The sequence below is a fragment of a genome, unplaced genomic scaffold (genome assembly GCF_019419815.1).
Source record: "Pyrus x bretschneideri cultivar Hongxiangsu unplaced genomic scaffold, Pyrus_bretschneideri_v1 Contig8, whole genome shotgun sequence".
NCBI classification, from domain to species: Eukaryota; Viridiplantae; Streptophyta; class Magnoliopsida; order Rosales; family Rosaceae; genus Pyrus; species Pyrus x bretschneideri.
Window position 1 is genome coordinate 6,794,723 of NW_025999820.1, and position 55,865 is coordinate 6,850,587.

Below are 55,865 nucleotides of genomic sequence, written 5' to 3' on the forward strand. Positions count from 1 at the left end.
TTATTACTTTCAGTCTTCAGTTTTGAAAAAATGAAAAATGAAAAACTAATTTCTTTCGAGCCTTTAAATAGTCATTTCATTTTAATATATCAGTTTTCTTTTCATTCACTTTTTTGAAAACATAAATCTTATTTGGTATACTTTCATTTTTTAGTTTCTTAAAAAATGACTTTTTTTGGTTTTTCAGTACTGAAACTGAAATGGTTATCCAACAGCCATTTTCACGTTTTGGTTTTTAGTTTTCAATTGAAAATAAAATGGTTATCAAACAACTTCTTAATAAAAACATGTAAAGTTGTTACATCGAGAAGTTATTAGATTGATTAGTGAATAATATAATCCTTCTTTTTAAAAGGAGAACAATTGGTGGAAAATCACGGTTATCCATCCTTTCCGAGAGCCAGAAATAAGTGAATAATATAATAGATATATGAATATTCATTAATTTATAAGTATTGTACGATTTATTTATTTATTTTTATTATAAAGATACATGTGTCTTATAAAAAAAAATAAAAGAAAAGTAAAGATACATTATCTTTTAGGGTTTTTAAACTTTTAAGGTAATTTAAGAACAAAAGGATAAACCATTTATTAATACAGTTTATTAGTATTCTGTTCACTTGTAAGTGAGATGTCTTAAGTTCGATTATAGCCAAAGGTGAGTTTGAACCACATTATTGCTAACTCATTGTGAGGCTACGCCCACCCATCTCCTTAATGTAGATAATATCATTTGTTCAAAAAAAAAAAAGAACAAGAGGATCAAGCCACTTGTTACTACGGTCTAGTGATATTTCTATTCACTTGTAAGTGAGATGTTTTAGGTTCAATTTTCGCCAAATGCAAATTTGAACCACATTAGTGCTAGCCCATTATGAGGCTTAGTTCATTACCTCCTCTTAATGTAGATACTATCATTTATTCCAAAAGATATGATAGTTCGAAATGTTTTATTTACAAGTTAAGACTAGAAAATTTTATTATTAAAACCGAGGTTATTATCTCATCCAACATTTTTTTTGTCGAGATTTTACTGTAGATTAATAAACTATGTGGTTTTATGACGATCATACTCCAAAAGAACTGGATATTTATTTTATTATTAATTTGAAAAGTTGTGAGGAAATGAGGCAAGGGAGTTTGGAATTAAGCACAAAAGCATTAGCTTTGCTTTAGCCAGTCATCATTCTAAATGTACGACCTACGAGCCACTGTCACTATAATAAATCGTTAGATATGTTTAATTAGATATATATTGACGTGTATTAGCAAGTGATTTAATTGACGTAGATAAATTATTGTTGGAAGAAGCCAAAAGGCAAGTTGAGAATAAATGAATAAATGAATAAATAAAAATAAAAAGGAATGGACAAAATAAAGAAAAATAAATCTTCAATTATTTAAGATAAGGACCTTTAAAACAACGAAGAAATTTTCAGGCCGGAAACCTTATGCAGACGAGGACAGAAAACAAGGTCATCGACAGAGTTGAAGCTATTCGATCAACGGGTTCACAATTATACTCGGATAAATTCAATTCAATACCACTTAAACCTTATCCCATTAAATAGAGTTGGCTGACTAGGATAAAAAGAGCCGCTCGGCAATTTTACCTGTCGGAAAAAAGCCGTCAGGCTACAAAGGGATCTTGGCTTGCACACTGTAATTCAAGATATTACTAGCATGAAGTCCAAACACCTGTCAATTGAAATTCAGAGTCAAATGAAGTTAACTTTTGATCAAGAACTATCCGACACCGGAAGAGATACTCTAAAGAGTGCCTGTCAATTGAAATTCACAAACAGATCCAAATGAAGTTATACATCACTGGAAAGTTGCTCTACGAAGTGCATTTCAAACTCCCGACGATAGTACTTCTACAATTTTCAGCACATAATCTACATCTACAAGTCATTAGAATTGTGTGCTGGGTTTACACCTCACTTGGGATTCCTAAGAACAATGATAACCGAGTCCCCACGGAGAAACATCTTGCTGATGAACCTATCCTTGTTAACCGGTTGCGCCTTTTTCTTGCCTTTTCCAGTCTTTGGCACCTGCATAGACAAATAAACGACCAAAAAAAAAAAATACGAATATGTAATGATTGATGATTGATGATTGATGATTGATGATTGATGGTTGATGGTTGATGATCAACAATCACAGGGCCACAGGCTGTATCCCAATGAAATCAAAACGCAAAAGAACGAACAAGGAAAATACCTCAGTCCACATCTCCCTGACATTTTCCAGAACCATGTTGCAATGCCTGTCAAATGCTCTCACACGGCCAAGAAGCTTTCGGTTGTTACGGCAATTGATGAGCACCTGTTTGCACAACAGGAACCAATTGAATAAGAATACTTGCCCTTGATATGTAAAGCCTTTCCGGACAAAGAATAATAAGATTCTCAGAAAGCATTACCTGAGTATTATTTTTGACACTCATCATAAGGACAGAAAGTGGCCCTGTATTGAATTCCTCTTCCTCGTTCTTGGCACCCTACAGCATTCAGGTTAGATAAGCATCTTCACAAATTGAGGATCCGAATAAGAATAAATATGCGGAATTAGTGGTTTCAGAGCTGACCAGGAAAAGACACATGAGACCATGAACATAGCAAAAGAGGTCACTAAAGAAACCCGCACAGACATTCAAGCCATAACACAATTACAAATGACAATTTCATTTGATAATTATTTGTGTGCTAATACATTGAACCAAAAATTGACTAATTGATATGCAACAGGATTCTGGACTCGAACAGTTTCCATGAAATACCGTCAAAGTGATGTCACGAGAATCATTCCATACTCACAGATGCAAAACCATCAGATATTGCCAACCACGTACAAAGTTGCAAATTCCATATCCAAATGCAATAAAACACATAACATTTAATGGTGCAAAGAGAGACATAACAAAGATGCACTAAATAAGCTCAAAAGCAATATAACTTACATCTTCCTCCATTGGTCGGCTGTGAAAAGAGGGAGATAAACACAAAACCAAAGAAAGAGGAAAACTTATTAGTACTTCATTAAAGAAAAGCTACGAAGAATTTCCATTGACACATCATACTAATCATTACCTCATCTCGAACAGAGGTTTCTGGGAAGTTCTTAATCCAAAAGCTGAACCTGGCAAGTAACAAGATATATCAAGTTACCTGGTATCAAGTAAAAGCTGAACGACAGACACTACTAATACTAATCATCAAAATGCCAACAGCATTTTCGAAGTCTACAATAGCAATTACTAAATAAGATCTCGTAAATTCGGTGCATGTATCATGCCAAATCCAAAACTAAATTGCAACAATGTAAATCAGCATTCAGAAAGCAAAAATAAGGTGGACCGTGTTTGATGATTCAGTTCAAACAAATATTAGTACATTTATAATGGCCATACCAGGGAGAACCAAATTTGATCAGAAAAATCAAATCATTTTCATGAATAAGAACAAAAAGAGACTAACATCGACAAAAGACAATTTATAATGTGATACAGATGAAAATTAAAAAATTCTTGATAGAATGCTCAGGTCAGGTCTCCAGATTATAAACACTAGGAAGCTCGAAAGAACAAAACTTATATCCGAATCGCCATTAGAAGCAAGAGAAGTTCTTTTACGCAACTTCGATACTGAAAAAACGGTAACTAAACTGAAAATCCACTAATTCAGGTTTTCAAAAATTGAAATCTGGCATGTTGGATAATTTCAATGTTTCCCTGGTTGAATTACACTCCTTACTACCAAATTGTACAAAATAAATTTAGAAAAATAAATTAAATAAAATTAATCACATCAAACTCTAATTATACATAATATTTGCAAGTATATTTATAATCCAACGAAGATCGAAAATCTTCAAGTAAGGAGAAAACGAACAGATATTCATAAAATCAACGACGAATCATAAAAAGTACATGTAAGTCCCTAAATCCACCAAAATTATGATAAAACTAAGCAGTTTTACTGGATATAGATCTTACCTTGTCGAAAGCGGCGAGATAGAAGATCTGCACGATGCGGCTAGTACTCTGCCTTCGAACTGAGTCACAGTTAGGGTTCTTGGTTTAAGTTTACGAAAGCGCCCGATGAAAGGCGGCATATGGCGGCTTGGGTTTTCAAAATGTTAAGTTTGTAAAAGCCCACAGTACAAAACCCAAATCGGTTTATTGTAAGAAGGCCCAATCAGACACCCAAACTTTGAAAACCCAAGTAAAATTACTAAAATTGATTTTTGGTTTTCACTTTTTTTTTTCTTTGAAAATAATAAAGAACTGCTATGTTATGTGTCATATCATTTTTTTTTTTGCTCAATCAACATGTGTTATAGAAGTTGATGTTAACAAGTTTTGATTAGAATTTCAAGTGGAAAGTGAGTAAAGGTTTGAAATTTCCAATTCAAATTCGAACTCTTACGGATGTATTTTTTGAGGTTATTGGCTATTTCTTAGCGTACCGTTTGTCTCAGGACCAAAAGTAAGTTGCTACCCAATGTATGGTGGGATATCTCCTCTACTATTAAAAATGAAAAAACAAATTGGGATAGGTTGTAGTGGTACTCTTGAGAATAATATCTTGAGCAACAACAATTAGGGTTCGAAACAATTTGTGTTAGGGTAACTTTAATTAGTCCAATTTTTTATCGGAGAACGATGCTTTCACAATTCTATTTACAATTAGTCCACAGTAGTGGTATTCCTTCTCATTTGGAAGTGAGAGGTTTTAGGTTCGAATTTTGTGGATGACGAATTCGATATCAAATTAGACCATCCATTGTGTAGCCTATCCGAACTCCCTCTCTCTCTTAATGTAAAAATATCGATGTATTTAAATTACAATTAGTCATATGTTGTACCTTTACTAAATGCTCTCTCTATGTATATGTTCGACTATGTGCTTCAGACATGCAAACATGGTTAGAACTTAGAACTGTAGTTTTAATCAGTTCACATGCCCATGCCCACCAAGTTTTAAATTATTCTAACCATTACATCAACAAAATTTGGCAATTTGTAAAAGAAATTTGGGTGCTCAATGTGCACATTGAATATGTGGGTGCACATTCATAAAAAATACCATCAAACTGAACACCTTTAGTTTTAGCGAGCCAGCATGTTTGCATGCTTAAAAATGAAGCATCACACATCAAACGGAGGAAGATTCTCTCCCCTTCCGATCACTCTCTCCTTTTCTTTTTTTTTATTTGAACGGTTACGGTTTAGTCACGTCAACATTTTATATTGATCTTTTTATATAGACAATAAAACAAAAAATAATATGTGAAAAAAGAAGGAAAGGGGATGAAAACAGGAAGAGAGATAATCTTATGCTGCATCATACACATATCAGCAGTGGATGTCCTATTTTTCCCACTCTTTGTACAGTAGCTGTGGTCTTTGGTTTGACAAAGTCATTGATGTTCAACAAGTGGCCTGTTGATCCATGGCCTTAGCCCAGTTTTCTACTGGCTAGTATCTTATATTTCCACCCACACCTTTACTGAATATTCTCTCTTCACGTTCCTTGAATACCTTTTGCATTAACAATCTTCCCACCCACAAGATTATATTTCACCCCTCTCATCTATATGTTATCTTTTTCTCAAAACCTCCAACTCTTTTCTCTCATCAAAATTTATCATTCTAAAAGTTGAAAAGGGTCAGTTTAAAATTCTTTAAGAAATAAGCAACTATTCACTTTCTTTGTGCATTTCTAATCTCCTAATTTTGGTTATAACTTTAGATTTTTTATTTATTCAATTCAACAACTAAACAGAAGAGCTGCGAGAGAATGCAAGGGAGAAAGGAGAAATCCTTTTTTAATTATTTGTTGAATCACTGCTATACTTGACTCTTAGCAACCCACGCCTTAGAAAGTTTGCAAAATTCTTTGGGTGTTCAATGAGTCAATGTGCCAGAAGAGCTGCGAGAGAATGCAAGGGACAAAAGAGAAATCCTTTTTTAATTATTTGTTGAATCACTGCTATACTTGACTCTTAGCAGCCCACGCCTTAGAAAGTTTGCAAAATTCTTTGGGTGTTCAATGAGTCAATGCGCATATCGAATATGTGGCTGCATATAGCAAACACCAGTAAGGGTATCTGCGCGATGTTGCGAGTTACATGATAGCAAAATCCCATCTCCAAATCATCTTCTTTTTTTTTTTTCGAAAATGAATCGCCAAATCTTCAAGCAAATTGTTATTCAAATGAGAAAAAAAAAAAAAAAACTAGTTAATACTTGATAGCAAAACCATGAACCAACACCATATTCAACAATTCATAAAAAATACCATCAAACTAAACACCTCTAGTTTAGCGGGCCAGCATGTTAATTTGCATAGTTAAACATGAAGCAACAAGCATCAAACACATATCAGCAGCGGATGTCCGATTTTTCCCACTGTTTGTACAGTAGCTGTGGGCTTTGCATTAACAATCTTCCCACCCCCAAGATTCTATTTCACCCACTCTCATCTATATATTATCCTTTTCTCAAACCTCTAACTTTTGTATCACCAAAATTATCATCCTACAAGTTGAAAAGGGGTTAGTTTGAAATTCTTTAATAAATAAGAACCTATGAACTTTCTTTGTACATTCCTGATCTCCTCATTTTGGTTATAACTTTAAGTTTTGTTTATTTATTCAATTCAATAACCAAACAGAAGAGTGGTGAGAAAATGCACTGGAAAAAAAGAGAAATACTTTTTTTATTATTTTTTGTTGAATCACTTGACTCTTAGCAGCCCACGTCTTAGACAGTTTGCCAATAAAGCATGTGGATATGATCATCATAGCCTTTTTAGGCACCTGATTGGATATATATGCCCTAATTATATTTTAGATACCAAGACGACGATGTTCTCGGGCATGCATCTGCTAGCATTTGACATAAATAGTGTCAATATTGTGTATACATAACCTAGCTTGTACAACTGCATATAGTTTTATATTTACCTCTCTTCAATGTTCAATTGGTTACATCAACTATTGTTACATTAGAAAACAGATCTTTGAAAAGAATGCAGCATTTTTAGGAAACCAAGATTTGATTTCCTAAATTCAATAAAACAGAAAATGTTCTCCCTCAATTTGAGGAAATCTTCCGACCATTCCACACAATTTTTATGTTTTATATCTAGAAAACTGTAAAAGCTTTTACCACTGGAGTCTAAGCTATAGCTAGACACCATATTTCTTTTGACATGTACATGCATGATGACACTAATGCTAAGCAGTAAGCACAAACCCATTTGACATAAAAGTTAATGTGAATCACTGATCAAAGACGATTTTTATTTGAAGATGTGATACATGCTAGAACTTTTGAGAAAGTCAGCTGTTTATACGTGCAGAAGCGATTTAGACCACGATAAATATAAATTATACAATAATTTATGTACAATCATAAAACTCACACGCACATGGACTATTGATAATATATAACTCTACATGTTACCTAATTAAAATACATCAGCGAACGTGCCAGCTAATTGTTAGGTAACAGAACGGCGCCTTTCATGTACGCAGCACTGTCTTCGGATCGAAGGACACCTGAGGAGGAATCTAACAAAATTTTAGTTTGATGCTCCGAGTCCGTACCTACATCGCAACACGTGTTGGACAGGATCGATGTTTTTACCCTTTCAGAATTCAGATTATCCAGGCCATCATAAAAGCTACGTACAGCAGAAAACGCATATATACAAAGTGGAGCAGCATGTGCTAAAGCTAGAGGTAGTTCACTGGTTCTGCAGAGAGGAAAGCCAGCTTTGGAATCCCTAAAAAAAGCGAAAGAAAATGTGTAAGGAAAGGACGAAGGAATGACACATAACCCTAGATCTTGTCAATCAAACCATCCACACACTTCGCATAGTTTCTTGATGTTTAAATCATAATATAATTAGGGTTTTGTTAATGACAGTGTTAATTAAGTTTAGAATCTTTTGGTCTTATTTAACTAAACCTATCAAAGATACACACTTAGCTGTTGAGAAGATTTCTTGCTTTTACGTATGGGGAATAATCCCACTTTATGTTGTGTATGCGTGTTGGCGTGGGGACCGATTTACATTAGGAGCTTAATTTATACAAATGAAAGTGACAACCCAAGGGCTTGCCTTCCAATAGCAAAGATTAAAGGCTATAAGATAACTTTCTCTTTAATCTTTGGATTTTCTTTTAAATATTTGATTAATAGCACATTTTTCACCTAGGGGCAGTGTATATTATTTCACGTATTATAATAGTAAGAGTGGACGCTAGGGTTGTTATGTTTCACTTTTAGGATATTAATAATAAAAAAACAAATACATGTATTATAATTTAAGTGAATGTCACGTGACACTACTCAATGTGCGTCGAAAATTGCTCAGTATGCGGGTTAGGTAGATCACTTTCGCCAATTGTCTAGCAATACTATGATTGATTGGCCGGTGTCGTTATACTTGGACATGGTGGTGTATGAGCAAGTGCTCTAAACCATAATTAAGTTTAACTAAAGCCTAATATAATATACACTTAGGTCATAATCCACCTAAAATAGCCTAAATTAAGGCGTAATTCAAGGGTTGTTGAAATCAATTGTATAAATAACTAAGGGAATTGTTATTAGCACTCCAAAAATCTCTTCTACACTCCTCACAAGTGTATTTTTTCTTTCTAATTATAGAAAGTTTGGAGTGCCATATTTTGGAGTGCTAATAACAATTCCCATAACTAAGGTATATTTTAAAGGTTTCTTCTAAGCGTATTGCTCAGCCATGCGCGTAGGTTAAGAATTTGGCAGCAGGCAATCAAATTAGGGCACAAAGTTAGAGGGAGAGAGCGTGAGGCTATTAGCATGGGAAGAGGGAAACATGGAAGGGCACTGTGTGAGGCATATACAACACGAACAAACTTGACTTCATTAAGAAAGAGACCTTGATCTTGATGACAGACTAATTAATCACACACATCATATCCAATTAAGCAGCTGCATTATCTTTATAGGTTGTTTTTCGTTTATTTTTATAAATATACGTAGATATATATGAAGATGGAATGGTAGAAATCAGTGGCTAGGGCTTTAGGTAAGTGGGGGCCTAGCTAAGCTGTCCATGACTTCCAGTTACATATAATGTGGACAGCATTCTAGAGTGTAACTTTCATGTGAAAACGTACGATTGATGGGCAATGGTCACTAGACACTAAATTTGTGGAAATAATGTCTGGACACACTGTTAGCCCTAGTGTGAACTTTAGTTAGCTGATCAATGAAGCTAGTATATTGGCTTAAGTTGATGTAAGTTTAGTCAGTTCATCTATAAACATTTGTAACTTTTTCATCTTACCTATAAGTGGTGAAGTCAGAATTTTTTTTCATCAACGACAAGCGATAAGTTAAGAAACTCCTAATTTCACAATGCAACTAGAGCACATTTCATCAAACGCCGAGAATCACACATATTGCAGTTATGGCAGTAACAATTGGCGCCAAATTAAAGTTGAACATTGAGATGAAGATGAATGAAAGGAAAAGCATAGCTACTAGTGTCATTTGAACCCATTGATCCGCATGTCCCTGTCATTGCCTACCTCATTGTCACAAACTTTTAAGATCATTGTCACAAAAAGAGGGTTCAATATATAGCCTAATATCCACTACCTTCATATAAAATAAATAGTACATAAAAAAATAATGCCATTAGATCAGAGAGTTACATGTCTTCGTACAATTAGATGTGACGATTTTATATGTAAGTGTGTGTCATATATAAGATCTGATTAGCCTATAAATTCAAGCGGGACCAGTGCATATTCCTTTTGAAGGGAATTATAAACATGATGAAAGTGGTGATTTAGACAGATGTAAAAGATGGTTCCAGATGCAATGGTTTTAAACGGTATGGATTTTCCTAATTTAAAGAAGGGCACATATTTGATTGCCCTGATTAATAATTACTGAAAAAATCTAATTAGTACACAAGTAACACAACCATGAGCTGTTTAGCATCTAACACCAGAGTTGGAAGATGGGAAACAATGGTGGGAAATGTCGGGATAAAAATGACACCCATTAGTTTAGTCTTGGTTGATTTGTTTAGTCAAAAAATAATTATAAAAAAGTTGATAAGTTAATTAAACCCCAAAAACAACTCCAAAGCATACATCGGAATCCCTCCCACGCCATGCGCATGCCAGCTTAGCAGAATCTCTCTCTCTCTCTCTCTCTCTCACTTGTCGCTAGGGTTTCATCCTTATCCTTAATTACCAGATCTTTACTTTAATCCAATTTAACCATAGTAAACTTAGCAGCCTTATCTTTCCCAAATCTTTCTTTGTATCTCTTTTATCATGCTTCAAGGAGCACCAACTGAATTAATTAGCAATGCACTACTTCGCATTCAGTAACCAAATGGAGAAAAGTCATACATGTCACGACTCTATTGGCCAACAAAAACTAAACCCTAAAAACAATATATATAGCAACCAGAACATGCGTGCTTCAACGGTTCTGATCGCAATTATCTATGACAACTCGACTTTGGCACCAAACCAAACCTTATTTGCCATTCCAAACTTTCCTCATCAACCTTTTGTGTTGGATTTTTGGATCGTCGGGCTTGCCCCCACTCTAACGACACCGATATTGTCTCCAACTTTACCACCTGCTCAATCCGTCAGGTGTGTGATTTTACCACAAAATACCTCGGTATTAGTTAGGTAGGATAATTCTATTTAAACCCATTGGGTTTCTTTGAACCCACCGATGTGGGACATTTAACACTAAGAAAACCAAAGGGGTTTAAATAGAATTACCCTACTCTAACTAATACCGAGGTATTTTGTGGCAAAACCCCACACCTGACGGATTGGGTAGGTGGTAAAGTTGGAGATAGTATCTGTATCGTTAGAATGGAGCGGGCTTGGCGATCCAAAAATCCAACATTTTGAATCAAACGTTAAAAAATGGGGTCCAAATTTCGTATAGAAAACATGACACGTGTCACGCAACTGGGTTGTATGTCTTTATCAGAGTGACACTAGCGCATAGTTATTTCCTCGATTCTTCTACCAGTACAGGAATTGCTCGAAAGCTTTCAAGTTTCATTGAGTAAATTTTGACCTATAGAGAAATCACACACACACACATGTACTGCATATACATATGTGCTATGTCAGTTGAACTGTAAGTTTCTCCATTCACTGAATGTAGTCCAAGTAGAAAACCCACATGCATGCAGATAAGCTGTGCATGCGTATGGAGATCAATTTTTTTGTTCATATATTATATTGCCATATGGAGCAACGATTAGAATCAGACATAGGTGTAACTCTAACTAGTACTGCTCTAACTAACCATTACACATACGTAAGTCAGTTAACAATTGCATTCAAAGAATGTAGCAGAGTGGCAAAGATTGTATTTTCATGCTTTTAAAGTTTAGAGGTGTCATGCATTCATAATGTTAGATAACATTATAACATGTACATAAGAGGTAAAAGAAGATAAGCATCGTCATATGGAACAAGTATAAGAAAGAAACGCATGCATGCCACGATAGCTTAATTTGTTCCACAATTGGGGCTATATATATCAATCATCTTGCGACTAATTAAGGAAAAAAATTAAGGGGGTTGTCAATCAAGTGTAAGAATTGCGCAGTACAAATATGGCGGCTAGTGGAGTGTGTCTGGGTAATTTACTGATGAATTATATCATATAATATTAACGTGGACAACTGATTCCTGATTGGTAGGCAGGTTTGTAAATTAGGTCTGTGCATGAGAGAGTTACACGTGTATGGATAGAACTTGTGGTCCCATCGAAAACCCTAAAGGAAACCCAAGGGGGTTTTCACACGCGTAAAAGCTTCTTGTTGCTCCCCATGTGCTCCTTTTGGCCACTTAAGCCATCCTTTTCACACACTTTGAAAGCTGCCGTGCCATAGCCAAAAGTCTGTCTGACCTAGCTAGCTATATGGCTCTGAGCCGACTAAAGCTTAAGGGTACTTTGTCCTCTGACCAAGGCCAACTGGCATATCAACCACGTCTTGCTCCCTCCTCCGTCTTCCAACTGACATTACAATTGTATGAGTGACAGTTTTATATCTATCGAGTGTTTACAACGTCAGAGTGAGAGCTACGCAAGCAGATCGGATATGCTCTCTTGTCGACATGGTTTTACAACATATGTAAGATGTTTATATTACTAAATTGTGATTTCGAACTTTTGATCAAGTTGAATTATCATATTCCGGTATTTATTTTTATAATCTAACAATATAGGACTTGTTTGATGATTAAGTATCGTTAAAAAATATTACTCACTATCGACCCAATGTGACAATGAAACGAGTCTTTGACATTAACAAAAGCCATGTACAATAATAACTAGATTTTATCGAGAATGTATATATATTCTTCCTGAATAGGTAATCATAATGTATATATACTATGGTTGATTTAAGGCATCATTGAGTCTAATCAATAGATTGTACATTTGGACTAGTCTTAGGGCTCGTTTGGAAGAGCTTTCAAAATGATTGAAAGTTCTTTTGGTGAAAATGTTTTCTTAACCAATCCTTAGTAAAAATCCAAGTGGAACTTGAAAAAACACTTTAAGTACTTCTTGCAAAAATTACATATTTGGTGCTTCTTCCAAAAAACACTTAATATGTTTTTGGTACCCAAAATCAATTTTACCAAAAACACTTACAATCATTTTAAAAATATTTTCAAACAAGCCATTAATAATTGGATGATATAATTAATTCATTTTAATTGTTCCAACTTCTCACACGGTGCTTCTACTTTACAGCATATGGATATGATTTATCCAATCCTGCTAAATGCTAAAGCACGGATCCCTTTTACTTGTGCTACCTGATTTAAGGTCATGATTCCATCATTAATTGGGATAATATGTGATCAAATATTCATTTATAAACAATAGCAACCAAATATTGATATGGGTTCTCCTTTGCATTTTCTTGTTTCTTTTGCACATTTACTTTTAGGGATTGATTACTAGCACTCTAAAATTTTTATTTTGCACTACAACCTTTCTATCTTTTAGAAAGAGAAAATACAACTGTCAGGAGTACAAAATCAGATTTTTGAAGTACCAATAACAGTTCTCTATTTTTATTGTAAACATTTTTCTCTTCTTATTTCCGATTTTGAACATTATCATTACGTCTGTAGCATATACAATGAAAAACTTTACATGAGCTAAGAAGTAGTTGAGTTATTCTCTATACTCTCTATATATACGACCAATTAATTTCATAATAAAATCTCAACTTTTCTTTCATGTAGGGTTTTCTTCTCGTCATACCACTACTACAATATAGGCTATCACTGGCGAAGCAAAAACCGACAAGAAACACAATTTATGTCGGCAATTTGGCAAAAATCGAACATAAAACAATGCAATGTCGGATTAGAACAGCGACACTAATGCTAGCGTCACGAAAGGCCTTCAGTGTCGGTTTTTTCGCTTAATCCGACACTACACAGCGTCGGTTAAAAGCGACACTGACATTAACGTCGATTTAAAGTGACGTATACTTGAACATTACGTCGGTTTAAAGCGACGCTCATTAGTAATTTAATTATAATATATCCACCCTACTGTCGGTTTTAACCGACATTGTGATAAAATTAAATAAATAAAATATACCTAAACCGACGTTAGATAACAATTAAATAAATAAAATATTCAAACTAGTACGACACCATCTTTGTTAATAATAATATAAAATACGAGAATCTGCATCGTTTTCAATTAATTGGTACTAAAAAAAATTATATAACCAAATTAATAAATTTCATGTAAAGGCCAAAACAAACCTTAACAAAAATTATTGACAATAAAAATAGTGCCAAAATATACAAATATTTTATATCCAATATTCCACATAATATACAAAAACTCATAAAGAATATACAAATATCTTAAAAATGTACAACTCATACAAAATTCTTGCCACACTCTTGCAAAAGATTTTGAACCAGTTGTACGGTTCATTGCTTTCAACAACCGATTAATCTTATTCCTTTATTCTATTCCAGAAAACTTCATTTTCTTCTTCCTTGATCTTACGCAATCAGTCGTCAACGGGAGATTTCTATACTCTCTAACCTCCCCTGCTACATATCTTGAAAAAGCACTAGAGTTATCACTAACGCATTTTCCAGACGAATCAAATGAGCAAAGTTGTTTTGTCCATTTGGGAACTGAGGGTCCGCGCCTCCGTCGAGATGTTCCTTATTAACACTAAAAAACAATTAACAACCAAGAAACAAAAGTAAATTTTTAGTTTAAGCCTAATACTAGTTTAAACACAAAACAAAAAATTAATAATAATTCACAAATGAACCACCTTTGAACTTTTCCTCCTCGAAATGAAGTTCCTCAGGACGTTTATCTTCACTTTGTTGATCCATAGCAAAAGTTAGTGGAAAGGAGAAGGAGTAAGGCTGAAATGGGAGAAGGAGACGGGGCAAAACCAAAGGAGTAACCAAGAGAGGGAAACGAAAGCATGGAAGTAATGGGGAAGAAAGGGGTATAAATATGGTTGAAATATTTGAACTTTGCGTCGGTTGAAACCGACACCACATCTGACACACTTGACTGAAAAGCAAGTGGCGTCGAAATAATAACATATTGTGTTGGTTAAAAGCGACGTGAGTGTGATAGACTTGATAGTGCAACTGGCGTCGAAATAAGAAAAGGTTACGTCGAATTAAGAGAAGGTTACGTCAGTTAAAACCGACGCAAGGTCTGACACACTAAAATATTTCAAAGCTTGCGTCGAAATTAGAGGTTGTGTCGGTTAAAACCGACGCAAGGTCTGACACACAAACATTTCAAACATTTCAAACATTTATTCCCGCCTAAAACATTTCAAATTTTCATTCCCGCCTAAATATTTCAAGTTATGTCATATAATATTTTAATAAATATTATTTAATACATAATAAAAAACAATAATATAATTTTATGATAAAATATCATCACACATGAATTGAAACATAGTCTAATTGATATTAAAATACATAATCAAGTAACGGGACAAAACTTTTCGACGGTTACAAAACGAAAAACCACGATTTAACAGTTATTTTAACTCCGATTTTGATTATTTTTTTTATAACTACACTCCTTGATCCTATATGAATACAATGAATGAATTCAATCTTCAATTTAAAATATTTACAATAGTGGATACCACAAAATCTTATGTTATACTTAATGGAAGTATAAATAAACTCTAAGTGTTAGTGAATCTATTGTTTTGATGGGATACGCATCCTTCGAAACTAATTTCAACGATCCAACCGTCAAACTTGTTTATATATGTTTCGAGATCGCATACTTCAAAAAAGCGCAAAAAATAAACATTCAAAAATTAAATAACGGGACAACTTTTCAATGGTTATAAACAAAAAATCACGATTTAACGGTGATTTTAACTCCAATTTTGATTATTTTTTTATAGCTACACTCATTGACCCTATACGAATACAATGAATGAATTCGATCTTCAATTTAAAATATTTACACTAGTGGATACCACAAATCTTATGTTATATTTAATAAAAGTATAAATAAATTCTAAGTGTTAGTGAATCTATCGTTTTGATGGGATACACATTCTATGAAACTAATTTCAACGATCCAACCATCAAATTTGTTTATACATGCTTCAAGATCGCATACACCAAAAATGACAAATAACAAACATTCAGAGATCAAGTAACGAGACAAAACTTTTCGACGGTTATAAACGAAAAATCACAATTTAACGGTTATTTTAACTCCAATTTAGATGATTTTTTACAGCTACACTCCTTGACCCTATATGAATATAATGAATGAATTCGATCTTCAATTTAATATATTTACAATAGTGGATACCACAAAATCTTATGTTATACTTAATAAAAGTATGAATAAATTCTAAGTGTTAGTGAATCTATCGTTTTGATGGGGATACGCATTCTACGAATCTAATTTCAACGATCCAACCATCAAACTTGTTTATACATGCTTCAAGATCGTATACACCAAAAAAGACAAATAACAAACATTCAGAGATCAAGTAACGGAACAAAATTTTTTGACGGTTATCAACGAAAAATCACGATTTAACGGTGATTTGAACTCCGATTTTGATGATTTTCTACAGATACACTCCTTGACCCTATATGAATACAATGAATGAAATCGATCTTCAATTTAAAATATTTACACTAGTGGATACCACAAAATCTTATGTTATACTTAATGAAAGTATAAATAAATTCTAAGTGTGAGTGAATCTATCGTTTTGATGGGATACGCATTCTACGAAACTAATTTCAACGATCCAACCATCAAACTTGTTTATACATGCTTCGAGATTGCACACGCCAAAAATGGCAAAAAACAAACATTCAGAGATCAAGTAATGAGACAAAACCTTTCGACGGTTATAAACGAAAAATCACAATTTAACGGTTATTTTAACTCCGATTTAGATGATTATTTACAGCTACACTCCTTGACCCTATATGAATACAATGAATGAATTCGATCTTCAATTTAAAATTTACACTAATGGATACCACCAAATCTTATGTTATATTTAATAAAAGTATAAATAAATTCTAAGTGTCAATGAATCTATCGTTTTGATGGGATACGCATTTTATGAAACTAATTTCAACGATCCAACCATCAAACTTGTTTATACAAGCTTCGAGATCGCATACACCAAAAATGGAAAAAAACAAACATTCAGAGATCAAGTAACGAGACAAAATTTTTCGACGGTTATAAACAAAAAATCACAATTTAAAGGTTATTTTAACTCCGATTTAGATGATTTTTTACAGCTACACTCCTTGACCCTATATGAATACAATGAATGAATTTGATCTTCAATTTAAAATATTTATTCTAGTGGATACCACAAAATCTTATATTATACTTAATAAAAAGTATAAATAAATTCTAAGTGTTAGTGAATCTATCATTTTGTTGGGATACGCATTTTACGAAACTAATTTCAATGATCCAACCATCAAACTTGTTTATGCATGCTTCGAGATCGCATACGCCAAAAATGGCAAAAAATAAACACTCAGAAATCAAGTAACGGGACAAAACTTTTTGACGGTTATGAACGAAAAATAACGATTTAACGGTGATTTGAACTCCAATTTTGATGATTTTTTACTGCTACACTCCTTGACCCTATATGAATACAATGAATGAACTTGATCTTCAATTTAAAATATTTACACTAGTGGATACCACAAAATCTTATGTTATACTTAATGAAAGTATAAATAAATTCTAATTATTAATTTAACATAATAAATTCTTATATTACTAAATATTATAAGTTCATGTTATATTTAATATTGTTAAAAGCGACACTGTTTTATTTAAAGTGACATTGTATTATTTAATGTCGCTTAAAAGCGACACTGTATTATTTAAAGCGACACTGTTTTATTTAAAGCGACACTAGTATTTAAAAATTATTAAAATGTATGTCAGTTTTAAGCGACATTAAATGTTTACGTCGGTTTAAAAGCGACATTAAATGTTTATGACACTTATAAGTGACAGTAAATCCGACGTCATGTTCAATAAGTGTCGCAATTGTCTAGTTCGACACTATATTATATTAAACCGACACCACCTACTGACACTATAAGACCCTTTTGTAGTAGTGTACCTTACACTTTGAAGGGAAAGCCACTGTGGTTAGCTGCAAACAAAATATCAAGAAGACTTCCTTTTTGCTGGGGGACCTATTAGGTTATCTTTGACATTTTGCTTTCAGGTCCTTCATGGATTCAACAAACAAATAACCTTTTCATGGACAGACATGCATATCTAGTGGCTTTAGAGTGCAGATTTCTTGTTCATACATGAATGTTACCGGAAACTTTGATCAAGCTATGCCTCGTATTTCCCATCACCCTTGTGAGCTGTGACCACTCAGCCATTTCATTATCATCCAGTCGGACATTTCTGCAAATATGCAAAACCCTGGGAGAAAAAAAAGAAAGAAAAGTAGTGAATGGATGAGAAAGCGACTCTGCTGTGTTGTTTGATTGTGCGGGCGACAAGGAAAATGTTTTTGCTTTCTTTTTGTAATTCAGTATCTTCCAAACAAACACAAGAAAAAACAGAGAACCTGAAAAGAGAAATAAATTTATCAACATGCTGATCGAAATCTTAAAAATTTTGTCTCTTTCCTGTGTTTTCTCCTTTTCATTGTTATTTAGTTTATTAATTCTAAGATTTAATAACATGAAGAAACAAACTTAAGAAAATTAAAGTTCTCCCATAAATTGAATTTGACAATATGAAAAGCAGTCTAACTACTAATAAACACATGTAAGATTGATATTATCAACAAAACATCATTTGATGAATTGTTTAGGAGTAGTTATATTTAGACCAAAATATGAGATGAGTTCTTGGCGTGTTCACTTGATGGAGTTGGGAAAATAAATTAGTATAAGATGGGCTCTAATCCAAGCGTTTACACTAAAAAAATCTTATTTTAGACTTTTGTACATATTCTCATAAATCTTAAAACGAATCGTGTATTGAAAGCGCAAGTGTTAAAGAAAAAATAATCAATAGTGACGACATGTTTAGTGTCCATCAATTTCGTCCAACCTCTCCACAAATTTTTTATTAACCTCCCTTATTGTTTTATGATTCTTAATGTAATAAGGTAAAAGAAAGGGGGCTCTAAGATTTTTCTATGTTATTTACATGCTTGTTAAGCAAATACAATACACTAAGATCCTTGCATTTTCACCCATCTCGAGCCACGCATGACCTACTAGTTTACTAATGTACATATAAAGCCTAAGTTAATTAAGCTAACCTAATTGAGTGTGGCTTGGCTTATTGACATAGAAAGAGAAGATTACCACCCAATTGGACAACAAAAGTGAATTGCAAGTCCAAATCCATAGGCCAACTATGAGAAATTTTTTATTATGATGGGAACATAAATGGTACACCACGTGTTTTAATAGAAGTGGTGAGAAATTTTATTTTTTAAGTTATTAACTTTTTAGCACACATATCTCATTATTTGTATAATAACATATGATGTACCACCCTATGTGCGTGGTCATATTTAAAAATCTCTCAGCCAACTACACCACATTGTTTATTGACTTCGAGGTGGTCAGGTTTGGGATCCCAACCCATCCGGATTTACAAAGTTTGTGCGTGGTTGAAACTTGAGGGGTTTTAACTTTTTCTTTCATACCATAACTGCCCTATCCGTTTTTTTGGCGGTTTACACTTCCACCCAAATAAGTATCCTAATTTGGAGTTTAATTTAGTATAGAGAAATGCTAGGGATGGACTCTTTATAGATTTTTTGACACCTCATGTTGATACAAGAAATGACGTTAAACTGTAACGTGATAAAGACCCATAGAGAGTCCAACTTTTGAGAGAAAAAATTTCTATTATTGTATCAAATTCAATCCGGCCATCAAAATTAACTTAGATGCATCTTTACATGGGTGAATATATGGAACCAAGTTTTTGACGATTATGTATTTTCTACCCTATTTTTTAATCTAGCATGTGGTTAACTTTGCATGTATGTTTTTCCCCATTTGCCCTTTAATGCATATGTAACAATAAAGAAACAAACCCAACAACGTGATACATGACTAGCACATCCCCATCTACATAATTAAGGACATTGTTGTAAAACGCCATTTTCTGTAAACCAAAAGCTTGAAAGGATGACTCGCTCACATAGAAACCCTTATAAATAAGGTGCATGCGTTGTCTCCCAAGCCATTCAACTTCAACACGTCTGTTTCTTGAGAGAAAGTGAGAGGTAGAGAAAAGGAGAGTTGGAAAGAGAGTGAGCTAACTAGCCATAGGAAATTAGGAAGCATGGCAACCAACAACCACCAAGTTGTTGAAGACGATCATCATATGCTACTCATCTCTCACTTGTACTCGGCCTCTGATGTCTACACTCAAATTGTACCCCCACAAGGTTTGTACTTCAAAAGCATACAAACTTTTTCCAATTTTCCTTTTCTCATAGTTATGATAAACTTAGAGCTTGCTTGATAATTATTTTAGTTTTTTAGTCTGAAATCTAAGATATGAAAGTTACATATATTTTGTGAGTTTTCAAAATTTTGTTTGATGTTGATATCAGTTTTCATTTTTTTCAACTGAAAACAGTTACTAAACAAGTTTTAAGTTTTCAAAAACATTGAAAACAAAACTTAAAATGAAATAATTATCAACGGACGATTAGTTAATGTTTTAACAATTAATTTTTTATTATGGTTAGGAGCCTCAAAGCCGGCAAGGCGACGTCGTAAGAAGAGAAAAGGTGGAGAAGCTGGTGGTGTTGGGCTTAAGAAGAGGAAGCTCACGGCTGAACAAGTAAACCTTCTTGAGCTCAATTTTGGAAACGAACACAAACTGGAGTCTGAGAAGAAAGACAGGCTTGCTTCTGAACTGGGTCTTGATCCTCGTCAAGTTGCTGTTTGGTTCCAAAATCGAAGGGCGCGTTGGAAGAACAAGAAGTTGGAGGAAGAGTACTCAACCTTAAAGAAAGAACATGAAAACACTGTTGCGGAGAAATGTAGACTTGAATCCGAGGTAATTCATCTCTCTCTCTCTCTGTGCACATGTTATTTGCTTAAGTGAGTTTTACATCATTGACTTTGTTGGGTTTAGTTTTCTTTCTAAGGAAGTCGAGGAGAAGTGAAATATAATTCCAACTTCATTGTAAGATTATAGTCTTAAATATGTTCAGGTTTCAAAGCAAACAGAAGCATAAGATATGAATTTTTCTATTTTAGGTTTCATTTGATTTCTTGGTAAACCAATCAAGGTGGGTTAGAAGTAGACCATGATTAAATTTAACTCAGTAGTTTGAGCTTTCACATATTTTTATACAAGCGATTGTGAAGAGAAAAAATCTAAACCAAAATTTTGAGTGCAAGAATGAATACCTTTTTTTAACCCTAAAAGGAATTGTAAGAAAATATCACAGCAAAGTTGTTGCCTTCCAGTTATGGCTTACTCTTATCTTATCCCTTGGGAAGAAAAAATAAAAAAATAAAAGTTAAAAATAAAAGGACAAGGTGCACCCACCAGGGCCACCACATAGACACAAACATGAACGTGCATGAGCTCTAGGCTCAAAGAAATCTATGCCACACCTTGTTGGGTTTTGAGAGTATGACTTGTATGGGTACGAATAGGCTGTCATGGTGTTGGTCCTGCCATACAAGTTACTCAGATTATGGTCATATAAAACACAGAGTGGGGAAAAAAAGGGACAAGCGACAGCTTGGTTCCACCTCATTAGACAGCAGGGGCTGTTCTTCCAGCTCTCATGGGACGTCCGTACAATGTTGTTTAAGGTGGTTGGTGTTGGCCCATTAGGGCCTCGCCATGACTCATTTGGGGAACATTAAGTGACCACATTTGGTCCACATCGAGTACATGTTCTATTTTATAAACACACACCTTGACATTTATATAGTCTCATGCATAATATATATAACCTTTGACACCATTGATATGAAGATGTCGAAGCTCAAGGATCAACTGAAGGAGGCTGAGAAGGAGATCCAACGGCTGTCGGAGCGCGTTTATCATGGCGGCCCCAGCAACAGTCCGAGCTCCTCGCTCTCCATGGAAGCCATTGATCCTCCATTTTTAGGAGAATTTGGGGTGGAAGAGTACGATGATGTTTTTTACACGCCCCATAACAATTACATTCCTGGCATGGAATGGATGAACCTGTATATGTGAATCTGCAATCAATTTAGAACTTTGTAGATAGTGACCAAGCTAATGTAAATCGTTATCTTCCTCTATGTAGTGCTTAGTGTGCTTGACTAGGAATTTGGAAATTAATGTACTTATTATTAATATAATAATAACTTGCCTATCGACTGGAAGTGAGTTGATTAATTTAGTTAATGGCTTCATTTATCTTTTAATATATGATACAGGAGACCAAAATTCATTAAACAGGAGTTAAGGACTAAAAGACTCGGTAATTATTTTGGAATTGGTCTGTGAAAAGTACTCAAACTTCGCAGAATGAAAAGAAGGAGAAACTATTTTCCTTCAATGAGTGAATTTGACACGGATAAAATGAATATTAAGCTAAAATTAACGAAAGCCCTAACTCCAATATAGTCCATTAGTTGAAGATTGAACTGGGATATAATAATTCATCGCCTGGCCCGCCAAGCTCTACACATGATTTCGGTGAATTGCTCCTGGTTCGAGGGGCTCCCTGATTTCATACCCAGCTTAATTTCGTCTGAATGTAATTGACTATGGAGGTTTTTTTTGCCGACTTTTGATGTAACCCACTTTTTTATTTATGGAATCTACCATCGTTGCTTTAAAAAAAAAAAAAAAAACTGGAATACTTGAAATCCTCGACTTCTTTATTCAGCTCACAAGTCACAACTCAAACTCAATACTCATGGTCATATTTGGTTGAGAAATTTACATGTAACCGAGATTGGTGTCCCAAGCCTAGCACCCGTCACTTTGTGTCTCAACTATTTCACATGACATCACGTGATTGGTTTGTGACATCTTGACTTACCAATTGCATGCAAGCTCTTCATAGTGTTAATTTGGGAGACTGATTGGAACAAAAAGGGAGGATTGGTTGCATTCTATTGGGAAAGATTACAAGAAAAGGGATCACGAACGGTCATCCTTAGATAGAATCTGGAACACCAGAAGCTTGAGAGAATTAATCTCAATTTTTATTCAATGGAAAATCAAAAGGCCCCTAACAATATGCCAAGAAGGTGTATTTATAATCTACAATAAAACAAACTTTAGAAGGGCTAAAAAGGGAAACGAAAATATAAAATAAAAAACTATCAGACTTGGTTGCTGTTGTGCTCTCGGGTTTGCGGCACTCCAATTGTTTTTCTATCTTTTTCGCTAGTTGCTCTACATCAGTTTCCCCTTTGTGAAAAGAACTTGTCCTCGAGTTAGCATCCGGATACAACGGCTCATCATCCGAATGGAACTGTAATAAATCAGTAACATTGAAGGTAGGAGAAATGCCCATAGAAGAAGGAAGATCCACAACATAAGCATTATCATGAATCTTCTGTATAATTTTATAGGGTCCATACTTGTGAGGCTTGAGCTTGCTGTAAGTCCCGATTGGAAATTGTTCTTTCCTCAAAAATACCATAACAACGTCACTGACTTGAAACATATGGGAACAGTTATGTTAGTCAGCTGCTGCTTTGTATTTTGCATTTGTCCATGCCAGACGCTCACGAACCTCTGCCTTAATAGCCTGGATGCTTTATGCCATCTTTTGAGCTGCCACACTCACACCTGAACCCTTAGGGAGCTTGATGAGGTGCACTACATGCTTGGGGACAGAAGTATACACTAAGGAGAAAAGAGACTTGCCAGTTGCGCTATGAACAACACTGTTGTAGGCAAATTTAATTTGAGGAAGAGCAAGGTCCCACTATTTTGGCTTGTCGCCACAAACACTACAAACCATGTTACCCAAGGTGAGGTTTGTAACCTCGGTTTGACCATCTGTCTGTGGGTGACCCGTAGTACTACGTTGTAAATCGTTACTAAATAATTTCCACAAGGTAATCCAAAAATGACTAAGAAATTTTGTATCACGGTCAAAAGTAATAGATTGTGGCACTCCATGGAGTCGCACAATGTCATGAAAGAAAAGTTAAGTGATGTGGACAACGTCGGAGGTTTTTCAATAGGCAATAAAGTGAGTCATTTTTGAGTAACGATCAACCACCACAAAGACAGAGTCAACGCTCTTCTCGGTGCGAGGGAGTCCCAACACGAAGCCCATAGAGAGGTCTAGCTATATATCTTCAGGAATAGGCAAAGGCATATAAAGACCGGTGTTTTAAGATTGACCTTTAGAAGTTTGGCAAACATAGCACCTACGAACAAGATTGCTAGCATCTTTCTTGAGTTGAGGCCAATAGTACCATGCAATCAAGCTCGCGATCGTTCAGTCACACCCTAAGTCTGATTAAACTGCCACCATGCAAATTGCGAAATGAGTTTTTCTCGCAAGGAGCACCGTGGGATACACCAAGCATTGCTGCGAAAGAGAAAACCATCTAATACATGGTAATTTGAAATGGGTTGATTGTGTAGACAAGAAGCCCAAATACTTTTGAAGTTCTCATCATCCTCATACATTTCGGCTAGAAACTCAAACCCCACAATTTCTTGTTGTAATGTTATTATAAGTTGTGCCTGATGACTTAACGCATTGATCACTCGATTCATGATCCAGACTTATGTTTAATAACAAAAGGAAACTTCTGGAGATAAACCAGCCACCGCATATACATTTGTCCACACTCTTCTGACTATTAAGCCATTTTAAAGACTGATGATCACTATAAAGGATGAACTCTTTACCCACAAGGTAATGTTCCCATTGGTGCAAGGTGCGGACGACGTCATAGAATTCCTAAGCATATGTACTCCATTTTTGACGAGCGTCGCTAAGCTTCTCATTGAAAAAGGCTACATGCCGTTTGTCTTGAGAAAAGGACAACACCAATTCCCACTCCATTGGCATCACACTCGACTTCAAAAACTTTATCAAAATTAGGCAAGGCTAGAATAGGAGCAGTGCTGAGCTTTTCTTTAATCAGTGCAAAACTTTTCTTTTGGGCCTTCTCCCAATGAAACTTTCCTTTCTTCAAACACTCAGTCATCGAGGCTACCATGGTATTGAAATTGCACACAAAACGCCGATAAAATGTTGCTAGCCCATGGAAATTGTGCAGTTCCAAGACATTTTTAGGAGCTGGCCAATCACGGAATGCTTTTACTTTGTCTTCGTCAACATGAATTCCTTCGGAACTCACAACATAGCCAAGAAATATAAACTTAGAAGTGAGAAAATTGCAATTGTTCAGATTAATAAAAAGCTTGTTATTTTGCAACACTTCCAACACCATCCTCAAATGCTCCAAATGCTCAAGTTCGGATTTACTATAAATGAGAATATCATCAAAGTAAACAACAACAAAAGAACCGATAAAAGGTCGTAGCACCTGATTCATGAGTCGCATAAATGTGTTGGGTGCGTTTGATAATCTAAACGACATAACTTGCCATTTATACAATCCATCCTTACTTTTTGAATGCCGTTTTCCATTCATCCCCTGGTTTAATTCTAATTTGATGGTACCCTCCGTAAATCTAGTTTGGAGAATATCATTGCGCCGTATAACTCATCTAGCATGTCGTCCAAACGAGGAATAGGGAAACTATACTTTACTGTGATCTTGTTGATGGCCCTGCTATCAACGCACATCCTGCATGACTTTTGTCTTTCTTCGGGATAAGAAGCATGGGAACAGCACAAGGACTTAGCCTTTCCCGAATAAATCATTTCTAGAGTATCTTGTTGGAAATGTGCCCTAAAACCAATCATATGATGATACTTTATGGACATTTCACATGTTAAACTAATCTAGTTTAATATTAAGGGCAAACATTATTGTTTGAGCCGTCTCATATAAATGTTATATGCTTAAACGATAAGTCCAAGGAATATGTGATTGGAAGAATGCGATCTAAAGAAGTTAGATTCATGAGACCATTCTTTCGTTGACACATCCTAAACGTTCCTGATCATAGGATTGTCAATTGGGCATTGACAGTCCGTTAAGATCAGTACGTGCTATGTCTTCTCTCAGGGAGAATGACTAGTCTCAAGTCATTGGTGTGTGTGACATCAAGACAAGTACGTAGGTGCTCAATAGAGAATGAGTTCACTGAACACGATCAACGAAGAGTTCTCATATTCATGTCACATGAGAACTCATGGTTGGGATAATGCAAATTAGTCTTTTGACCTGAGGCATCACAGTTGTCTTGTGGTTAGGTCCTTAATCTTTGATTATGTCAAAGTCACTCCATCATGAGGGTGTCCATGGCATCGTTGGGGTTAAGCCACTTAGCCATGGAGGCAAGTGAATGCGTAACAAGGGATCTCTAACCTTCAAACTGTTTGAGGGAGAATACTCTATGATATGATTTTGAATCTTTGGCCAAAGTATGAATGAGATTTAGGAATGTGTTCCAAATCACGTTCAAGATAATCATATAAGCACAAAACTCACATTGGATAGTAGACATGAATAAACTATCAAACCAAACAATGTGGTTAAGAGTATTGTATTAGAGAAAGACCGTATTGCATTTGTAATCCTAAAACTGAATAGGTTCTCCACCTCTTCTGATTAGCTTGGGTAACCATGACATGCTGCTAGGCGTCAACCATGGTTTGTGGAAGCCCTAAAAGTGTATTATCACTAACGGGAGAATTGAAAGTAAGTTTCAATTCACAATCGATTAGAAAGAGTTTTAATCGCCCACTGCCTCGCTAAAAGGAACCTAATGGATCGTTCACCGAGTAAGGTAGAGTTTGAAGAAACAACGGAGATGAGTAAGAATAATTAAATGGTTTAATTATTTATCTAAGGCTAGGATTAATTAATATGTTAATTAATCAAACGAATAAGTTCGTTAAAAACTTCGGGTTAGTTTTGGGCCGCAAGGCCCAATGGGATTTGAATGTCAAGCCCATTAACTCAAGTTGTATGACAACTTGAATAAAAAAAGGGCTTGAAAGCCCAATAAACCCTATAGGCTTGCCATGTTAGAAGAATAGGGCTTTTGGTCCATTAGGTCACTTATTTGAAGGGACTATATAAAGGACTTTATAGCCTAAAATTTACATATGGTAATTTTTGGGGAAAGGATGAGAACAGAAGCTCTCATTTCTCTCTAAAATTTAGGCCACCTTGGAGGGATCATCTAGCAATCAAACTCTTCCAAGGTCACTCATTTCTTCTTCATTATGCCTTGGCGATGAATTATTAGAGGTTCTCAATTTTGGGAACTTGGAGAAACTTTTTCATCCATCCAAATCCATGAATCTAAGATGCAAGGAATGAAGGCCCTCTCTTTGGGTGATTAGCCTTTGCTTATGCAAAGAGGAATCTACAAAGGTATTGATTTTTCAACTCACTTTGTTTTGAGTTGAGTCTTGTTTCACCTATCTACTAGGCTTTGAATTTCATGGGTAAATAATTTGTTTTTAAGTGCATACAAGCATGATTCTGTCTTTAATTGTTAATTGCATGCTATTGATGTTGCTTAAATAAACATGTTTTTCACAAATCTTCCTTCATATCTCTTCAACTTTTTCACGCAGGATCACATTCTCTTTTGGGCTCATCCTGTAATGTGGCAAATTGGGCAAATTGGCCCCAAGGATTAAGTTAATTTAATGTTGGATGTTCCGCATATGTGGTAATTCATTTGGCAGCTCTTCCAAAGGCAAATCATCAAAACCCTGCAGTATTTCCTGCACTTGTGGAGGAACCGATGGAGCCTTAAAAATAGGTTCAGCTACTAGTAAACCTTTCATAACAACCACGGAAATTTGCTTAGTTTCCTTGACTTCTGCTGCTATTGCCCGTTTAGAATTGATTAAGGTAATCAACTTTGGTCCGGCTCTTTTAGTTTCTATAACCAAAGACCGGCCATTGGGAAACATAGTAATCAAATGTGTTCCCCATGTAAATCTGTAAACATTTTCTCTACCTTAGTGTGTGATGTCTCTAGCCCACATCCACGGCCTGCCTAGTAACACATGAGTGACATCCATGTTTACAACATCACAAATTACTTCACTCTTGCAGTATTTTTCGATTGATATGGGAACTTTACAAGTTTCTATTACCTTCTCACTCAGTCCCTTCTTAATCTAACCCACAAGATATGGGTGAGGATGTTTCTCAATTGATAACTGAAAGTGATTTACCAATTTTTGTGACACAAAATTCTCGCAGCTGCCGCCATCTAACACCAATTGGCAAACTTTATCATTAACCGTGCACTTGGATCAGAAAATCTGGTGTCTCCGGGTGTTTTCATTAGGCTTTGAGTATAGGACCTGTTGAAGCATTAGGGCAAGTTCAACCCCTTCCTCCTCATAATCTTCTTCAGTCACACCCCTTTCTACCATCTCTGGCTCTTCTTCCACTAGGGTTATTGTCTTGCGTCCCCTACAAACATTGGTGGCATGCTCAAAGCTACCACAATTGTAGCACTTTTCTCCCATAAACTTGGTACAGGGGTTGTTTATATTATTCGGTCCACGAGAATAATTCTGAAAATAGTTGGAGCTTCGAGGGACGGTTTCTGTTGAATTTTCAGGTGCCTTGGTTTGTTGCTCCCATTCCTTGGCCTTGTCCAAATTGCCTGCATTGTTCGAATCTCGCCAATTCTTTTTGTACCTAGCGAACTGGTTACCCTTTTTTTTTTTTTTTTTTTTTTTTTTTTCCAACAACTTAGCGCTGACAGCTAACTCTTCAGTTTCTGCAGGGGTGTTCACACATTGCAGGCCTATGCGGTCGTGTATATTGGCCTTCAATCTATGAAGATATCTTGCTGTTTTTACGCTGGAGACTCAGTTAGCCGATTCCTTGTAGCAAGATTGAAGAATTCCTGAGAATACTCTTAAATAGAGCGGGTTCCTTTCCATGGTACTTTTCAAACAAAACATGCTCATAGTTGGGAGGCAGAAAACGATCTCTCAACATGGATTGCATTTTACGCCATGACTGTATAGGTCATTTCCCTTGCCAAACATGGGCGGCTTGCTGCTCATCCAACCACACATCTGCACTTCCTTTTAACTTCTAAGCCACAACATTCACCTGTAGTGCTTTTGCAATTTTTGCATAAGTAAAGAACTTCTCACACTCGGACAACCAATCCATAAAGTTTTCGATGGATGTCATCTCATTGAAAGTTGAGATCTTAATTTTCTTCGTTTCTTCTCTGATATTTTCGAGTTGATCCACAACTTCTTCGTCTTTTGAACTAGAATCGACTTCATTAGGAGGACGAGGCCCTCTTATTGCCCGTTCACCACCAGCCACGAGTTGTCGATTTTTATTGTTTCTCATATTGTCCATGTCATTATGCATAGTGAGGTTAGCAATCATCTGTCCTATTTCATCTATACATGCTCGAATTTCATCCGTACTTCCTTACATGCATCCTTCTATGGCAACAAGTTCCTGACTCACGTATGCAAAACTTGTAAGGTTAACTCTGCCATGATCATTCGCCATCGATCATATTAAATCTAGGCTCGGATGCCACTTGACACAATGGAAGTTACAAGAAAAGGGATCACAAAAGGTCACCTTTAGATAAAATTTGGAACACGAGAAGCTTGAGAGAATTAATCTCGATTTTTATTCAATGGAAAATCAAAAGGCCCCTACCAATACGCCAAGAAGGTGTATTTGTAGTCTACAATAAAACAAACTCTAGAAGGGCTAAAAAGGGAAACAAAAATATAAAATAAAAAACTATCAGACTTGGTTGCTGTTGTGCTCTCAGGTTTACGACACTCCAATTGTTTTTCTATCTTTTCCACTAGTTGCTCTACATCACCTCGGCTTGAGGCTTAGGGATATTTAACATGCTCATTCACGTGGGATCCAATTAGTTGATCACATGTGCAAGATCCAAATATCGGCAACAACGTGGAGCTAAAGGAGACTCACCCAATACGCGATGCCAAATAGACCCACCATCATTGCACAGGCCCAAGGAAACCCACCAAATCACGTGGCAGTATAGGCCCGCTCCTTAGTTCTGATACCATATTAAATTATTAGAGAGATGAGCTGAAATGCCTACTTTCAACAACATCGATATGGTCCTCAACTTGGTAATTACCAGCTGCGTAATCTCCATCTAGTACAAGGTTTTATCACAAAAAGCTTCTGTATTAGTTGGAGTACGGTTGGATATTTAAACTTTTCTTTCTTTCTTTCTCTGGCCAATGTTGGATATTCAACACGCCCCCTCACTTGAGACCCAATTAGTGGGTCACACATGGGAGATCCACACATCAGCAACCATATGGAGCCAAATGGGACTCACCCAACATGCAACGCCAAACTGACCCACCATTATTGCATGGGGCCAAGAAGACCCACCCCATTACGGGGCAATACGAGTCTGCTCCCTGGCTCTAATGCCATATTGAATTATCAGAGAGATGGGTCGAAATGCCCACTTTTCAAGTTTTCAACAACACCGATGTTGTCTCTAACTTGTTAATTACCACCTGCACAATCCATCAAGTGTGAAGTTTTATCACAAAAAGCCTCGGTATCAATTGGAGTGGTATTTATATTCTTCTTTTTTTCTTGAGGAAATTGTAGTAATGGTCCCTTAACTTTAATCAAATTGGAGCAATGGTCCCTCAACTAAAAATCCATTACCATTGGTCCCTTAACTTATCAAAATGTGTACCTATAGTCCTTTTCATCAATTTCGTCAAAATTTTGTCAAAATAAGTTATGTTGGAATGACCATTTATACAATTAGGGTCTCTTAACTCATCAAAGTGTGTAATTATGGTCATTTTTGTCAACTACGCCAAAAATTTTGTCAAAACGAGTTGTGTTGGAATGACCATTGCTACAATTGAGTTAAAGTTAAGGGACCATTTTTCCAGTTGAATTAAAATTAAGGGACCAATGGTAATGGATTTTTAGTTGAGAGACCATAGCTGCACATTTGTGTAATTATGGTCATTTTTGTCAACTACGCCAAAAATTTTGTCAAAACGAGTTGTGTTGGAATGACCATTGCTACAATTGGGTTAAAGTTAAGGGACCATTTTTCCAGTTGAATTAAAATTAAGGGACCAATGGTAATGGATTTTTAGTTGAGAGACCATAGTTGCACATTTTGATGAGTTGAGGGACCAATGGTAATGAATTTTTAGTTGAGGGACTATTGCTCCAATTGAGTTAAAGTTAAGGGACCATAGCTACAATTTACTCTTTTTTTCTTTCTCTTACTAATGTGGGATATTCAACATTGAATTCAAGCTGCTCAATATATCCTTTGAGCCTGAAATCCTCCTTGGTCTCATTGGGTAGTTTCTGGGTGGTATGGTCACCTTCTCCATGATTACTGAGTAGTACTTGAATGGGGTTCCTTGGATAATTAGCACATCGCCTTTTGACCAAATTATATTACGGACAAACCAAAGTAAAATTCAGCATGCCGAAACTGTTCGATTTTGTCTCTCTTCATTAGCTAATGTCGGCAGCTCTAGAGCTTTTAAATTCTTCTTCTTAGGTTCTTACCATACGAAGCTATCCAAAAGGTATGTAGTGGTACTACACATTGTACCCAACTTTATGAATCTTCTTTGCCTGAAATCCTCCTCACTTTCCTCAGAGAATTTCTCAAGCATTACATCTTTGACAACTTTGCTTGGCAGCCTCATTGACCGGCCAAACATTTCTTCAATCTGTTCTTGTTGATCACAAGAACCAAGTTGCTTGAACAAACAATTGACTTACATAGGCGTCTTTGACTGAAGAGCTTTTTTTGTCAACTCCTAGAATAAGCGAACTTGTGTAATTACTGGAGCTTTATTAAACAGCTCCGTGAACGTTTTCTTTCTCAAATCTTCCTAGTTTTCCCCTTCAAGACTTTCGATTATAACAGCTTGAGCAGAAATTTTGATATACATTTGTTCAGTCTTGTCTTGCTGGTCCTTGGAGGATAGTAGGCTGGACACATAACTCGAGAGCTGTGAGAGTAGTGCAGCAGCATTTGCAGAATGTTGGGGCTGAAGTACATCCCTTCTGGAAGATGTTTTCGTTGGTGTAGTAGCTTCTTTTCAACTTTGTCTAGGAAGTGAACTTGGACACCAAGTCAATTACTATCTCGCAAAGCACTGTGAATCTTCTGAGTTTGAAATCCGCCTCACTTTCATGTTCGAGTTTCTCAAATATAGCACTTTTAACTCCATGATAGAGTTGTTCAATCAGCTGCAATTGAACCGGGAACTTTGTCCCTTGAACCAAATAATCGAGAAATCCAAGAAAACTCAGCAAATCAAAACTGCCGGTATAGTCCCTACTCCCTAGACAAACGTGTAAATCTTTTGAGCCTAGAATCCTCGTTTGTTTTTTCTTCGGCTGCAACGTCAGCAATTATTCTCATTAGTTGTTATTGATCACAGGCGTCTAGTCTCCTGAACGAAGAAATTAACTCCGCAAACTGCCTTTCACGCTTGAATTTCCTTATAACTTGCGATGGGAAAAAATTCATCTCAGGGAATGGCAGTTTGTTGAATAGCTCTGTGAAGGGTCTGAGTTGGAGATCCTCTTCACTTTCCTTCTGGTGCTGCTCGAGTAGTGTAACAGCTCGATCAACTAGTATGGATTTCTTCCGTCTTCTCTCTTCGACCAATGGCAGAAAGTCGACTGTATGCAAAGATTGAAAGGTGTAACAATGTACTAGTGTTATGGGGCTCATCAGCTACCATTTACTTCCAGACAGACATTATTCAGATGGTTTTCTCTCTTTACATTTGAATGAAAATCTGATGAATGATTAGGTATGTACAAAAAAGCCTTAGCTATATGGTTGTGGATGAATCTCAACCAAACCCAGGGCATAAAAGTTGTTGACTACCAAATATTAACCATCTTAAACCATTCGTCTCATTTTCGCTATGAAATTTCGAGTAATATGTGAGTGGAACAAATTCACATGGTATGTAACCACTCCACATGTTATAATATGAGTAGGCATCATTAATAAACACACAACACAAGGGGATTATAAAGGCCAACCCCAACGGCTAAGGCCTGATGTATGTTATAATGTGCTTGTAAATCTTCATAGGGTTCCCACCACACAGCATATATAATCTCCAGAGTTGACAAACTTACGAGCATAAATAAGAGCATGGTCATCTGGATTATATATGCATGTTAGATTAATCTTGTAACGCAATATAAAGTCAATGATTTGTTGCACAACGTATCAACAAGAAATTATTTGACCGTAAGATTACTTAGCTAGCTAACGTGGTGTCACAAGTTCAACCAGCTTTTTACACTTACATAATTTGCGTAATTACCAGTAAGAACGTAGGAGTCCTACCCCAAGTATTAATCACAGACAATGTAAGGCGTGAAATGATGACACAGAAATTATCCTACTGCATGTAAAAATTCGTCGAATGCTAACAGTATGACCACATTATCGACATCATATTTGCAGTAGTCATTTGAACGATCCTTCCGTGGTGACAGTTGCAAATCATCTATTGTTGACTTGTCCCCTGCCCTCCTTGTGTAATTGCTCCATCTCCACCTCCTCGAGTAGTTGCTCCTCCTCCTCGTAAGTTTGGAATTTTCACCTTGATGAAGTGAGGAGCAAACTGAGGCATTCCATCATATCGGATTTCTTCCTTTTTCTCCTCTTTTTTTGGCTCATAACCTAGATCATGAAATATTGTGCCTTGAATATAATTCACAATATCTTCTTGGGAACTGGAATGAAGCTGCTCAAACAATTCTGTAAATCTTCTGAGCCTGAAGTCCTCCTCGGTCTCATGTTGGAGTTTCTCAATGATGTAATCACCTTCTCCAACATTCGTAAAAAGTACTTGAACGGGATTTTTTGGATTTTTGGCGCATCGTGTTTTGAACCAAATTATTGACAAACCAAAGAAAAATTCAGCATATCGAAACTGTTTGATTTCATCTATCTCTTTGTTACCTGATATCTGCAGCTGTAGGCCTTTTAAATCCCACTTCTTAGCTTCTTTCCACAAGAAGCGATCCAAAAGGAATGTATGTGTAATACACATCTTTATAAATCTTCTGTGCCTAAAATCCTCCTCACTTTCCTCATCAACTTTCTCGAGTATGACATTTTTGGCATCTTCGCTTCTCACTAACCGGCCAAACATTTCTTCAATCTGCTCTTGTTGATCATTAGAACCAAGCTGCCTGAACAGAAGAATTGACTCACACAAGCGTCTTTCACCAAAGAATTTTTTCGTTAACTCCTTGAATAAATTAACTCGCGCTGAGACTGGAGCTTTATTGAACAACTGTGTGAATGTTTTCTTTCTCAAATCTTCCTCGCTTTCTCCTGCAAGTCTATCGATTATAACAACTTCAGCAGAAAATTTATTAGAGATTTGCTTAATCTTGTCCTGTTGGTCATCGATGGATAGTAAGCTGAACCCAAAACTTGAGAGCTTCGAGAGTAATTCAGCAGCACTTGCAGAATCTTGAGGCTGAAGGAGCACCCCGTGCGGAAGATATCTTCGTGGTTGGAGCAGCTTCTGTTCAACTTTGTCAAGGAAATGAACTTGGACACCGAAGTCAACCACTCTCTTACATAGCTCTGTGAATCTTCTGAGTCTGTAATCCGCCTCACTTTCGTCTTCAAGTTTCTCAATTATAGCACCTTTAACTCCATCACAAAGTTGTTCAATCAGCTGCCACTGACCATAGGAGCCTTGTCCCTCGAACCAAATAATCGAGAAACCCAAGAAAAAATCAGCAAAACGGGATTGCCAATCGGAACAAACTTGATCATTACCAGATGTCTCCTGTGTATCTTTTCGTTTCTCAACATATTCTTCCCTGATGGCGACAAGATGCATATAAGCGTAATCGGTGTAATCTCTACACAGCTGTGTAAATCTTTTGAGCCTCAAATCCTCATTGGTAATTGTCTCGTCATCATCTTTAACATGAACCATAACTCCAATCAGCTCTTGCTGATCACTGGCATCTAGTTGAGTACTGTACCAAGAAATCAACTCGCCAATTTGCCGCTCACGCTTGAATTTCTTTGTAACGGTGGACAGGAAATGATTCTGGTCAGGGAAGGGAAGTTTCTTGAATAGCTCAGTGAATGTTCTGACTCTCAAATCCTCTTCACTTTCTTCCGGGAGTTGCTCCACAATGACATCTTCAACAACCTTATTGTACATTTCTTTCGTCTTCTCATGTTGATCACTGGCAGAGAGTTGGCTGAACCCGAAGATCGAAAGATTCAAGAGTAATTCAGCAACATCAGCAGCATCAGTAGAACTGGTATTGGACCCAGGAGAGTGTTTCGGAAATACGAACATTGAAATCGCAGAAACAAATCCCCAGTCGTAACTTATTCCTGAAAGAAGTGCAAAAATAAACCGATAAAAATGGGAATTCAAAATTATATCAAGTCCTTTCTCATGTATAATTATTAAAGGTTCAACTGCATCCAAATACCAAATCAAATTGTTATACTTTCTTTTAGCTTGCATGTAAACCTCATTCCCTAGAGTAGTTGTAGGTCAAAGACTACATAAATCCTCAAATGCAATGACATAAAGTGAAAATATATTGACAAGAAAAAAGAATAAAATGGTAAAGAAAGAAGAGTTTGTAAGAAGTACCGGAATGCTAGTTATTGATTCAGCCTTGTTGAATAGCCCAATGCACTTTATTCCGTGTGTTTGGTTTTGATACAAGAGTTGGAGGGATTGCAGTTTCTTACGAGGACTTATAAAGGGTAAAGAAAGAAAATTCGCGCTTCAGCCGGTCTTCCTCGAAACTGCAAGGAAGCTATCCGCTGTCAGCATTTTGTAAGGATTACGTAAGTGGCTCGAAAAGTTGATAAGAACATAAAATATCCCGACCAGAGGGAACACGCCAGTTGTACAACTCGTCAAATATAACTATTCTGATCTTTAACGAAATATGCTAGCCAAAACCTGCTAATAGTATTAACAGATAGATGTCCTTGTCAGGATGTATACTCTGCCTTGTCCACATCAGCAAGATATTTAGCATGGTGATGAACCAATATTTATACTATATATTTCTTCTTTTTATATTTATCTAATTATCTAGTTTAGTTAGAAGTTTTAAGTATTTGTGTTATTTTTACCATATTTTTATATCACTCATCCAATGCGTATTTCTTTTTCTACAATGGTACTGAAATATTGGTAAACATCCCAACAGTGAGCATACATATTCAAATATCTGCCATTTTAATTGGATCAATATCAATACCACTTTCCACTCCTCTAACTGGTTAGTGCTTTAAAAATACTATAATAGATGTAGGAGCAAGTGTTTTATTTTTATTTTTATTTTTATTTTATTTTTACTATGGCCACTAGTTTAGTGCGCATGTGGACAGTTCCATCAAGGAAAATGTTAGGGCAATGGACGGCCGAGTCCTTCTTAAGGTCCTTATCAGTTTGTTTTTTCTTGTTTTTATATTTTAGGGTCAAGAATGGTGGATGGAAAAGGGAAAAATAAAAGCAAACTTAAGGGAGAGAGAGCAAGACACGGCAAGGTGGAAGAATAAAGAAAAAAGAATAAAAAAAATGAAAATTATGGCCTTTTAAGGGGGGGCATGAGTGGCCTAGCCCTACTAATCCTGGGTTAAATCTGACTTTGTCTTAGGTTTTAGGTTTTAGGTCCAATTCTAAGCTTGGGTTGGATTGGATTTGGAGGGGGAATAAAAGAGGAAAAATAGGTTATAGGCCAGGGTTGGAGATTGTCTTAGCGGGGCAAGACTCTCTGGGACAAATGAACACAAACTTAGGGGGACCAAAAAAAAAAGAAATGGATGCACAGGAAAATTCATCACGTTATGTGCACAATGAAAAAAAGGGTAAAGAGGTTCTCCAAAAAAAAAAAAAAGGGTAAAGAGAGAAAAATCGACCTTCGGTCAGTCTTCTTTGAAACTTCAAGGAAGCATCCGCTATTAGCCCTTTACTTGACAGGAATGGCTGGACATCATGTGAAAAGTAAAGGCAAAAGTAAAGAAGGGAAAAAAAAAAAAAAAAAAAAAAGAATCACAAATGGGCGAGCATCAAATCCTTTGCGTGTGATGGACGAGTGAAAAGGAAGAAACCTCTTAAGTTGTGGTTTTCTAGTGCGCGTCCCACTTAAAATTGGGGCTGTCTGTGACAGACCGTCCCAGAAATATCAAAATCGTACGCATAAAAAGACTATTTTGCCCCTAGTTCGATTTCATCACGTTTATTGGTCGTTTTTGTGTTGTGTTGGCATGTTTTGGGCCACACACTCACACTCCCACACCCCACACCTTCTGTCCCTTTCCCTGTGACTGTCCCGAGCCCTATTTCCCTTCCCATTTCCTTCGAACGTACGGACACACCCACAAACCTATCAAACATCCACAGATCGAGGAAACCAAGCACGTTTTCGAGCTCGTGAGGCTTGTAGGAGTCCAGCTATACAATTTTCAGGTGAGAACTCCATCGTTTTCACGTAGATTCAACGATGTCCGATTTGGGTACTATTCATACACGTGATTTCTCACGTTTTAGGAAATTTCAAGCTGGTAGGAAGCTTGGTGAGGTCCCAAGGAGGCTCGGAGTAGTTCGCTTGAAGGAATTGAACGTCGGGATCACTAGTTTCGAAGTTGGCCGGAGTTGGGTTGTTTTTACAGGTGAGATTTCGTGGTTTTTAACCCTTGAAAGTGGTATGATTGTGTTCCTCTAGTTCTAAGCTTCATTTTGGTACTAATTTTGTGAAATTTGGGTCAAAAATGAAGAAGATATCGAAGTTTAAAAATTTTCCAGTTTTCCGGCGCCGGCGACGGCGCCGGAGAAGGTGACGGAATATTCCATCAAGTCTAACGGAATATTCCTGACGCCGTTGACGGAATCTGTTAAAACTGACCGAATATTCCCTACGGCGTCAGTTGACGCCGTCAGCGTGCCAGGCACGTGCCTGCGCGTGGGGGCCCGTGCGGCGGTGAAAAATTATTTTAAAAATATAGGGATGTTTGTGAGGTTGAGTAGATCCCGTTGGTGTATTCATACACCCTATTTCAGCATTGTATGAGAAGTTATTTTTAAAGGTTGGTTATATGCTTTAAAATTAACGTTTTTATAGTTATTTCGCATATAGATGAGACGTATCCTGAGGACGAGCGTGGTCACTCGAGGCAGGGGGGTTACGACCTTTCCACATACCAGTGAGTGGGCTTTTGGTTTTCCGTATATACCTATATACTTATATTTTCCCAGAAATTGATTTGAATTGTCATTTGCCTTATGCCATGCATTGTATTATCGTTATTTATACATCGTTAGCTGCATTATTAGTTGTATATATATACATATGCATATGCATATTGGGTGCTGCGGACGCACAGATAAGTGCCAGGTAAGTGTTATTCATGTTTATATTCAGTAGTGATTCGAGATGCTTAAATAGCTCATAACTTGCACCCCCGGTGTTAGTGCTCCCGCCCAGAGTAGGGCACAGTCCTTCACGTGATGTTCACCTCCCGCACCACACGCTCAGCTTGGATCCAAGTTAGGTGCACAGTCCTGTCGTACAGACCACATTAGGTGGTTCCGACTCGTAGGTGACCCGCGATTATTCGCACAGCCTTCACGTGATCGTAACACTAGAGCGTTTATATGTATTACACCCAGGCCTGTCGTACAGACCACCCTAGGTGGTTCCGACTCGTGGGCAGGTTTAGTTATTGATATTGAGATTTGAGCTCTAGACTCAGCCGTACAGGTCACGCTAGGTGACTCCGGCTGCCAGACTATATGTTATGGAAATGATTTATACCTGAGCACTTGCATTTCATCCTGAGGTTCCGACATGGCATATTCTTGAGCATGATTGGCATATCTATATTATTATACATATGTTTATTTTCTGGGAAGTATATAGGTTTTACGGCGAGGGGTTAGAATTTAGTTTTTGAAATGGTTTTCAAAAGCTTTGTTTTTGCCCATTCACGCTTTTGTTTTGCGCCCCTCCAGGTTCTAGCGGTCTAGCAGGTTGGGTGGTTTCCCAGAGGGCTTTCCCGGCATTTCTGACAGACGATCACCAGCGTAGGGCCACCTTCGGGTGTATTGTTGTCGCGTCATTTTAGTTTGGACTGCTTTAGGCGTTATGCTCTGAACTTGTGTCTCACTTATGCTAGCACTTATTTCTATTACCTTACGTATGCTAGCTTTCTTTTATTTATTCGTACTTCTTCTATTATTATTTTATTAGCTTCCGCACTGTGCACATGGTTACGTCACTTCCACGTGACGGCCAGCATGCCCTGATCTCGATCGGGGTGTGTCACTGTCTTTTGACTAACTTTGGGTCACCCATTGCTAGTAGATGAATGGTGGCTACCAATTTTAGGGACCTAGTTTCCGGCATACAATGGATGAATTTCTTTATTGAGGCCATCTCCAACTGATTTGGCTAAAGGGTTGAAAATAACCCAAAATGATATGAAAATCATCTCCAACCAAGGACTAAGTCAAAGAGCTTGTGGGCCCCACCTGGCCAAAAAAGAAGAAAAGGGCCAACCACCAAGCCTACCCCAGGCCTGGCCGAACGTTTAAATGCAACGACTAGCCGTTATATTTGAATTTTTTTTTTAAATTTAAAATTTCATTTTTTTCCTATAACTTCCTAAGCCATTAAACAACATTAAATAACATTAAGTAACATTAAACAACATAAAAATTATACAACGTAAAAAATAAAAATAAAAATTTAACAACATTAAACTTAAACAACAGTTTTAAAAACATTTAAGAACATAAAACTTAAACGCCTACTTCATGCTTCTTTTGGCCCAAAGATGTGCAACAAGATCCTATTGTAGGTACCATTTTTTGGATTCAAAGGCAAATTAGGCCTATCATATATTTTTGCACGAGCCCTTATCGACAAGAAATCTGCAAAGTTACTTACACATCAACACATGGCACTCGAAATCCGAGACGTAAAATTAGTGAAATTCCTTCTCGAAAATTATTGGCAATCCATAAATAAAATTATTGAGGTAGTTTAATTTAAGTAACCATATTAATTCAATTAAAATAATAAAATATGTTTGACCATATGGCCCTTTGGCCCCCTCGATTGGAAATGATTTTTTGTCACAAGGCTACGTTTGGCTTATGGCCCTCTGGCCCCTCGGTTAGAGATGGTAAGACATATGGGCCTGCATTGTTCACTAAAACATTAATTTCTTGGAGGGCTATAAGGCTAAAACGAGCTTTCTGATCCTTCTTCGATTGGAGATGGCCTGAGGCTCTAAATTAGAAAGCCACATAGAGGATAGATCCCCCATTACAAGGTTAGATAGGCTGTAATGGTCATGGTCATGCCATTTTATCACTCATAGGCACATGGTAAGGTGTAAGCAAAGTCTCGGCTTGTCATTGACATGAAAAGTTCATGCAACTCGGATAAGTTCTTGAGTCTTTCAATATTTTGCATTTTCCCAAATTATGTCGGTACATAATTACAAAATATGCACCAAGATTATTGATCTACGTACAAATTGATAAGTCCTAAGTTTCTTGCATGCTGCTCATGACAAATGACAAGGCTTTGGTACAACATGATCTCCACATTAACAAGGCGAGGCATAGGTGTTATGGATGTAGATTGATGACTACTGAATCAGGATTACCAAGTCAAACCCAATTAAAAAAGAAAGAAAACAAAGAAATTAATCTACATCCATAACCATAAGATGGATTAATATACTAATTAAATATAGAAAGTCTGAGGGTAGGATGATAAGGAGAGAAGAAGATGGCGCCACGAAATTTCAAAGAAGGTTCAACCCCATAAGGCTCAAATTATTTCATTCAACGTTTACAGATTTCAGTCAGCTGCTAATTCTAATTAAGCAAGGTTTAAGGTTTGTTCTCATTCAACTTTACTTCAAGAGATAATTATTGAGTAACAAATTAATCCTTCCTCTCTATAATTTATAGCTACAATGAACTCGCAACCAAACTCACCAATTGCTAATGGAGGAAGAGATCACGCAGTTATTCCAATTCCAGCGGTTAACCATATTCAGACGACAACATCATTGGATCAAAGAATTAAGGAAACGAAATGGCTGCTGCATCCATCATCTGGAAACTTCTCTTGCTGCATCTTCAGAGTGCCTCAACACCTCTTGGAAATCAACAAGAAGGCCTACCAACCTCATATAGTTTCTATAGGTCCTTACCACTATGGCAACATGCGTTTGGAGATGATGCAGCAGCATAAGTGGAGATTTCTTCGTGATTTACTTGCTCGAACACCATCAAATGGACCGAGACTTGATCACTACAGGCAGGTTGTAGCATCGATGGAAGAAAACATAAGAGGGTGCTATTCGGAGACAATCAATTTAAACAGTCATGATCTAGTTGAGATAATGGTGTTGGATGGTTTGTTTACCGTTGAGCTCTTTTGCAAAGTTGGAAGGTTGTCACCAAGTGATCCAGATGATCCCATCTTTAACTTGGCATGGGTATTTGCTAGCCTCATACGCGATCTTTTTCGTTTAGAAAACCAAATTCCCTTCTTCGTTCTTCAAAAGTTATTCGATGAATCAAAAGCGTCAAGAGAGGAGAGTGAGTCATCCCTTGCCAAACTTGCTTTGGAATTCTTAAATTATGCATTAGAAATACCTGATTTCAGTATTACTGAAGGAAAACATTTACTAGATTTACTTCGCTTGAGTTTTATTCCTAAACCCTATGATCATTCGCTTCAAGATCAAGCTAGAAATGTTAGTCGTCCATTAGTTCAATTGATTCGATCTGCGAAGAAGCCTCTAGAAGGAACAAGGAAGGCAGTGAAAAAATTTGCAGCACGAATCAAGTCCAAGACCAGGAAGGGAAATATTTCTCCATCGATTGAATTTATCCAATCAGCCGGAAAGCTTCACCTAGCTGGAATTAAGTTCAAGACAAGGGATGCAATGAGCTTCTTGGATATAAGATTTCTCAAGGGAGCGCTTGAAATTCCACACATAGTACTAGATGATATACGCACTGACTTATTCATGAATTGTGTAGCATTTGAACAGTGCTACTCTCATTGCTCAAAGCATGTCACCACTTATGCTGCATTCATGAGTTGCCTCATCCGCACGCCTGCAGATGTCTCATTCCTCTGTGACAAAAAGATTATTGAGAATTATCTAGGAACTGATGTGGAGGCTGCTGATTTCTTCAAAAACCTTGGAAAAGACGTGCCTTTTGATATTGATGAGAGTTATCTATGCGAATTGTTCAAGGATGTGAATGAATACCATAGAAATGTTTGGCGTGTACAATGTGCGGGTTTCAGATTCAAGTACTTCTCGACTCCGTGGTCTTTCTTATCCGCTGTAGCTGCTGTTATACTTCTACTGTTTACCGCAGTTCAAGCCTTTTTTGCTTGCTATGCGTATTTCCGTCCCCCAAAATCTGGGGGATAGGCTTAACCATCATATTTCAAAGCATTGTCCTCTAGCTGTTGGATCGGTCATTGCCGACGTCTCTGCGATTTCTTCTTTTTAAGAAAGTTATATAAGTTGCTGAAACGTTTGAACATTGTTACTTGTTTATTTCCATGTAAATCTAGCATATTACTCTCAGTTTTGTGTCAAGCCACCATCTTTGATAATGTGCTGATCTAGGAACAAAGATGTTCGAACATAAGCTTTATTAAGTGAAAATTTAAAAACCGAGATTCCTAGTATATGCAATTCGTCAGGCGGGTCAAGATGTGCCACCGGTCGCCCACCCATATAGACCGGTAAACTGGCCTGTTACATGTTTTGGTGCCAATTACTTCAGCTGACACCAGTTTTTAGTAATTGTTTCTAATTTGATCCCATCGCAAAAATGTTGCTTTTTTTGGGCACAAGATAATCCTAAAAGCTTTGGCCCATTTGGTATCCTACTAAAAAGTTTTCATTAGTTTTAAAAACAGTTTTTATAAAACTCAAAACGTCCTTTGGTATGACACAAAATTAATTTTAAGTCAACAATATTAAAAAGAGAAAGAGTAGAGAGAGGATAAAGAAAAGAGGATCTGAGAGGAAAAGGATAAGAGTGGCAATTCCAAAACATTTTCTATGTTTTTGCGGGGTTTCAACTCTAAATTTGTGACTTTAAAACTCAAGAGTTGAAACTTCACAAGAAACTTGTGTTGATTATTTAAAATTGAAAAAAATAAAAAAATAAAAAAATAAACTCTGGCATGTAAACAGAAAAAACACTAACGTCTGAAAAATATAATTAAACTAATGCAATTTGCTTCATAGAAAGCAATTTAAACATTAAACTAAGAAGACATTTACCTACTATGTACATGAATCATAATCACTATTTTACTTAATTAATTGAAAAGTTTTTATCACGGATGGTTCTTAAAATTGATTCATCCATTAAGATTTTCCTTAAAATTGAAAATCAATCTATGTAATATCTGAAAATGAATGTCACAAATCAATGTGATCCTTTTATCATAATTCCGTAAAAAATTCTGTTACGTGTTGACATAAATGAATTCACAAATTTAATTAAATATTATTATGTAAATTAAAAATATTTAAATAATAAAAAACAAGTTTGTTATAATTAAAAACTTTAAAAATAAAAAATAAGAAAAGAAGAAGATGAATGAACACTGTTCATCATCTTGTTCCCCACCCACACTACAACCCCCAACGCACCCCCTCCCATCCCAATAAGTTGTGGGTATCTTTAGAGTGTCGCCGTTGGACTTGTGGTCGAGTTCCCAAGTCAGTGGAAAAATCCTGGATGTACATGTGGTGGGCATCGGATCCTCCCACCCCGTCCCTCCACCTTCGTGTGGCGATCCTTCGGCGACCTCCTAGCCGGTTTTGGCACCGTAGAAACAGATATCGGAACAATCCCATGGATAGTGTTCAAGAATCTTAGGAAATTTTCAAAAACCAAGAAATCTAATATAAAATCTAACACGGAAATCTGTCGGAGTCATGAATCTGAGAAAATTTTCATGAACCCAGACAAACCCCATATGGAAATACACTAAATCAAGCTAAAAACGAGGATTTCAAAATTTTAAGAACAAGAAATTCAGGAACTTAAAAAATTAAACTTTTTCACGAGAAAGAGTGTTCAGTCATCTTCTTCTTCTTTTGTATTTTAATTTTAATATATTTTTTATTTTTTTAATTCACATATAATATTTAATTAAATTTGTGGGATCCATTTAAGTGCCATGTAATGAAATTTTTTTATGAGATTGTAACGAAAAATCATATTGATTTACGACATTTATTTTTAGAGGTTACGATATTGATTGATTGATTTTCAATTTCAATAACTGTGGGCCAATTTCAGAAACTATTTATAATAAAAATCTTTAATTGAATCAAAAGGTAACATATACTGGAGGAAAAGCCAAAATAAATGCCCAAAACTCTTGGTCATGAGAAATATATTTAATTTTCTGGAGGTTAGTCTATCAGATGAGTATAGGAAGGAGGAGAGGGGAGAGTTGCCGAAAATGGCTCTTTTCAGTTTTAAAGTTGTGTCTACATTCCTTTAATCCGTTGACGAGGTACGTGGAAAGTATGGAAACCGGGGGATCAGCCAAGAACAATGCCGTGTAAAACGTGTAGAGATTATTTGATATAATTTCACCACCAAAAGATTGAGCCTGTGCCGTCTGAGATTGCTTCTCTAGAAAACGCTTAGTCATGAACTGTCATGTTAGAAATGGATTTATTGTGAAACATATTGAAATTGGTTTATTAAAAACTCAAATGCTTCCTAGAAAAGCACTTGGAGCTGTGCTTCACGAAGAAGCATCTAGCATATACTTCTTCAAAAGGTGCTTCTATAAGCCAAAACACTTAATTAGTTTTTCTGCCAAACGCAATTAGAAGCATCCAAAGAATTATATTCTTCTTCATTAATATGTTATTCAATTTAGATAGTCCTTATTTTACTTTCATTTTTTTTTAACAAATAATATTATTTACACTAAGTGTGTGAAGGAGTTGGCTAAGCATCACAATGGGCTAAATTCGAATGCAGTGTTTAAAAGTTTATTTTTTATTGCAGTATCAGTTGCATTGCCCTACGAATTAATTTGTGTGTCCGATGTCACACTTGAACGAACCAGTATGAGGCTTTCTCCCTCAGCCCTCTCAGGCACCAGCACCAGACTCCGTCTAGAGCATGAGCCATGTGGTAGTTGCTCCGTTGAAGTACTACTAACACAGTTTAGATTATTATTTCGTTTTTTTCTTTCTTTATCCAAGCCACTGGCAATCATATGTTCTCATCTACATTTCCATAGAAATAGTTGAAGGTTTCCATGGTCAATACAGAATAGTTTAAGATGGTATTTCGTCTTCTGTCACTTTCTGTATACAATCAGCTTATCGATTATTTTTCCATCTTGTAGGTGCATTTGAAAAGCTTATTCAGTTTAAAGTGTCGTCTATCACTTTTCTTACGAACTGGTACATCTGGCACGCATGAATTTGTTATAGTATATCGAACTCAATTCATATATGCAATTTGCATTCTAGTCTTGTGGACGGTCGTTCCAGACCTGATCTCGATCTATTAAATTTTGTATTTTTTTGTTTATAATCACCGGCCCGGAACCTTCCCAATCTAGTAGCTAAGTTATTATATAAAGAAGGTTAACATATACGTGGCAGATATAACACGGATGACCTTGTGCCCCTTAATTTGTCGTCATATTGGTCAACTCTGGAGATATGTGCTAGCTGTGTGTGTAGTTGCTCTACATGCACGCGCATATGTAACTTACAAATGCAATTTCGCAATTTGCTTCATAAAAAACCAATTTAATTGAACTAAATAAGAAGACATATTCAACTGCAAGAATCCTTCGTCTTTTAAACGAACGGATATGCTATACAAACTGATCATGGGAAATTTCAAGGAGAGTTCATATGAAAGCATTACCCCTTTCTTTTGTAATTGCCCTGGACTCCAAAACGACTTGGTATCAGGCCTCCTTCTGCTGGGGGTGGTCTCTAAAACACCCCATGAGGCATCCGGCCTTAGTTTCAAAGTCAACTTGTTTAGGGTTTTTATCGTAAAATATTGAATCCTTCGATCTGACTGTACATACCTCAGAGACTTGGATCAAATTCTGGCTGTACGTAACTCATACGTGTTAGTCAGCAAAGTGTTATAACAAACAATTCACACTAACAACTCTCTTTTGTACCAACCATCTGGAAACCCTTGCAGAGGAAAACCCAGAAAAGTAAACCCCTCTACATAGTCAAGATGAAGATGAGCCCGATAACAATGTAGATTTTCCCCAGTAACATATTCGTAGTCTATCCACAACATTTTGTACCAAACCTTTGATCACTGGCATATGCTGCTAATTTAGCTTTCTCAAACAATATATATGTATATATGTAAATAGCACAAAGCTTACAGTAACATTACAATTTACAAGCAGCATATAAAAAATGTTACATATGTAAATAGCACAATAAATAGTATCGTATCTCTGTAAATAACACTGAGTATATCTCTCTCTGTAAACATGTTATATATGTAAAATATTATCACCTTAAACGCACTTAAAACCCGCAGCACCACACGAGCACTTTTTGCTAGTAAATACAACAAATGTACAATGACAGTAAATATAAACTGATATACAGAGAAGGATTTATGGGATTGAATTTGATTGAGCAACATTGGTGGCATGATTTGTAATATTCTTGTCAATATATAATTGGTCAATTCAAACTAGTTTACGATCGCGTTTGGTAGGCAACTACTTAAGTTTTATGCCCTTGGTTGACATTCAAGCCACACCTCAATCATTCATCAGCGTCTACTTTATTAATTCGTAGTTAAGTATAGAATTAACAACTATATATATAGCTAAGGCTTTTAATCTTGCGAAGCCATGGTTTGTATGCCCTTGATTGTTCACCCACAGAATCTTTGCAAAGAAATAAAACGAAAGGTCGTGGGTCTTCCCACCCATTAATCGATGTCTCGGTGGAAGAAAGCGGCAGTTATGCCTGATAAGAGTTGTACAGTGCCACGTCTTTCAATATTTGCATTCAGTCGACTCTCTCCCAGCGAGCAAATAGAGAAGACTGAAGAAATCCGTAGTAAACTAGTTGATGGAGCTGTTATAGTACTCGAGCAGCAAGAGAAGGAAAGCGAGGAGGATTTCCAACTCAGAACCTTTACAGAACTATTCAACAAACTTCCTTTCCCCGAGACAAATCTTTTCCTTTCCCTAATTACAAAGAAATTCAAGCGCAAAAGGCAATTTGCGGAGTTGATTTCTTCATTCAGGAAGCTTGACGCCAATGATCAACAGCAACTGATCGGTACAATCGTTGATGTCAAAGCTCATGATGAAGCAGATGATGAGGATTCAAGAGTCAGAAGATCTATAAGGCTTTCTAGAGACTTTGCCGACTATGTTAGTGTATTTGATTTAGCTGGGTTTTGGTTTTCAGAATGCTAAAGAGAAGAGAAAAGAAAAGATAGATGAAGTTGAACCGAAAAGTTTTTTTTTTCTTGTTCACTCATGCAAAAGTCTTGCAGAGGAATAATCTATACTGCACAGAAAAAACGCACTAACACTGCTTTACATTTAACTGATGGCCTTAGCTTTAGGACCACACAAAACACTACTTTTAATCTTAGTCACTCATCAACCTAATTACAAGGATCAAACACCACATGGCACTCATGGCCTTACATCATTTTAACTCGACACTTGGTAGATATGCTCAAATGAATACACACATTAAACTCATCTTATTTCTAATACTCAATCAGCTAGAGACTTATAATTCAACACTCCCCTTTAAGTCTTGAGCTAATTTCACTCCAAGCATGCTCCTGAGATAATTAAACCGATCCTTAGGCAGAGGTTTTGTGAAAATATCAGCTAGTTGCTCATTAGTTGGACAGTACACCAGATCAATGATCCCATCCTTCAGTGCATCCTTGATGAAATGGTATCTTCTGTTAATGTGTTTGGTCTTTTGATGGAACACAGAGTTCTTGGTGATTGCAATTGCTGAGGTGTTGTCACAGTGCACTAGAGTGGCTTCGGTTTGAAATTCACCAAAATCTTCAAGAACAAATCTCAACCAAATGGCTTGAGTAGTTGCTTCTGAAGCACTGATGTACTCTGCTTCTGCAGTGGAAAGAGCTACACAATTTTGCTTCACAGATGCCCATGAGAATACTCCACTGCCAAAGGAGAAAGCATAACCAGAAGTACTTTTACTGTCCTCAATTGATCCACTCCAGTCACTGTCACAGAACCCAATTAACATTGAGTTCTTACCCTTCACATATTCCAGACCATAATCAAGTGTGCCTTTAATGTATCTTAGCACTCTTTTAGCAGTTCCAACATGCTTACTAGTAGGACAGTGCATAAATCTGGCTAACAGACTGGATGCATACATAATATCAGGCTTGGTTGCAGTGAGATATAAGAGACTTCCCACCAAACTTATGTACAACTCTTCACTTGCAGCACCACTTCCATCATCCGTGGTTAACTTCTCAGTTGCAACTAATGGAGTAAGCACAGGTTTGCACTCTTTTAGACCAAATTTGTCTAACAAAGAGCTTGCATATTTCTTTTGGTGGATGAAAATGCTTGAAGTGGTTTGAATTATTCCCATCCAAGAAAATGATGGAGAAGGCCCAAATCAGTCATCTCATACTTTCGTTTCATGTCTTCCTTGAATTCTTCAAGCATTTGTTTGTTGCTCCCAGTATAGATTATGTCATCCACATAGATCGACACAATCAAAATGCCTTTCTCTTCTGCCTTGATGTACAATGTTGGTTCACTTAAACTTCTTGTGAAACCACATTGTGAGAAATATGTATTGATCTCTCCATACCAGGCCCGTGGTGCCTGTTTTAGACCATACAAGGCTTTGTGAAGTTTATATACCCTGTCTTCCTCCCCTTTAGCTACAAAACCATCAGGCTGCTCGACATAAACCTCCTCCTCTAGAACACCATTTAAAAAGGCCGATTTGACATCAAGTTGATAGAGTTTCCAACTCTTTTGTGCAGCCAATGCTATAAGAGTTCTGATTGTATCTAACCGAGCAACAGGAGCAAAAGTCTCATTGTAGTCTATTCCTGGTTTTTGGGCATATCCCTTTGCAACAAGCCTTGCCTTGTTCTTTTGCACAGTTCCATCCAAGTTGAGTTTGGTTTTAAACACCCATTTTACTCCAATTACAGGCTTGTTACTTGGCCTGTCTACTAACTCCCAGGTTGCATTCTTTTCAATCATGGAGAGCTCATCCTTCATAGCATTCATCCAAGATTCATCCTTAACTGCATCTTCAAATTTCTCTGGTTCTATAATGCACAGATTACATTGAGCAAGCACATCATCCAGCTTTCTCCATTTTAATGGAGTATGATCAAATGCCTGAGTGTCACTCACACCTGCACTTGACTGAGAATTGACCTGTGTATCATCAATACCACTTGCAGTGTGACATCCCGTCCCGGAAATATTAAAACGTACATGTGAATTGTCAACTTTGCCCCTAGTTCGTTTTTTTTGACGTAATTAGTTGTTTTGTGTGTGTGGCATGTGTTGGACCACACCCACACCTGCACACACACTGTCTCACTCTCCCTCTACCTCTGTCACTTTCCCTCTCTCTCTTTCTCCCCCCTCCCCAAGTCCTCTATTCTTCTTCTTCTTCCTGCAACGTACGGACACACACACAACTAAACCAAATCATCACAGATCGAAGAAACTAAGGCCATATTCGAGCTCGTGAAGCTCGTGGGAGTACAGCTGTACCATTTCCAGGTGAGAAACCAGTCGTTTTCACGTCGATTTCTTAAGCTCCGATTTGAGTACTGTTCATGCAAATTTAACCTAGCTAGTTTTTGGGATTTTGAAGCTTGTAGTTGTGTTTGTGAGGTTCCCAGGAGCCTCGGAGTGCTTCGTTGGACAAATTTGGACGTCGGGAAAGCTTGGTTCGAAGTTGGCCGATTTTTTAGTTTGAAGACAGGTATGATCGCGTGGTTTTTAGCCTTTAAAAGTAGTCTATCGTGATTCTCCTAGGTCTAAGCTTCATTTAGGTTCAAGAATCATGAAAATTGGTTGAAAAACGAAGGAGAATAGTGAGTTTAAAGTTTTCCCAGTTTTCCGGTGACTGAAGTCCGGCGAGGGTAGGCCAGAGAAGAAACAGGAATATTCCGTTAATTTTAACGGAATATTCCTAACGGCAGTAGCAGTATCCGGTTAAGTTTAACGGAATATTCCGGAGTTTTAACAGAATATTCCTGACGGCGTCAATTGACACCGTCAGTGTGCACGGCAAGTGGCCGCGCGTGGGGGCGCGTAGGTCCGTGCCTATTTTGGCGCGTGGGGGCGCGTGAGAGGTCCAAAAATTATTTTAAAAATATGGTTGTGATCCTGAGGTTGTGTAGAGCACGTTGGTATATTCATTTGTCCATTTTGAGCAATGTATAAGAAGTTATTTTGAACGGAAGGTTATGTGCTTTAAAGTTAACGTTTTTATAGTTAATTCGCATATAGGTGATTCCTATCCCGAGGACGAGCGTGCACACTCGAGGCAGGGGGGCTACGACCCTTCCACATACCAGTGAGTGGGCTTTTGGTTTTCCGTATACCTATATACATATAATTCCCAGAAATTAGTATAAATGCTTATTCGTTATATGCCGTTTCTTTTATATAATTGGTGGTTATGCATGATTAGTTGCATCTACGTTTATTTATAAATTCAGTTATGTGTATGTATATATATTTAATGGTGATGTGGAGGCACAGGTAAGTGCCAGGTAAGCGTTATTTCATATATGCATTCAATAGTGATTAGAGATGCTTAGAGAGCTCATAACCTGCACCCCCGGTGTTAGTGCTCCCGCCCAGAGTAGGGCACAATCCTTCACGTGTTGTTCACCTCCCGCACCACACGCTCAGCTTGGATCCAAGTTAGGTGCACAGTCCTGTCGTACAGACCACTATAGGTGGTTCCGACTCGTAGGTGACCCGCGATTATTCGCACAGTCTTCACGTGATCGTAGCACTAAAGCGTTTATATGTATCGCACCAGGCCTGTCGTACAGACCACTATAGGTGGTTCCGACTCGTGGGCAGGTTTAGCTGTTGAGATTGAGATTTGAGCTCTAGATTCAGCCGTACAGGTCACTTTAGGTGACTCCGGCTGCCAGTGATAAGTTTTGACACGGTTTATACCTAAGCACTTGCATATTATTATGAGGTTTTGAGCATGACGGCATACCTTTGAGCATGATGGCATACCCTTGAGCATATTTGGCATATTTATACCTACGTATATATGTTTATTTTCTGGGAAGTATACAGGTTTTACGGCGAGGGGTTAGAATGTATTTTATGAAATGGTTTTCAAAGAATTTGTTTTTGCCCACTCACGCTTTTGTTTTGCGCCCTTCCAGGTTCTAGTAGCTTAGCGGGTTCGGTGGTTTTCCCAGAGGAAGTCCCGGCATTTATGACAGACACGCACCGATGTAGGGTCACCTTCGGGTGCACTATTGTTGTATCTTTTCCTTGGACTGCTGTAGTCTTTAGGCTCTGAATTCAGCGTCTCACTTACGCTAGCACTTATTTTATCACATTACATATGCTAGTTTTAAATTATTCGTACTTTTATATTATTTCCTTTAGCTTCCGCACTGTGCACATGGCTACGTCACCTCCACGTGACGGCCAGCATGCCCTAATCTCGGTTAGGGTGTGTCATGCAGCTTCTTCCAATATGCCAGGTGATAAACCACTTGAACCTTGAGTGTCATGTTCTGTATTCTCACTTCTTGGTGTATCCACAGTGTCAAACTCATAAGTAGGCAGTGACATATATCTTTCTGTGCTTCTTTCCCAATCCCAAGATGAGTTTTCATCGAACACAACATCTCTTGATAGAATCAGTCTCGTAGAGATTGGATCAAATACTCTATAACCTTTCTCACATTTTGCATATCCAACAAAGACTCCTTTTATACTCTTGGGTTCTAGCCTGTGTCTTAGCTCGGATGGAGTATGAACATAACAAACCGAGCCAAAAACTTTCAAATGAGCAATACCAGGTTTCCTTTTGCTGTAAGCGTCAAAAGGTATTATACTATCCAGTGATTTGGTAGGACATCTGTTTAACAGATAGACAGCAGTATGCACAGCTTCTGCCCACATATAGTAAGGCATTCCTTTGTCATGAAGCATAGACTTGGCCATTTCAATCACAGTTCTGTTTTTTCTTTCAACCACTCCATTTTGTTGTGGAGTGTAAGAGATAGACAGTTGCCTTTGGATTCCCTCTGTGTCACAGTATTGCTTGAATTCATTTGATAAGAACTCCCCTCCTCTATCACTCCTTACACATTTTACCTTCATTCCACTTTGCAACTCAGTCATGGCCTTGAATTTCTGAAAACAAGTAAGAGCTTCAGATTTGAATCTAAGAAAATACACCCATATCATCCTGGTTGCATCATCCACAAGCAACATGAAGTACTTGTTTCCTCCAGTAGACTCGATTCTCATCGGTCCACACAGATCAACATGAACCAATTCAAGTGGAGCACCAGCTCTTTGTGCTTGACCACTAGGAAACCTTTCTCTGTGTTGCTTACCATATTGACAGCCTTCACACACTTTGTCATACTAATCTAGATATGGTAATCCATGAACCATGTCATTATCCTTCAATTTCTTGATCCCCCCAAAGTGTAGGTGGCCTAATTTTCTGTGCCAAGTCAGAGAACAATGAGCAAAACTGGTCTTCAACACAAGTTGTTTCTCAGGCCGTAGAGATAGAGGATAGCACCTGTTTTCTTTCATTTTTACACAGATAATTTGACATTTCAGAGAAGGACCATAAAAAACAGTACACATATGTCCACCAAACATAAGATAATATCCGTGCTCATCCATTTGTCCTATACTTAATAGATTCTCTTTCAAACCAGGTAGGTACATGACTTCTCGAATGTATTTTCTTCCTCTGTTAGTCTCAATTTCCAGTGATCCCATTCCTGCCACATTAACTAACACTCCTGTTGGCATTTGAACTTTCCTTGCAACATTTGTATTCATATCAACAAGAAGATCAACATTTCCTGTCATATGATTACTGCAGCCACTATCTATGTACCAATCTCCATTAACCTTAGTCTCAGCAACTGCACAATTTGCATAAAATAAGTTTCCTGTCACTTCCATTTGACTTGCACAGTTTGCCTTTTGAACAGACTTTCCAAACAGTACACTCTCTAGCCCAATGACCAAATCTATCACAGTTATGGCACTTGGATTTCCCCTTATATCTACATTCACCATAATGAAACTTTGAACACACCTTACACTGAGGTTTTACACCCTCTTGACCCATAATCTGTGAGGAAGTACTATTCTGTGCAACATTTGTGAATGATTTTTGCTGAAACTTTGGTTTCGAATCCCATTTCTTACCCTTTTGATTCCAATTTTTTTGTGGTTTAAAAGTACTAGACTGAGGATAACTTCGATTCTGCCCTTTTGAACTAACAGTAAGAGAAGAAAATGCTCTCTCAGTTACATCTGAGGAATGCAAATCAAACCTCTGCTCTTGACTCTTCAATATAGCTAGTACCTCTTGCAGTTCAACAGATTCTAAACATTTGGTGTTTTCTATCACTAAGCATATAGGATCATATATCTTAGTGAGACTGATTAACACCTTCTGAACTAATCTCTCATTTGACAGAGTTTCACCAAATGTCTTCATTTGATTAATCAAATCATTTAAACGAGTAAGATACCCAGTCAAGGATTCATCATCACACATTCTAGTGTATTCAAACTCTCGTCTAAGATTCTGGAGTTTCACAGATCTTACCTGATCCCCACCGTGATATTCGCCATACAACAGATCCCATGCCATTTTTGCCGAGTCTGCGTTTGCGATTCGAGGGAAAATCTGATCAGAGACTGCGTTTTGAATGATTCCAAGAGCTTTTGGATCTTTCATGAAGATTGCAGCCATTTTCTCATTATCGTCAGCATCAACATCTGTATCTTCATCAGTCTTAGCTTCCTTCTTCTTCGAATCGGAAACTGAAATCCCTTTTTCCACCAGATTCCACAGTCCATATGACTTGAAAATGGTAACCATTTTGATTCTCCAGAACTCGTAGTTCTTATCGGAGAAGATCGGGGTCCTCACTTTAGCACTCCCAGATCCAGCATCGTGAGCTTGTGTGAATCCAGAAACACGTAGTTCTTTAGGTCATAGACAAACTCCGGCAACCTTCACCGAAACCAGAAACGGTGATGTTTGAGCTCACAGAAACACGCCCAGATCTTAATCGAAACCAGGCTCTAAGGCCATGTTAGTGTATTTGATTTAGCTGGGTTTTGGTTTTCAGAATGCTAAACAGAAGAGAAAAGAAAAGATAGATGAAGTTGAACCGAAAAGTTTTTTTTTCTTGTTCACTCATGCAAAAGTCTTGCAGAGGAATAATCTGTACTACACAAAAAAAAACGCACTAACACTGCTTTACATTTAACTGATGGCCTTAGCTTTAGGACCACACAAAACACTACTTTTAATCTTAGTCACTCATCAACCTAATTACAAGGATCAAACACCACATGGCACTCATGGCCTTACATCATTTTAACTCTACACTTGGCAGATATGCTCAAATGAATACACACATTAAACTCATCTTATTTCTAATACTCAATCAGCTAAAGACTTATAATTCAACAGTTTTTGAGCGTCTTGTCACCTGGCAAGATGCTAAGAAATGGAAAGGTCTACCGGAGACATCTGATAATGAAGGCACACATGAAGAAATCAGAGGTAGTGATCAAGAAGTTTGTCCGGATTGGCAATGTCGTTTTGATGAATTTTTCTTTGGTTTCTCAATTATTTGGTTCAAGGGACAAAGCGTGCCTGCTCAAATACATCTGATAGAAGAACTGTCCTATAATCTTGGAGTTAAAGATGGTGATCTAACTTATGAGAAACTCCCCAATGGAAGTGGGGAGGATTTTATCCGACTGACAAGATTCACAGAGCTGTGTAAGAAAGCTATTCACTTTGGTGACTAAGTTAGCGTCTTTAACATAGTTGATAATAAACTACATGAAGGAACAATTCTCCCTCAGAGGAATGTCCATCAGCGGTGAGATAAAGTACTAAGCCAAAAAACATCGCTTCCTGAGAGAATGATCCTTGAGCAGCAAGATTCTGTGGGTGCTGCCGATTTACTCTTGCATCTATCGAGTTTTGGGTTCAGCCTACTATCTGCCAGTAGTCAACGGAAGATGATTCGAAGAATTTCTTATGTCACTAAAGGTGTTGTAACCACAAAATTTGTAGAGGAAATTGAGGAAGGTTTTAGATTGAGAGCATTCACGGTGCTATTTAATGAAGTTTCAATCATAACCCGAATTCATGTATTCAAGGATCTTAGAAAAAAATTCTCCCGTGAAAGAAAGTTATGTGAGCCTATTCTTTTGTTGAGACAACTAAACTCCATTGACCAACAAAATCTGTTCAGACAGCTGTTTGATCGGTTGTTGGAAAGCCCTTCATATGTCAAAAAGGTCATAATCGAGATACTCCCGGAGGAAAGTGAGGAGGATTTCAGATTCAAAAAATTTATAAAGTTGTGTCGGGCATATCCTTTCCTTTGGAAATACTTGGGCCGGCAAGAAGCTGAGAAGTGCAATCGAAAAGGTACACCTCAAACATCGGACAATGAGGAGATACAAGAGATCAAGTAGTCCTGCTTTTCTAAATTTTTCTTTGGTGTGTCAATTATTTGGTTCAAAACAAGATGTGCTGACCACCCAGCGAATCCCATTCAACTACTACTTGCCAGTAGTGTTAAAGAAGATGATTTTATGATTGAGAAAAGCCCCCAAGAGACTGAGGAGAATTTCAGACTTAAGAAGATTCTCAGAGACGTTTAAACAGCTTCAAATCAGTTCCCAAGAGTATATCGTGAAATATATTCAAGATACATTAATTCACGATTTAGGTTATCCCTGGGAAA

The 55,865-nt window shown here is 37.0% G+C and overlaps 5 protein-coding genes and 1 long non-coding RNA gene across 6 annotated transcripts; 3 read left to right on the forward strand and 3 right to left on the reverse strand.

The window, feature by feature from the left end:
• Positions 1-1,769: 1,769 nt before the first annotated feature.
• On the reverse strand, positions 1,770-4,126 carry LOC125473071 (probable small nuclear ribonucleoprotein Sm D2). Its single transcript, XM_048575350.1, has 6 exons — positions 4,004-4,126; positions 3,099-3,147; positions 2,969-2,987; positions 2,432-2,509; positions 2,230-2,334; positions 1,770-2,060 (listed from the first exon to the last, which is right to left on the reverse strand). Exons 2-6 carry the CDS (start codon positions 3,101-3,103, stop codon positions 1,944-1,946), a joined length of 324 nt encoding a protein of 107 aa, XP_048431307.1. The 5' UTR covers positions 3,104-3,147; positions 4,004-4,126; the 3' UTR covers positions 1,770-1,943.
• A 15,716-nt stretch (positions 4,127-19,842) lies between these two features.
• LOC125473091 (homeobox-leucine zipper protein ATHB-40-like) lies at positions 19,843-21,987 on the forward strand. Its single transcript, XM_048575396.1, has 3 exons — positions 19,843-20,054; positions 20,361-20,674; positions 21,611-21,987. Exons 1-3 carry the CDS (start codon positions 19,949-19,951, stop codon positions 21,836-21,838), a joined length of 648 nt encoding a protein of 215 aa, XP_048431353.1. The 5' UTR covers positions 19,843-19,948; the 3' UTR covers positions 21,839-21,987.
• A 9,311-nt stretch (positions 21,988-31,298) lies between these two features.
• On the forward strand, positions 31,299-32,652 carry LOC125473179. Its single transcript, XR_007255054.1, has 2 exons — positions 31,299-32,050; positions 32,166-32,652. It is a non-coding gene; the product is annotated as an uncharacterized LOC125473179 (long non-coding RNA).
• A 324-nt stretch (positions 32,653-32,976) lies between these two features.
• LOC103947482 lies at positions 32,977-35,554 on the reverse strand. Its single transcript, XM_009358387.3, has 2 exons — positions 35,394-35,554; positions 32,977-35,125 (listed from the first exon to the last, which is right to left on the reverse strand). The coding sequence occupies exon 2, from the start codon at positions 35,085-35,087 to the stop codon at positions 33,258-33,260; it is 1,830 nt and encodes a 609-aa protein (XP_009356662.2). The 5' UTR covers positions 35,088-35,125; positions 35,394-35,554; the 3' UTR covers positions 32,977-33,257.
• Positions 35,555-40,416: 4,862 nt separating this feature from the next.
• On the forward strand, positions 40,417-42,481 carry LOC103947527 (UPF0481 protein At3g47200-like). Its single transcript, XM_009358437.3, has 2 exons — positions 40,417-40,666; positions 40,743-42,481. The coding sequence occupies exon 2, from the start codon at positions 40,748-40,750 to the stop codon at positions 42,227-42,229; it is 1,482 nt and encodes a 493-aa protein (XP_009356712.2). The 5' UTR covers positions 40,417-40,666; positions 40,743-40,747; the 3' UTR covers positions 42,230-42,481.
• Positions 42,482-51,561: 9,080 nt separating this feature from the next.
• Positions 51,562-53,971, reverse strand: LOC125473010. The gene is made up of 3 exons (XM_048575224.1): positions 53,326-53,971; positions 52,710-53,144; positions 51,562-52,463 (listed from the first exon to the last, which is right to left on the reverse strand). Exons 1-3 carry the CDS (start codon positions 53,969-53,971, stop codon positions 51,562-51,564), a joined length of 1,983 nt encoding a protein of 660 aa, XP_048431181.1.
• Positions 53,972-55,865: the final 1,894 nt, after the last annotated feature.

What these genes read in the sequence shown, in the direction of transcription:
- LOC103947482 (XM_009358387.3), bottom strand. Translation starts at nt 35,087, where the DNA reads ATGTTCGTATTTCCGAAACACTCTCCTGGGTCCAATACCAGTTCTACT.
- LOC103947527 (XM_009358437.3), top strand. Translation starts at nt 40,748, where the DNA reads ATGAACTCGCAACCAAACTCACCAATTGCTAATGGAGGAAGAGATCAC.
- LOC125473071 (XM_048575350.1), bottom strand. An exon ending in GTGTCAAAAATAATACTCAG is followed by an intron (nt 2,335 to 2,431) that starts GTAATGCTTTCT and finishes TTGTGCAAACAG; the next exon opens with GTGCTCATCAATTGCCGTAA. An exon ending in TCAGGGAGATGTGGACTGAG is followed by an intron (nt 2,061 to 2,229) that starts GTATTTTCCTTG and finishes TTGTCTATGCAG; the next exon opens with GTGCCAAAGACTGGAAAAGG.
- LOC125473091 (XM_048575396.1), top strand. Translation starts at nt 19,949, where the DNA reads ATGGCAACCAACAACCACCAAGTTGTTGAAGACGATCATCATATGCTA. An exon ending in TCAAATTGTACCCCCACAAG is followed by an intron (nt 20,055 to 20,360) that starts GTTTGTACTTCA and finishes TATTATGGTTAG; the next exon opens with GAGCCTCAAAGCCGGCAAGG. An exon ending in AATGTAGACTTGAATCCGAG is followed by an intron (nt 20,675 to 21,610) that starts GTAATTCATCTC and finishes ATTGATATGAAG; the next exon opens with ATGTCGAAGCTCAAGGATCA.
- LOC125473010 (XM_048575224.1), bottom strand. Translation starts at nt 53,971, where the DNA reads ATGGTTACCATTTTCAAGTCATATGGACTGTGGAATCTGGTGGAAAAA. An exon ending in TCGAAGTTATCCTCAGTCTA is followed by an intron (nt 53,145 to 53,325) that starts GTACTTTTAAAC and finishes TGGTGAATGTAG; the next exon opens with ATATAAGGGGAAATCCAAGT. An exon ending in TATGTTTGGTGGACATATGT is followed by an intron (nt 52,464 to 52,709) that starts GTACTGTTTTTT and finishes AAGTGTGTGAAG; the next exon opens with GCTGTCAATATGGTAAGCAA.